This window comes from Pongo abelii, chromosome 3 (assembly GCF_028885655.2).
Source record: "Pongo abelii isolate AG06213 chromosome 3, NHGRI_mPonAbe1-v2.0_pri, whole genome shotgun sequence".
Classification (NCBI taxonomy): domain Eukaryota; kingdom Metazoa; phylum Chordata; class Mammalia; order Primates; family Hominidae; genus Pongo; species Pongo abelii.
Window position 1 is genome coordinate 202,257,843 of NC_071988.2, and position 72,089 is coordinate 202,329,931.

General features: G+C 35.0%; 1 long non-coding RNA gene across 1 annotated transcript; it reads right to left on the reverse strand.

Moving 5' to 3' along the window:
- Window positions 1-24,933: 24,933 nt before the first annotated feature.
- LOC134761319 (uncharacterized) lies at window positions 24,934-57,035 on the reverse strand. Its single transcript, XR_010139827.1, has 4 exons — window positions 56,978-57,035; window positions 48,645-48,835; window positions 37,953-38,139; window positions 24,934-25,004 (listed from the first exon to the last, which is right to left on the reverse strand). It is a non-coding gene; the product is annotated as an uncharacterized LOC134761319 (long non-coding RNA).
- Between the last annotated feature and the right edge of the window lie 15,054 nt (window positions 57,036-72,089).

Consider the following 72,089-nt stretch of genomic DNA (forward strand, 5'->3'; position numbering starts at 1 on the left):
GCCTTTGTATATATCTTGTACTCTTTCCATATGTCATTTGTTTATAAAGATTTTAAGTATTTATTTTTATCAGAAATATAATTTAGTGCTCCTAGAAAGCTGGTGTCAGAAGACATGATGCACCATATAAACCATAACAGAGAAAAAAAAAATCTGTAAGCAAACTAAACATTGAAAAAGAACCCCTAAAAAACATTGAAGAAATGAAAAAAAGAAACATGAAAACATAAAAGAACGAAAAATTAGAGATACATTAAAAATTGGAGTAAAACTAACACATAATGCAACATTAATCTCAATAATTTTAATGCTCATCCATTGAAATACTAAAACTGAAAGACTGCACAAAAATTACTCTTACCGTCCCAATAACAACAAGCAACCAAGAGCTGTCCAAAAGACAAAAATACTTAAAATAACACCATGCAAAAAAAGCAGAAGATAAAGTTATTTAAAAAATGCTACCCTAAGTCAATATGAACCAAAATCAATCTAGGGTAGGAATTTTTTTGTCAAATAAAGTTAACATCAGATTAATAGAATTTAATAAAATAAGAATTTAGCCAAAAGACAGGCATGCCCAAAAGATAAAACAGCATAATGAAATTATATTACAATTGAATGAGCCGTTTTTTTGATAATTTTCCAACAACCCCAGCCTGTCAATGGCTAACAACAACAACGTATACTTGTCTTACTGACCGACATAGCTCAAGTATGCCTCTGCTGCACTCAGCTGAAATCAGCTGAGCTTGTCATTGTGTACAGGTATGCTCTTTGGGTGTCTTCTTTCTGGGTTCAAAAACTACCCAGGGAGACATTCTTCTCATCAAGGAACTCAGAGGTATAAAAAGGCAATTCCAAACCAATCAAGTTTATTTAAGCCTCCATTCACCTCATGACTGCTAATACATATGGATGAAACCATGTCAAATGACTAAGCTCAAAGTCAGTAGGTAAGGGACGCATTTTCTACCTTCTCTCCTATGATGCTTCACCAGCAAGGCTATGGATGTGTAGCTCTATGACAGGGGGAAGCAAGGAATTGGAAAAAGAATTCAGTCAACTTCAAGGATCTGGAGCAGCCAAGCATGGTAGCCCATAACTGTAATCCCAGCACTTTGGGAAGCTGAGGTGGGAATATCGCTAAAACCCAAAACTGGTTTGAGACCAGTTTGAGCAACATACTGAGACCCTGTCACTACAAATAATAATAATATAAATAAATAAATAAATAAAAATTAGTTAGCTGGGTGCGGGGCTGGGCGTCTGTGATCCCAGGTAGTCAAGAGACTGACATTGGAGGGTAGCTGTAGCTCGGGAGGTTGAGGAGTCATGATGACCACTGTACTCCAACCTGGGTGACAGAGCGAGAACCTGACTCAAAACAAAAAACAAAAAACAAAAAACAAAAACAAAAGAAGCATATTTGGGATTGATTTTTTAAAAATACATATATACGTATATGTATGCACACACACACATTGCTTTTTTCTTTTTCTTTTTCTTTTTTATTTTTACTGTTTTAGGGAGAAGGGGACAGGGCTGTGCTAAATTTGGTGCCAGTTATTCCATCTTAGTCAAAAGCAGATTCCACTGTTTCTTTAACTTGCATTTTCCTCCCACTGGTAAGAAATTTGCAGTGTACATATTTTCCTATTCTTTCATTTATTCCCCCTGCCCCAGAGATAATACCAGATTCTTAGTTTGAACAATCTCTTTTTAGATGTAGAAAAAATGAAAACTAGAATTAAAAGTGTAATAAAGATAAAAATGTGATGAAAAGGTTCTTACAAGGCTGGAATGCTGAAAGTATGAACCTTAGTTGTTATTTTTGTGTTTGGTTATTCATACCAATATCAATTTCTTTTTTTTTTTTTTCCCCCGAGACAGAGTCTCACTCTGTCGCCCAGGCTGGAGTGCAGTGGCGCGATCTTGGCTCACTGCAAACTCCACCTCCTGGGTTCACACCATTCTCCTGCCTCATCCTCCCGAGTAGCTGGGACTACAGGCACCCGCCACCACGCCTGGCTAATTTTTTTGTATTTTTAGTAGAGACGGGGTTTCACTGTGTTAGCCAGGATTGTCTCGATCTCCTGACCTCGTGATCCACCTGCCTCGGCCTCCCAAAGTGCTGGCATTGCAGGCGTGAGCCACCGGGCCCGGCTGGGAATTTCTTTCAAGCAAAATGAAAGCTACTTTGTCATCCACCCATTCCCATTTTGCTCCTATTGATACTACTCCACAGTATTACTTGACCTCAACTCCCCTGACTCATCACCTTCCATTTCCATGCCTCCATATTTATATTCGGTGGTTAGCATATGTTCCCAAACTAATGGAAAGTTCTTACCAACATTCCAGTCAGAAGAAGGCCTGTCTGCAGTGTAAACCAGACATTACTTTACAGTGAATGCCAACTACACCACGTAGAACAGTCAAAATTTCCTAAGAGTAATGGAAGAATTCTAAGAGTAAATGAAAGAATGTAATCATGGGAGAAAGTTGGCAAAATGAGATTTAACCTTCTGTTTTGTCCTAAGTTGACTTTACTTTATATGGAACAAATTATTATCCTTCATGAGATATGAGAAAAATGTTTAAGTCACCTCTTTCTGTTCATCTTTTACGAAAGAAGAGGGAAGATATTTTATTTGTCATGGTCGCCTTGACAAAAACTAATCATTTAGATCTAACTATCCATGCTTAAATCATAGCTTTGGTTCTGAGAGGAAACAGGAGAGAGTGAGTGAGAGTTTAAGTGATTTTTGAGGTGATGAGATATGGTACCTTAAGCAAAGGTATTAGCATTCTTCAATTCTTAATATTAGACACTACTAGGGATGATATCTTTAGAGTAATTTGGTAGCATAGTTAATCATCTGGTCACATAGAGCCACCAGCGTATTGACTGTATTAGTTGTTCATTACTGCATAACAAATTACCCCAAAATGTAGTGGGTTAAAACAACAAACATTTTTCACATTTTCTGTGGGAGTGACCTGGATTTGAAATTTTCTCAAAAGCCATTTGTTAATTTTCACCTCTTTTGCAATACGGAGAGGCTGAGAAATTTCAAAACCAATCCCTAGTTACCATTAGTTAACAGTTCTTCCCTCAATTTATCTCTCTCCTTCCACATTTTAGAATAAGCATCAAAAAGAAAGCAAGTAGCATTTTGAATACTTAGCTTGGAAATCTCCTGAGCTAGATCACCCCACATTTTATACTTTCCACGTTAAGGAAGGTAATACTGTTTCTAAGCCTTCTATCCCTTTAGAACAAAGATCCCCCTTCCTTCTGTTTCCAAAAACATGTTCCTCATTCTTCGTTTCCTTTTGACTCTCATTGACTTCCTCAATGTCAAGATTTCTAATGAATCTGTTCAAAGAAACAGGCTTTTCTTAACATGCTTCCCGTATTCCCTTCAGCCTCTTCTCAATGCTAATCCCAAAAATACTTCCAAATGTTTAGGTATTTGTTATGTCAACACACTACTTTGAGGCACCAAAATATGTATTAGTTATTTAACAATGCATAAGAAATGATCCCAAAACTTAGCAACGTAAACCATTGATTATCTCACAATTTCTGTGCATCTGAAATCTGCATGTAGCTTAACTGGATCCTCAGGCTCAGAGTCTCTCCCAATACTGCAACTAAGTTGTTGGCTAGAGGTGCAGTCATCTCAAGTCTTGAATGGGGGGGTGACTCACTTCCAAGCCCAAGCCCATATATGGTAAGGACCTGAGACCACAAATGGCCACAATCCACATGGTCATTGGCAGGCTCAGGTCCTTGCTATGTGGGCCTTTCCATAGGACAGTTCACAACATGGCAACCGACTTCCCCTAGGTTGAACCCAGAGAGAATGTTGGAACAAGTAAGATGCAATTCACAATCTTCTTCTAACACAATTCAGAAGTGACATTCCATCACTTTTTGTTGTATTCTCTTTCTTAAAAGTGAGTCACTAAGTCCATCCCACATTCAAGTAGAAGGGATTACACAAGGATGTAAATGTCATGCGAAATGGGAAAGACATTTAATGAAATGCAAGGGTTTCTAATCTATTTTTATACACATAGGCTTCAAATTATGTAAAGTCAAATTCATGTTTCTTTTTTCTTACATACCAAGAATTGCAGATAAGGAAGTATGAAAGAGTAACATCTAGTAAAAATATCGACATGTTTATAACATATATAATGAAACATTTAGAAAATTTTGCTGAAGTAAAAACAAATATGAAAGGCAATGCATATAAATCTTGTATGTAAAGACAGAAATTTTGGAGAATGATCTCCATTCTGTCCTAATTATCCTATACGTCTGGCCAAACCAACCTTATAGCAAGTGAAGAATGACAGCAATGGTTTCATTCACATTCATATTTAGAACCACTGTGGTTCACGTATGGTTTTACGACACGTGTCTTCACTGCGGAGCCCAGGTTAATGGTGCTATTCGTATCTGGAACATTGCTGTTCTTGTGACAGATAAAGCTGAAGAAAATGTAGTAGAAATGTGATAGCTTTTAAGCTTCTTGGAGGGGCATTGCACTTCTGCTCATGTTTTACTAATTTAAGCAAGTCACATTGTCAAGAAGGACGTCAGTATGGTGGGGCAGTATAATTTACCATAGGAATGAGAACTGAAAGTCATATTAGTTTTCTATTGTTATAACACATTACCACAATCTATTATCTACACACTCAGTATTCTACCATTCTAGAGGTCAGAATTCCTAAAGTCAAGGCATCAATAGGGCTGCCTTTTCTCTAGAAAGAGGCTCAAGGGGGCAACCCCCATTTTGTCCTTTACGTAGTTTCTAGTGGCCACCTGCATTTTTGACTAATGTCTTCTTCCTCTGTCTTAGAGGCAACAGAATAGCATTTTCAAATACCATTCTCTCTCCCCTCTCTATCCCTCTTCTTCCCTTCCTCTTCTCTTTTTCTCTCTGTCTCCTCCTTTCTACCTCTCCCTCTCCTCTCTTCCCTCCTTCTCCTCTCTCTCCCCTCTCCTCATTTTCTCTTCTCCCTCCTTGCTCCTCTCTTCCCTTGTCTCTTCTCTTTTATCTCATTCCTGTCTCTTGCCCACTTTCTCTCCTCTCTCTTCTGCCCTTTGTCTTCTCACTCCCTTCCCCTTCAGCATTCTCTTGTCTTTCCCCTCTTCATCCTCTTCTCCCTTCCCTCCTCTCCCTCTCTCTTTTCTCTCTCTCCCTCCTGCTTCTCTCCTCACATATCCTTCTGACCCTCCTTTTTGCCTCCCTATTAAAGACCTTTGTGATTACAATGGGCCCTACTAGAAAATCCAAGATTCTCTCCCCATCCTGTGATCCATAAGTGAATTATATCTGCAATCACATTGGAAAGTGAATAATATCTGAAAAAAGTTTATTTTTTCATGTAATGTAATACATTCACAGGTTCTGGAGATTACAACATGGACACCTTGGAGGTACCATTATTTTTCACCCCCACAATTATAACACCAAGCTTTAGATCAATGGGACAGAGAAAATGAAAATTTGAAAATAAAAATGATAGCTAGATAGAAAGATAGATGATAGATAGATAGAAAGATAAATGATGGATGATAGAAAGATAGATGATAGATACATAGATAGATGATAGATAGATAGATAGATAGATAGATAGATAGATAGATAGACTGTCATCTTGGTCAGGAACATCATTTCCTTTGCATTTACATGCAAATATGCTTAGACCCCTCCTGCAGGAAGTATGTCCATGAGTCCCAGTGTAGCATCAGGATCAATGTCCAGAGTCACAGGACATTTTCCAGGTCAGACCTGCATGTCGCTTATCTTGATCTAGAGAACAAAGAATTCAAAGGACACATGCAATAAATAGAAGATAACCTTGACAAGCTGTCTTGTTCAAAAAGGGGAGGAATGACAGTTTCAGAACAGATACTTTTCCATAACAGTTATGAAATCCCTCTGGGGGAGGGTAGTACCCTTAACTACTCTTTTCTATGAAACTTGCCTCTGCCTTCTGGATTCTTTATTAATATCCTCCTTGGTTCCATGAAAAAAAGGCAATAGAGAAAGTCTCTCCTTGAGACCTAAGCATATTTTCCACAGGAATTTGGTGCTCAAGGCCAATCACTGGTGAATGGTTTGAGGATTTACATCTCTCAGAAATCTTTATCCAATCAGCTCCATGTGCCAGTAGCCATACACAAAGTTTTGTAGCAAATGTCTCTTTCCAGTTTTAATTACAGACACTTTGAACTCAAAAATATGGTGTGTTAGACTTTTTCCTCTGAACCACTTTTAACCAATTGGAAGTATTTACTGGATAGCAATGTAATCAGAGTTACAACATTTAACAGAGGAATGGTGGTCATAACGTTGATTCAGTCTTTACCACGAGACTGATTCTATTCTATTTTGCCCCATCATGGTCTTCTCAGTTTTGTTTTCACAGTTAGATGGTGATTAGCTACATCTCTCAAATGTGCAAGTCCCAAAATATAGGCTCATCGAATTTGTTTTAAAATTGTATTTGTAAGGAACTTGCTTTTCTGAACTCATCTTTAGTACCCTTTGAAATTCAGCCAGTGTTGAGACATTTTATTTCCTGACTTCTTCAATGAAAACCAAGGACTTATTTAATACATTATCTGCCTTGTCAGTTGCATAGGAGACAATTTTATGAAATGATCCACCATCACATTGCATTAATTGATGATTTTCCAATCTTCAAACAAAGTTTCTTACTCTTCAATGCCCACCATAAGAGGCTATGCTACTTTTTTTTTTTGATAAATGTAGAACCCCACTGGTGGTAATGATATCTTTATTAGTACATGTGGGCTAGCAATAAACTAACCCCAAGTCTCCAAAAAATGTAACTTACGTCTATTTATATCTTATTTTATGTATCTAATTTGGATCAATTTCTCTTTTCTATATTTCTTCATTCTGCACCTAGGCTATAGAACTCACTACACTATAAATTACTAATTACAATGTCTCATTTGTGACCTAGCACAAGTTTTGGCACATAAATATGTATGAACACATATTTCTATACGTACATATTCATCTTATACATAAGAAATTTTGTTAGTAGAAAAATGGCATTTGAAAACAAGAAACATACTACTATAAATATGTGAATGTGTATGTGTGTTCACATATTTGTATATATGAGTTAACACAAAAAAGTTTGACTTGTCAAATCAGATTCTCATGAATCAGATTCCTTATGAAATACTTTCTAATAATTCTAAAGTAACAAGTGGCAATGCACAGCAGAAGCGGGGAGTTGGCTGGGATATTGGGGGACCATCACCCATCTTTGCTTTAGGACATGTGATTTCTGGTTGGAATGATGGATGAGATCTCTAAGGAGATTTGTCAGATGCTTCACATAGAGAATTTTGCCTATAACTAGTGTAGTTGTAGCTTACGAGACATTTTCCAAAACAGTATCTCATAAATCCAATGATGTTAGGTTTGCTTTCTAAAAGCAATCCTACACTGCAGGCAGTCTGCTTAAGCATTTCATAGATAAAGACTCTCCTCATAGCAATATAATTAGCCTATTTGCCAAGAGGTCCAATTATCAGCATGTTTTCAGGAAGATTAGCCTGAGTCATCTGCCTTTCTTCTCTGGGAATGTCTCTCAGGTAAGGGGAGAAAAATGAGCTACAGTCCAGTTGCTTTTACTCCTTAAAACATTGGTGAAGTCAAAACATGGGAAATAAAAAGGACTAATTTATATTTGTAGAAAGAGCACATTATAAAAGAGGCTAACTACATTTCATCTAATTTCATAAAATATTCTAGACTTTAGTAGACATGTAGACAAATGGTATAGAAAACAAATTGTAAAATTAAAACAAAACAAAAATATACCTTAATTCAAGTAATAATAGATTTTGTTTGCTACTGTCATATAAATAAAAGTAACAATAAAATATTGAGAAAATAATAAACATATTTTCATTTTTCCTTTGCTCACGCCACTGTAAACTAATAAAATGGCTTTATTAACCAATTTACCAGTAGGTTAAAGAATTAGTATCTATATATAGTTTTTCATCATGAAATGTAATGATTGCTAATATATCTTATGGAGCAAATGCCACCATAGGTAAAAAGCTATAAATATAAAACAAGAATATAAAAGTTATAGTATTATTTATAATTAAAACTTACGATAGTTAAACTATAATATGAGGATAGATGAATATATGAAAGGTAGAAACTCCATGGCAACACGGAACTGACTGCCTTGGCCATTGTCTTTGTAAATGAATTCCAAGTCTACATCTCTGGCTCTAGCTGTAGTTGATTATTTTTATTCTCTTTACTGTAAGATGTCATAAACATTGAATGTTTTAAAAGTATTATTTATGTATGTAAAAAGTAGTAATAGGTATTGTATCTAAATTTTGGACAACAGTAATAAAATTACTAGAAATTAGAAATAAAACCAAATTTTAATGCCAAGTAATACCCGGAGTAAATACTCCACAGGACTGTAAGTACATACTCATGCCAGAAAAACAGGTGGCCCCAGAAGGATGCAATACATGAATGGCAAGTATTTGCTCTGCTCAAATTCCTGTATCATATATTTGGAGTACAAAGTGAATTACAAGTCAAAATTCATTTAATCATTAATAATAGAAGTGCATTTTATCTCAGTGTTTGTTTTAAACATCATTGATTTATAATAGCTTATATTCATTTTATTATCTCAGAAACTCCTAAGCACACGGTAGGCCTTGCTTGTTTGAGCGGCATCAACTTAATGTTAAAAGAGTAATGAATTGATTAGGATGTACTTTGAGGAGCCCAAGCATTTTGTCACAATCAGCAATTTGTATTGAACAGTATTAAGGTTTTTATTTAAACAATACCAAATTTTATACTCTGATTAGAATACATTTTTTTTCAGCATTAAAGGAAAGAACTTGAAAAGCTTTCTCTTCTCCATGTTAATATAACTACATTCAAAGAGAGTGAGTAGACATAAACATGGTTTTTATTGCCAACTCTTTTCATATTCAGCTATACAATCAAATCCCAAGGGCAGACCCTTTAAATTTCAAATGTAAATGAGTTGATGTACTGTAAATATGGAGGAATTTCAATGCAAGTAAAGGTTTTCAGAATATTTTAGTTCATATATAATTACTATAAACGTTTGGTATAATCCATCCTGCTTTTACTTTATTACTCTTCCCATATGCTGAAAAGGTGGAAAACTATAAGATACACTAAAACACTAGAAATAAAGCTATACCAACCTAAATTGTTATAGCACAATCAAAACCGTGAAATACAGCTTCAGAATTTTTAAAAGGAAGAATAAAGCTTTCCGTATATTGAGACACCCAATTTAGAATTCATTTTAATGCTACCCACTTAAATTGTTTTCTGTTTGGTATAATTACTCAAGGGTTGTTCATGGTACTCTCCAGCCTGGGGTGAAGGGGAGAGAGGGTTGTTGGTTGGCACGAGCATATTATCAGCAAAATATATACAGTGGCAGAATATAATTTTGTATAACTAAAATAAGCAACTAGATTTCCAAGTTGTGATGCTTACCTAACAAGCTAGAAAACCAAATTTTACTATCACAAATCTATAGTTTCTTTTTCCATATAAAATGTTTATTATCACCCTCTTGGTAGCATTTCTGCAGCTTTTCTTTCAGCATTAAGGTTATTACACTTGCCTTTTCTGTTCTCATTACTAGAATATTTTATAGGTAAATCCACTCAAGGAACCTATTGTGCTTTCTGATCAAAGTGGAAAGTGATGCCAGGCTATAATAAGCAATTTAATTTTTAATGAGCTTATCCGTGCCCAAGGTCGTAACAAAGGTTAAAAAAAGAGTTAAAATAAAACTACAGCAAAACACTAATGATAATGCCCAGATATGACCAGGGCATAATAATATTTGGCAGAGTGCACTCTCAAAGTATCTCAGAGGTATTCTTTTTTTAAAATTTTGTTTCAGAATAGAAACTTAGCTCAAGTAAGGTGTAGAATATTAAATAACATAGACAAAGATAAAAATGCATGAGACTTTTCTCCTAAAAGAAGTAAGCCAAGCTGTTTTCAGAATTTAAATTTCTAAGTTAAAAATGTTTAAGTAGTTTTACAAAACTCTGTGTTGTTAACCCATTGTTATTTCTGAAGGAGATGAAAATTTGGTATGCTGTTTTATTATCTTTTCCTGCACTTTGTTTTTAAGCTTACAGCAGGTAGGATGTGGGAGTATTTTAAACACTCAATTTGCCTTACTATTTGGATAATTATTAGTAAATACTTGTGGTGCTGCAGAAAAATTTTTTTGATTAATAAATATTTAATAAACTAGGCAATTGTAAAGTAATAATGTCTATTTTAAGTGATGATGATCTTGAGTTCGCACTTTGTTATTTTTGTTTTAGTCTGAATATATTACATGATAAAGACAATAAAAATTCTTGGTTAAAATTTCTTTTGGGAAAAATTAAGCTCATTTCTGCATAATAGATATGCATTGCTCTGGTTTTCTATTTGCTATCTTCAGGAGCCATTTTAATTATTTCATGCTAATAGATAGTAAGCAATGGAAAGCCTCTAAAACTATCTTTGGTTTAACAGAGATTTTACTTACATTGACCCTAGAGTTCCACTGATAAATGATGAAAATTAACTAACAAAATATGGAGACAAATGGCTGGGCGCCGTGGCTCACACCTGTAATCCCAGCACTTTGGGAGGCCGAGGCAGGAGGATGACCTGAGGTCAGGAGTTCAAGACCAGCCTAGCCAACATGGTGAAAGCCCCTGTCTACTAAAAACACAAAAATTAGCTGGGCATGGTAGTGGGTGCCTGTAATCCCAGCTACTTGGGAGGCTGAGGCAGGAAAATCGCTTGAACTCAGGAGGCAGATGTTGTAGTGAGCCGACGTACCACTGCACTTCAGCCAGGGTGACTGACAGAATGAGACTCTGTCTCAAAAAAAAAAAACAAAAACAAACAGATATATATATATATATACAGAGAGAGAGAGAGAGAGACAGAGACAGAGAGAGAGAGAGAGAGAGACAAATAGGACAAAAGTGGACAAAATTTTTATTAACTAATACCCCTTAATTCTGGTACCCATTATTTTAACATTCAGTAAATTTATATATTAATCTTTTATCTACTTATCATATAGTAAAATCTAATGATTTTGGTTGAAACCAAGACTTGCTCCTGATATGCCCATGTAGAAAAAAAATGAGCTTAAAAAAACGTGCTTTTTTGTTTTATAGGAGACTTTTGTTTGTTTCCTAGAAAAGAGAACAAAAGTTAAACGTAAGGATTGTCCATTGACTTGACAGTTAAATCATCGCATGAAGCCAGAAGATAACTAGGGAGTGATTTTGTTAAATAGGATTAATAATTTTTTTGATTCTACATTACAATTTAAAAATGACAGTCTCCAGTATTTAAATATAGTAGGACTCATTTCAGCTAAAATTTTATATTGCTATAACATGAGCAATGCTACAAGCAGTCAAAAACCCAGAGAATCTTTAAGGACTCCATTCCTACTTTTCTTTACTATTAATCAAAGACCCTTACATTTTCAAATGAAGTTGGGACAGTAGAATTTTCTTAAAATATTCAGATATAAAAATAAAAAAGACAAAAATTTTAAAATACATATATAATTTTATGAATATATCAATAGATTACAAAACCATCCTAGCATTGAACAAAAATAATGCTATAAAATGTATTAAATGGGAATCACAATTTTCCATCAATTCATTTTTTTCATTTAGTCATCATTTTCAGATTGGCCAACTAGACATAATATACCATCTGACAAAGTTTTATTTTATAAGATTTTTGAAGTTTACCCTTGAAGCTTTTTTTTTCCTGTTGTATCATTTTCCTATTACTACATAACAAATTACCACAAAGATAGAAGCTTAAAACAACATCCATTTATTAGTTTCAGTTCTGAATGTCAGAGGCCTCGGCACAAGTTAGCTGTTTCCTCTGCTTAAGTTCTCACAGGCTGAGGTATTCTCGCTTGAAGTATAATACTTCTTAACTGTGAATATGCAACTACAAATAGTTATAGCAAATATTTTATTATGTTTATGCTTATTTAAAATGCAATTCTCTATGTGCTTAGGTGTAATGTTGCTGATGAATCAGCAATGTAAATTTGTTTAAGTTCTTTACAGATTCTGGATATTAGCCCTTTGTCAGATAGGTAGATTGCAAAAATTTTCTCCCATTCTGTAGGTTGCCTGTTCACTCTGATGGTAGTTTCTTTTGCTTTGCAGAAGCTCTTTAGTTTAATTAGATTCTATTTGTCAATTTTGGCTTTTGTTGCCATTGTTTTTGGTGTTTTAGTCATGAAGTCCTTGCCATGCCTATGCCCTGAATGGTATTGCCTAGGTTTTCTTCTAGGGTTTTTATGGTTTTAGGTCTAACGTTTAAGTCTTTAATCCATCTTGAATTAATTTTTGTATAAGATGTAAGGAAGGGATCCAGTTTCAGCTTTCTACATATGGCTAGCCAGTTTTCCCAGCACCATTTATTAAATAGGGAATCCTTTCCCCATTTCTTGTTTTTGTCAGGTTTGTCAAAGATCAGATGGTTGTAGATGTGTGGTATTATTTCTAAGGGCTCTGTTCTGTTCCATTGGTCTAGATCTCTGTTTTAGTACCAGTACCATGCTGTGTTGGTTACTGTAGCCTTGTAGTATAGTTTGAAGTCAGGTAGTGTGATGCCTCCAGCTTTGTTCTTTTGGCTTAGGATTGACTTGGCAATGTGGGCTCTTTTTGGGTTCCATATGAACTTTAAAGTATTTTTTTCCAATTCTGTGAAGAAAGTCATTGGTAGCTTGATGGGGGTGGCATTGAATCTATAAATTACCTTGGGCAGTATGGCCAATTTCACAATATTGATTCTTCCTATCCATGAGCACGGAATGTTCTTCCATTTGTTTGTGTCCTCTTTTATTTCGTTGAGCAATGGTTTGTAGTTCTCCTTGAAGAGGTCCTTCACATCCCTTGCTGGATTCCTAGGTATTTTATTTTCTTTGAAGCAATTGTGAGTGGGAGTTCACTCATGATTTGGCTCTCTGTTTGCCTGTTATTGGTGTATAGGAATGCTTGTGATTTTTGCACATTGATTTTGTATCCTGAGACTTTGCTGAAGTTGCTTATCAGCTTAAGGAGATTTTGGGCTGAGATGATGGGGTTTTCTAAATATACAATCATGTCATCTGCAAACAGGGACAATTTGGCTTCCTCTTTTCCCAATTGAATACCTTTTATTTCTTTCTCCTCCTGATTGCCCTGGCCAGAACTTCCAACACTATGTTGAATAGGAGTGGTGAGGGAGGGCATCCCTGTCTTGTGCCAGTTGTCAAAGGGAATGCTTCCAGTTTTTGCCCATTCAGTATGATATTGGCTGTGGGTTTGTCATAAACAGCTCTTATTATTTTGAGATACGTCCCATCAATACCTAGTTTATTGAGAGTTTTTAGCATGAATAGCTGTTGAATTTTGTCGAAGGCCTTTTCTGCATCTATTGAGATAATCATATGGTTTTTGTCGTTGGTTCTGTTTACCTGCTGGATTACGTTTATTGATTTGTGTATGTTGAACCAGCTTTGCATCCCAGGGATGAAGCCCACTTGATCATGGTGGATAAGCTTTTTGATGTGCTGCTGGATTCGGTTTGCCATTATTTTATTGAGGATTTTTGCATCAGTGCTCATCAGGGCTATTGGTCTAAAATTCTATTTTGTGTGTGTGTCTCTGCCAGGCTTTGGTATCAGGATGATGTTGGCCTCATAAAATGAGTTAGGGAGGATTCCTTCTTTTTCTATTGATTGGAATAGTTTCAGAAGGAATGGTACCAGCTCCTCTTTGTATCTCTGGTAGAATTCGGCTGTGAATCTGTCTGGTCCTGGACTTTTTTTGGTTGGTAGGCTATTAATTATTGCCTCAATTTCAGAACCTGTTATTGGTCTATTCAGGGATTCAACTTCTTCCTGGTTTAGTATTGGGAGGGCATATGTGTCCAGGAATTTATCCATTTCTTCTAGATTTTCTAGTTTATTTGCATAGAAATGTTTATAGTATTCTCTGACGGTAGTTTGTATTTCTGTGGGATCGGTGGTGATATCCCCTTTATCATTTTTTATTGCGTCTATTTGATTCTTCTCTCTTTTCTTCTTTATTAGTCTTGCTAGCAGTCTGTCAATTTTGTTGATCTTTTCAAAAAACCAGCTCCTGGATTCATTGATTTTTTGAAGGGTTTTTTGTGCTTCTATCTCCTTCAGTTCTGCTCTGATCTTAGTTATTTCTTGCCTTCTGCTAGCTTTTGAATATGTTTGCTCTTGCTTCTCTAGTTCTTTTAATTGTGATGTTAGGGTGTCAATTTTAGATCTTTCCTATTTTCTCTTGTGGCATTTAGTGCTATAAATTTCCCTCTACACACTTCTGTAAATGTGTCCCAGATTTTCTGGCATGTTGTGTCTTTGTTCTCATTGGTTTCAAAGAACATCTTTACTTCTGCCTTCATTTCGTTATGTACCCAGTAGTCATTCAGGAGCAGGTTGTTCAGTTTCCATGTAGTTGAGCGGTTTTGAGTGAGTTTCTTAATCCTGAGTTCTAGTTTGATTGCACTGTGGTCTGCCAGACAGTTTGGTACGTCACCATCATCAAAGACCAAAGGTAGAGAAAACCACAAAGATGGGGAGAAACCAGAGCAGACAAGCTGAAAATTCTTTTTTTGTTTTTTGTCTTTCGTTTTTTTTTTTTTTTTTGAGCCAGAGTCTCGCTCTGTCAAGGAGGTTGGAGTGCATTGGCGTGATCTCATCTCACTGCAAGCTCCGCCTCCCAGATTCACGCCATTCTCCCGCCTCAGCCTCCCAAGTAGCTGGGACTACAGGCACCCACTGCCAAGCTCAGCTAATTTTTTGTATTTTTAATAGAGACGGGATTTCACTGTGTTAGCCAGGATGATCTCGATCTCCTGACCTCATAATCTGCCCACCTCAGCCTCCCAAAGTGCTGGGATTACAGGCATAAGCCACCACACCCAGCCAAAGCTGAAAATTCTAAAAATCAGAGTGCGTCTTCTCCTCCAAAGAACGCAGCTCCTCGCCAGCAATGGAACAAAGCTGGATGGAGAATGACTTTGACGAGGTGAGAGAAGAAGGCTTCAGACGATCGGTAATAACAAACTTCTCTGAGCTAAAGGAGGATGTTCGAACCCATCGCAAAGAAGCCATAAACCTTGAAAAAGGATTAGACGAATGGCTAACTACAATAAACAGCGTAGAGAAGACCTTAAATGACCTGATGGAGCTGAAAACCATGACACGAGAACTATGTGAAGCATGCACAAGCTTCACTAGCTGATTCGATCAAGTGGAAGAAAGGGTATCAGTGATTGAAGATCAAATGAATGAAATGAAGTGAGAAGAGATGTTTAGAGAAAAAAGAGTAAAAAAAAATGAACAAAGACTCCAAGAAATATGGGGACTATGTGAAAAGACCAAATCTACATCTGATTGGTGTACCTGAAAATGACAGGGAGAATGGAACCAAGTTGGAAAATACTCTTCAGCATGTTATCCAGGAGAACTTCCCCAACCTAGCAAGGCAGGCCAACATTCAAATTCAGGAAATACAGAGAATGCCACAAATATACTCCTCAAGAAGAGCAACTCCGAGACACATAATTGTCAGATTCACCAAAGTTGAAATGAAGAAAAAAATGTTAAGGGCAGCCAGAGAGAAAGGTCGGGTTACCCACAAAGGGAAGCCCATCAGACTAAGAGCAGATCTCTCAGCAGACACTCTGCAAGCCAGAAGAGAGCGGGGGCCAATATTCAACATTCTTTAAGAAAAGAATTTTCTACTTTGTCGTTTTTATTTTAATCTTTTAAGTATAAGGCAAGTCGCAGGCAAAACAATCTAAATAAATGACATTCATTGGTGATATTTCAAGCAGAAGGATCAAACAGGGAAGAATGGGAAAAATTTGGGTTAGTTTGTGACCACATACCTTTAAATGATTCTGTATGTCACTGTCTTTTACTCCCTTAGTGTTGAGAAGCAATATGAATATCTTTCAGTTTCTGCTTGGTCAGAGGTTTCTGAGGAGAAATTACTGGAAACCGGGGTTACATGACAATCCTTGGATGTTAAAGGGTGTTTGAATAGATAGAGAAGTCCAGAATTATATAGAGATTTGTTTCTGCAGTTATGTGTCTACATTCCAAAGGGTTGTAACCAGATATCTTCCCTTATCTTTTTGGAGAGATCCAGAGGACAAGGTGGTAGCTGTGTTGTGACTCCTATATAAGCCCCCAGATCCATAATTTCAGGGTGTTTCTCCTATGGTACAGACTCCGCTGGCATAACCGCCTGGCTCCTATCACACTGCCATGAAGCAGAAGGTGTGGTGTCAGAAACCTACAACTTGATTGCTTTAAGTAATCAGAAACCTTGTGCTTGATCTCAGAACCAAGTAAGTGAATGTAGTATTAAAAACATATCTTGTGTTTTATATGTTAATTGAACATTATTATTCTCCACTGATTAATATTATAGACTAAAATCTAAACGGAAAGACAAGTGAACAACGAAATATTTAATACAATGTTTTGAAAAATTTCATGAAGAAAATAAGCAAGGTCTGGTAGTAAAAAACTGTACGGTTAGAAATATGCAATTATTTTTCTGTACACCCAAATTTAACTCTATTATAGCAACTGTAAATTTTATTATAAATTAACTATTTTGGCTTTCCATGCCTATTTGCTTGTGAACCTTTTGAGGAAAATGACTAACCCTATTTATTTTTTTATCTCCAGGAAATGGTATTCGGGGTTTAATAAATACTTCTAGAATTAATAAATTAATAGCTAACCTAAACTTTCACTGTCCCAATTCAAAATTATTAATCTAATATCAAGGAAATTCACATTTAATTCTCTTTTTACCTCATCTAAATATATCATCTCATAGAGTTGTTGAAACTTGGAAAAACAAAATATCTCCCGATTTTACAAGAAATTTTTGATCTATGATAATATAATGCCGTTTATTTCATATTAAACTGAATGTGTATTTAATTTCAAAGTTTTCAAACGAAAATACCAGAAAGTTAATCCCAATATTCAAGTTAGAATAAAGGAGTCTTCAATCAAAAATGGATCCTATATTTTTTAGAGGCCCCCTATGACACAGGTACAGTTAAGATATTGTTCATAACTATAATAACACATTTTCTTATGAAATAAATATGGACAATATCAAACGAGGAACATTTCCTATGATGCTGAGAGAATCTTTCACCTTTGATCTTCCATTTTCTTCTTAGCTATTTTATGATACATTTTTTACAATAACTATTCTTATTATGCATGTAGAAAATATGGGCCAACCTTCATGTATAATAATTGAAAAAATAAGTGTTATTGGTTACCACTTAGGTAACGTGATGTGTTAAACCTGTGTCATCCTTTCTCTGTGAGCAATGTCTCCTTTTCTCCATTTTCAGGTTCAGGTACATACTGGAGCCTACTTTTTGTGCAGTTATTTTCTTTCAATTTCATTTTAAGTTCCATAATCCTGCTGCTATTTAAAGAGTGTCCACAAGATGTTGTGGTTTACGCTCTAGTCCCCTATCCTCTTTCAGAAGAACTCCACTTAGTTTGCTCATGTGTGCACTGCCTTTTAAGTCAGGGCTTCTAGTATGAAGTACAAGAGCTATTTGACTACTCAAGTGTAACTCTTGTTTTGTAGTATATCATTTGAAGACATGTCTCTAGGCTTCTGGTTGTATTTATACAACTTATAGTCTACTTCTATCTGTGTGTATGCTGTGTTATTTACTCTGCATTTATTTGTATACAGTAGACTGAAGTAAGATATTTGCACTCCCCATAATGATGTATTTTTATACTTTCAAAAAGTATGGCATTACTGATAATGTAATCATTTGAATTTATTCAAGGTTTATTTGCTTTAACATTTCTTCATGTCAAATAAAGGTCTTAGTGAAATTATAGATAAACTGGCTAAAATCACGGAAAAATGGAAATGTTAACTTAAAATGTAAGGGCATTTTCATATTTCATAGTATCCTGAAGATCAAGATGAAGAATACATTGGATTATACAAATGCAAAATGTTAAAAAGGGAGTGGATAAGCACAAACATATTTTGCTCAAACAATATTTCCTTTTTCATGTTATAAGTAAATTGCTCTTGACATTTATATAGCTAAAGTGTATATTCATATATTATTCCCCCCAAACAAAACATGAATGTTTTTGTAAAAATCACAGTAATTGCATAGGTACTGAGATTAATGGAACTAATGGATTAAAATATTTTATTAAATACCAGTATTATGGCTGTTAAAACTATAAACTTCAGCATTGGACTGCCCATGCTTACCTTCCAATTTAATCATTTATCAACTGTGTTATTTTAGGTAAGTTACTTAACTTCTCTAAGGCTCCTGGACATGTAATAATACCTGCTACTAAGACAGATGGAAAAATTAAGTTGCTGAATACATTTCATACTTAACATCTAAGATTTGGGGTTCAAATTTATAATATCCTATCTGTGTGGTTTTAAATTACTCTAAGTCTAGAAATTTACACAAATCAGTCACAGGTCGGTAATGTCCTGAATATCTTGGCAGAGACGAATTTGATGCTTCTGTGGTGGGACTCGTCCAGAAATACCACATGTAAAGTCCTATTAAGTATAAACTATCACTTCAAAAGTAGAAAGTATACCAGAACAAAGGTCCTTTGTTTCAGTGTTACCAGAATCATTCCTAGAATTATCAGTACCACCTAAATTCACATAATGTAATTTTCTAATATTTATAAGTAGAAAATATTCCTAAAATATTAAAATAGATAAGAGAAGAGATATCAAACATAAAAAAGGAAAAGATGCCATCAGCAATGACAGGAAGAAAATGATAAAGAGCAAAGTACAACTTTCCCAAAAGAAAAATGTAATCAAGGAACTTAAAAATAAAGACAAATGTGGTACAGACACATCGTGGAATACTATGCAGCCATTAAAAAGAACAATATCATGTCATTTGCAGAAACATGGATGGAGCTGGAGACTGTTATCCTTAGCAAAGTTGCACAGGAACAGAAAACCAAATGCTGCATGTTCTCACTTATAAGTAGGAGCTAAGTGATGAGAACACGTGGACACATAGAGGGGAACAACACACACGGGGCCTACCAGAGGGTGGAGGTTGGGAGGAGGGAGAGGATCAGGAAAAATAACTAATGGTACTAGGCTTAATACCAGGGTGAGGAAATAATCTGTACAACAAACCCCTGTAACACGACTTTACCTAAATAAAAAACTTGCACAGGTGCCCTTGAACTTACAAGTTAAAAAATGAAAAAATAAAAATAAAAATAGAGTTATAGGTAGATTCAACTAAACAGAAGTGAGAATTACTAAAAGTGAAATAGACCTGAATGCAAAACAGAGGGATAAATGTTTGAAAATATAAACAAGATTAAGATTTACTGAGGTTACAAAAGAAAATGCACAAATGGCCAACAAACACATGAAAAAATTCTCAACATCACTAATGATCAGGGAATTTCAAACTAAAACCACAATAAGATACCACCTTACTCCTGTAAGAATTGTCACAATTAAAAAATAAAAAAAATAGATGTTGTCATGGATGTGCTGAAAAATGAACACTTTTACACTGTTGGTTGGGAATGTGAACTGGTATAACTACTATGGAAAACAATATGGAGATTCCTTAAAAAACTAAAAGTAGAACTACCATTCCATCCAGCAAGCCCACAATTGGGTACCTGCCCAAAGGAAAAGAAGTCATTACATGAAAAAAGCACTTGCACACGCATATTTATAGCAGCACAATTCACAACTGCAAAAAATATAAAACCAGCCTAAATGCCCATCAAGCAATGACTGGAAAGAAAATGTGGTATATATACACCGTGGAATAATACTCAGCTATAAAAAGAGATAAAATAATGGCCCTTGCAGCAACTTGAATAGAGTTGGAGACCATTATTCTGAGTGAAGTAACCCGAATGGAAAATCAAATATTGTATGTTGCCACTTGAAAGTGGGAGGTAAGCTATGAGAATGCAAAGGCATAAAAATGATATAATCGACTTTGGGGACTCAGGACAAGGACGGGAGTGGGGGAAGGGATATAAGGCTACACATTGGTAAAGTGGACACTGCTCAGGTGATGGGTACCTCAAAATCTCAAAAATCATCACTGAAGAACTTTTCCATGTAACCAAAATCCATGTGTTCCCCAATAACTATTGAAATAATTTAAAAAAATCATTGCCCAAACAACCCCCACAAAAAAGGGTTATTGAGGTTGCAATGAGAATAAATAAACTTCCAACTAAAGCTGTAGAATTAGAGAATAGATAAGAGGCAAACAATAGAAAAACATATATTGGCTGAGAATGTGTCAATAATTGTGAAAGAAAATCTAAATTCTCAGATTCGGGAATCACAACAAATCCCAAGCCAGTTAAAGATAAAGTTACCCATCAGTAAATTTATCAGGCTAAAATTACTGAACCCCAAGGAGAGAGATTGATATGGTTTGGCTGTGTTCCCAGACAAATCTCATCTTCGATTATAATTCCCATAATCCTCACATGTCATGGGAGGGACCTGGTGGGAGGTAATTGAATCATGGGGTTTGTTACCCTCATGCTGTTCTCATGATGGTGAGTGTGTCCTCATGAGATCTGATGATTTTATCAGGGGCTTTTCCTCCTTTGCTCAGGACTTCTCCTTCCTGTCATCATGTGAAGAAGGACGTGTTTTGCTTCCCCTTCTGTCATGATTATAAGTTTCCTGAGGCCTCCCCAGCCATGTGAAACTGCGTCAATTAAACCTTTTTCCTTTTTAAATTACCCAGTCTTAGGCAGTTCTTTATAGTAGTGTAAGAACAGGCTAATACAGAGAGTAAATCTTAAACAGCAGAAAGAGAAGATATTCTCTACACAATGAGGATAAAAACAAACAGCATGTTTCTTAAAAAACAACAATGTAAGTTAGGAGACAGAAAATAGAATTTCGAAAAACAAACAACTTAGGGATATGCACACACACATATATACTTGTAGATATAAAATAACATATACTATATTTATGGAAAAATTTATAGAACATATTGAGTCATTACAAAAACTTAAATAAAGAATACACATATTACAATGTTAAAATTTTCCACATTAATCTATAAGTTCTATTTGGTGCAATTCCAATTTTTGTGCTGTTGGTGGTAGCTGTATTGGTGGTAGCTGTATTGTTGGTGGTGGGGGGAGTGGTAGTGTTAGTGTGTGTGTATGTGCGTGCAACTAAAGAACATTTCCATTGCACTCCTGAACTAAAAGCAGAAAGTGTGAAAGTTGGCCAAGAAAAAATCAAGGTTCATTAGCAAGATATAATAACATATACTCTCTGGTATTAACAAATGAATAGATAGGCTGTCTAAAAGCTACAGAATAGAGAGTTCCAAAACAGAACCATATCGTGTATATATATATATGTATGTTAGTATTATACGTACAAATTAGCATTATGTTCAGAATAGTGAGTTTTTAGACAGAAACTTTTTAATATAATCCCTATTTCCTATCATCTGAAAAGTATACCCTGATTGGCTAAAGTCAATATTTTTTAAATGAAAATTTCAAACTGTGAAAAAGTAGAATTTCTTCGTATACCTGAGATAGAAAATTATAAGTAAAACTTATATCAATAAGAAATGAACAGTGAAATAGAAAGAATTTTCAAAAGACATGAACAAGCTATCCACAGAAACATACACAAATGGAAACCTATGGAAATATGCTAACGCCTCAGTTTTAATCAGGGAGTAAATGTTAGTGCAGGAAGATACATTTTCATACTAATTTTAATTTCTAAAATTAAAACCAATATCAAATGTTAGCAATGGCAAGGATGAAGGAAACCTCAGATACACTACTGGAAATCTGCATGACTCACTGTGGAAAAATTTGCCAAAATCTAGGAAAGTTGAAGATGTAGAATTTTCTACCAAGATATTTTACTTCTAATCACTTATCCTAAAGAAATTTTTATATAAACAAACAAACCATATTAAAATATGTTCACAACAATGAAAAATTTAGAAAAAACCCTAAATTTTCATCAAAGATTAAAATAGGAAACTAAAACAGGAAACTATAGATTGATTATATCTTCATTATATCTTAGATATGAACAAATAGGACCCAATAAATATTGGATGAAATCATGTTTCAGTAAAAGGAATAAAAATTGTTTCCATTTATATAAATTTGAAAATATACAATCCAAAATGATGGTGAATATGGTAAATTGTCTTACTCAAATTATCTCCTGTGTGTTGTCTTTCGCTACAGAGACTGGAAAGCTAAAAACATACATAGGGTTTCATATCTAAGTCTGCTTCTGCAATTAAATGCACTCCTGTGTGACCTGAATTCACTATTAAGTGTAGAAAAATTGAACAATGGTAGAGGTATCTATATTGCCAGTGAATGATGATCAGGCATCACATAGCTCTGGAACAGAAAGTTCTGGCAGCAGATTCAATAAGTCCTTGATTCTAGCCAAAGCAGTATGCTCCTGGAGCCATCAGTTCTGGTAGAAGCTGATCTCCAGAAGTGAGTTAGGCACGGTGCTCCAAATGCAACATTTCAGCCAGTTCCAGGAAGGGGGAACACATTTGAAAATTCCCCAAATCTACATCTAGATATGTATTCTAGATCTGCCGTTTTAAACACCTGTCATATGATGACATGCATTCAAAATGGCATTGTGTATAAATGAATGAGGCTGCTAATCACAGGAGGAAATCAATACTATTAAATACTAACCATAGGGTTGAGTGAATGATACTCAAGGCTGTAACCAAATCATGGCACACTGGTTAGAAAACATTACCAAGTACACACAAGAGATGTGTACTTGGAATTCTCACTGCAGAATTGCTTGTTACTAATAAGTATTTGCAAACAAACTCGATGCCCAACAAGTGAATTAATAAAATAGAGGATTTTATACAGTATAATGCTTTAGCATTTGGTGAATAAACTAGAGCTACACATGTCAATCAAATAGAAGATAACTGCAAAGAAATATACAGTATGTTGTCTTCTTTTTAAGATATAACACCTACCAAAATAATATATGATTTATAAATTCATAAATACGTGATGATATTATTTTTGAAAAACATATATGCAGATACAAAACTGCACATTCAAAATAGTGGTTATGGGCTGGGAGCAGTGGCTCTTGCCTGTAATCCCAGCATTTCGGGAGACCGAGGGGGGCGTATCACTTGAGGTCAGGAGTTTGAGACCAGCCTGGCCAACATGGTGAAACCCCATCTCTACTAAAAATACAAAAAATAGTCGGGTGTGGTAGCATGCACCTGTAGTCCCAGCTACTCAGGAGGCTGAGGCAGGAGAATAGCTTGAACACAGGAGGCGGACGGAGGTTGCAGTGAGCCGAGATCACACCACTGCACTCCAGCCTGGGCGACAGAGCAAGACTGCGTCTCAAAATAAATAAATTAATTAATTAAAATAGTGGTTACATCTGGAAAGAAACAAATGGAATTATTATACACCTACTATGTACCACCAAAAAGAATTTTTTTAATCAGATTAGGAAGAAGGCATCAATTTATCTTTTATATTTGTGTCTTTCAAATATTCTGCAGCAAATGTTGCAAAACACTAAGATGATGTTTAGTTTAGGGGCTGGGACACCAGTGTTTTAATATATTTTAAAATTAAAAATAACCTATGGTACAAAAGGAATTTGTTGGTTCATGAAACGATATTGCTAGCATTTGCCTGGACCCTATCTCTGGTTCTTGGTGATTCTTCCAGCGTGGATATTCCTCTGTTGGCTTTGTCTTCCCTCATAATTTCTAAATTATAACCAGGAACAAGCACAACTATGTGTTCCCTTATTTATATACAAAGGGGAGATCGTTTCTCGCCAATCAGTCACCGAATTAAATTCCTGATTTTCTTTGCGAGTGGACAAATCTAAGACAATTACTGTCATGCGGAATAGTGTGTGCTGGTTAATTGCAGGCTTCCCACTGTACTTCTCCCTTTCAGTTGCTATAGGAGGAGGAAGAGATGGCACTGATGGGCTTATGCTAACCTCTACTAAACCTCAGAATTTGGAGGAGCATTAATACCACCAAAATCTCAGGGCTGTGAATAGAGAAAATGTGAAATTCATTAAGAAAAATATGGGTGTTTTCCAGGAGATGGAACGGGGGGACAGGAGACTAGGTAAGCAAGCAGTAACTGACTCTCTACACCAAGTGCAGATCCTCAGAGTGTTTCAACATGCTGGTATCTAGGTCAGTGTTCTGAAAGTGTGGTCCCTGGACCAACAGCATTAGCATCGCCTAGGACCCTGTTAGAAATGTAAGATCTTAGGTTATACCTCCAACCTACTGAATCAGAGTGGCTGGGCCCAACCAGCTTTCCAGGAGACTCTGATGCCCACTAAAGATTGAGAGTCCCTTCTCCAGGTCCTTATAACCACACACCTCTCATATTGTGAGTACCTCACTTTGCTGCATGGAATACTATTGTTTTAAAAAATGCATTTTCAGCTATACAGCCATGTACGTCATGTATATTGTATTTTCAGGAAAGTAAAGAGAGGATTTTAGAAGGTAAATGTGACTACTTGTCAAGTTCACCAACATGCTGGCTTCAGAACCCTCATGGTAAGATACCACCCCACTACATATACAATATTAATAATCCAAATCTGGAATGTATCTAGGTTTCTTGTGTTTCTTGTTATCTTACCTTCTTCTGTGATATTATGAGTTGCTTCAATCCTATGTTTCTTGTGACTCATTAAGATTATTTTCCATGTTCTGGAGTGGAAAAACAAAACTTGTTAATTTTGATAAAGTCAGTTTTTTCTTTTGTTGCTCATGAAACAAAATTTTTAAAGTTAATTTTGATAAAGTCAAATTTTTCTCTTGTTGTTCATGCTTTTGGTGTCACAGCTCAGATTTTATTGCCAAATAGATATTCATGAAGATTTATCCCCATATTTTATTCTTTATACCCATGAATAGTTTCACAGTTCCCACTCTTATATTTAGGCCTTTGATCTATTTTAAGTTATTTTTTGTACATGGTATGAAGTAAAAGCAGTTCAACTTATTCTTTTGCTTGCAGAAATACACTTGTCCCTGCATCATTTGTTGAAGAGACAATTTTTTCCTCTTGAATGGTCTTGGCTCTTTTTTTGAAAATCAATTAAACAAAGATGTTTGGTTTTAGTCTGGATTAGTTTGGATCCAAAGATGTTTGGATTCTCAGTTCTATTCCATTAGTCTCTATGTTTATCTTGGCCCACATCACACTGTTTTAATTACTGTAGCTTTATAGTAGTTTTGAAATAAAAAATTGTGAGTCCTTCACCTTTGTTGTTTTCTATGTCATTTTGGCTATTTGGACTCCCTTACAATATCACATAAATTTGACAATTTGCTTTTAATATTATCCAAAAAAATGAGTTGTTGAAACTGTTAGGGATTGCATTTTACTTGTACTTTAAGTTGCTTTCACACCTTAGTAATATTAAATGTTCCAATCTATGGATAAGGGATGTCTTTCCTTTTATTTGAGCCTTCTATATTACTGTATTTCTAATTAAGAAATTTATTTTAGGTAGAATTAAGGGTGTACACTCATATGATAAAATAACTCATGTATAGGTAACGATTATATTTCTAAAACCATTACTTTATTATTGGCTTTTAGAAATTCTATTAATAACTGAATATATATTGAAAAATAATGTGGTTTTTAATTTTTTTTTTCTTTTTTTACCAGAAGACATTGACTACTATGCTGGAACTATGACCAGTTTACATGTAGCCATCTGTACTAGTGAAGACCTGACATATAGGCAATTTTTTTCCATGATATTTAAACATTATGCATTTCTTTCAAAAACAAAGAACAAACTCACTGAATCACTCTTTAATTCATCTGTATTTCAAAGTAATTCAATTATTCTGTGGCTTTTATTCAAGTTGAATGCATAATTAATTGAAAACATACCATTCATTTTACACCACCAGAAAGGAAATAATTGCTTCCTATTTCAATGTTAAGATTCACCTTTCAATGGTAAGATGACTTCCAATGAGGTAGAGATGATGATTCTCTTAAGGAGAAGAAAATCCTTCATAAATTATGGAACAGTGTAAAAGGGACAGGAAATTGCAACAGAAGCTAAAAATCATTAAATAATAAAATTTTAATTCTCAAAGAAATTTTCCTGATTTGGACATGAAAAAAATAGGAGTTAGAATTATTCTATTAAGTCAAACTTTTTTTAGTTTCTTAGGAATCTAGTGTGCTACTTTAACATAAGGAATTTCACTGAGGCTTGGAAATTGACATTAAAATAATAAAAATTGGCACCTTTGAGGAAAAAGCCTTGAAATCAGCAGGAAAAAAAGTAATTTAAACTAGATTTGCTTCATGAAGTGAGGTACATCTGCTTGATGATCAGCAATTATTTTTCCAAGGGAGAAAAAATAACAGTCATTACTTTTTGTGATTTCATGTTAGTGTTTCTTATTACCATAAACATTCCTCAAACTACAATTTTGGCTCTGCTTTTTAGACTTACATGAAAATTATTTCTATCAAATAATCAGGAAGCTTTTCATGTTAAGTAGAGTTGCTACTTCCCGATCTTTAATCCAATGGGTATATACAGAGCACAGAATATGGGCCACATGGTGCTCAAGGTTTTGCGATACTCGTACTCAGAAAGAAACATCTGCCTTCTCAGGGTTTCCTGGTGCAAAAATAATGATCCTATAACCAAACAAAATGAATATCACTTTAAATATTAACAAGGGCCATAAATTGATAAATCAATCGTGTGATATAGATTGTCTAGGGAGTTTAGGTGAAATTTATAGGATTTTATAGGAAATTTATAGGATTTATAAGAAAGATCAACCTATCAAGGAGACAACTGAGTCACTAAAAAGGTAAACTAAAAGGAGGGAAAAGAATTTCATGAAAAGGGAACAGTAAGTGAAGTGTGTGTAGATTTGAGTCGGCCTTGTTTGAAGAAATAAAAGAATGTTGCAGTATTTGTCATACAGAGAGAAAGGAGAGAAATGACACAAGATGAGATCAAATCTTGCGTGGCTTATTAGAGGACAGTTTGTTTGTTTTGTTGTTGTTGTTGTTGTTATTGTTTTGTCTACCCTATGTCCAAACCCTGCCTTCTCCTATGGGAAACTCTCTGTATCCTGGCAGCAAATAGGGGCACGTTACTTAAGCTCAGACAACGCTTTTAGAAAAGGATTGGAGCACTGGGCAAATATTTAGTAAATTTAAAAAGAATGTGCAATTTATCTCAAAGCTTTACTCTAGTGGCAGGAGCCTCAAAATCTAAGGTGAAGAATAGGGGTGTTCAGGGAAGCTGCCAGGTAGGGGGAGAGGTGTCAGACTGTCTATGCTGGGCAATCTTGGAAGTGGTTCCTGCACCAGAATCTTTTGGTTACATCAGTTCTCTAAGCTTGGTTCTCTACATACTGTTTTCTGCCTAAGCACTTAATCAGTTGATTTTTTTTAAACTTAAATTAGCTAGAGTCCATTTCTATTACTTGCAGCCCCAAACTCTTAGACATTGTTATAGAATATTCTTTACTAGGATCAGCTTCTTCTTAATATTCTTTTCTTTCCTAGCATCTACAATAATTACCTCTACAATTGTTTATAGTTTCCTCAATATTCTAATTATCTCCACACCTTAATGTCTGCACCTGGTCTTCTCTATGTCTGCCTGTGAAGAACGCTCCTCCAGAAATCCTTCCTGTCCCTACCAAACAAAGTCAATTCCATTTTCTGTGCTCCCTCCATATTTTATTGGTAGCATAGTCCATGTTATGCTATATTTAATAAACAAATGTAACATCTCAGTGGTTTGCCTACTTTCAGAAACCCCACAGTAAATCATGGTTATGGCCCAGGGCACTGCTCCACAATATGACACCCACGTTATTTTGAGCTTGTGACCCCACAAGAGACTTCCATATTACCACTGCAGAGGAAGAGAGAAACTGGAGGATGGCACAGCAGATTTTACAGCTTTAACCTTGGAGTGGCCCACTTCTATCTGGCCCATATTTAACTGGACAGATTAATATTTAAATGGCCTTGGACAACTGCAAGAATTTGGGAAGGATAGTTTTCAGGATGCTCATAGAATAGGATATGAGAATTTGATGAAAACATAACGTCATATTGGACTCATGTATCCTGTTTTCACCTAATTTCGTATATATAACATTGTACTATAATTTGTTCACTTACATGTTGGTCTGTACCTTCACTATGCATTGGCCCTTAAGAGTAGGGACTATTACTTCTTCCCCTCTGAAGCCTCAGTACTGAGTATCGTGCTTGGCTCTCAGTAAACACTGTTAATGTTTATGGAATGGGAAGGTGATAAACGGATATTATTTTTCCACAATAATTTTCTCTGTATTATAATTCCATGATACAGTATTAGCCACCATTCACTGAATATTAAGCAGCAAAGTGCTGGGGAGTACTGTTTCCAACAACAGAGTAGGTTAAATTCTCTGGGGGCATTCCTGCTACCTAAAACCTGCATAAAACACAAATTATACTTCATTTCTAGACTGCAGGATATAATCGAAAACACTACAAATCAAAAGAGAGAGAGAGAGAGAGATTAAAAGCATGAGCTTGAACCTAAGTGGCGAGCACTGAAAGCAAACAAGTCAGTTATGTGGACAGAAATAAAATCAGTATTGCTCTGGGGCCATGGGGCTTTTTCCCATATTAGTAAGGGAGACTTTGAACCTGGCAGTCACATACAAAATGAAGAGTTGGCAGGGGATAGTTGGGGTCGAAATCTGAAGTTATTTAGGCTCTGGGCACATCAAATTAAATCACTCTCCACAGGAAAGCATCCTTCTACTTATCTTCAGAGTCTGCAAATAATACCATCAACCACATACATCTCATAATCAAATAAGACCAAAGAAACAATGAAAAAACACCTTCACTGAGAAGTGGCAGAGTCAACAGAAAATAAATTTAGGCCAAAAATGACCTGATGGTAAGTATGTGAGCTATATCCAGATGGATAATAACCTACAGTTACCCTCCCTTAGTTGTTCAATTAGTTTTTAAATTATAAATGGATTTTAATAAATACAAAAACTGACACATGTGAGAAATGCCACACTTCTTTCCCACATTTGTACTTCTATCAAATAATTTTTGTAAAAATAGAATGCATAGAGTATTTAGAGTATTTAATGTCACTGTTTATATTAGCATTTCTCAAACTGTGCAAAGTCTTTTTGATATGTTATATTTAAAATACATTTAAAATAGTTTAAGTGACATAATATAATTATTATACTAAAATGTAAAAGCCTTTTTTTCTAATGTGATCCTATATTCATGATATTACCTTATTTACCTCTATTAATTCCCAAACATAACTTCATTTTTATTCTGGTTTTGCCTAGTATTTGGTAAGACTATCCTATTATTTTAAAAATGGTAAGACAGAAAATTTTGACTTATTATATTCCCAACATAATCCCCATTAAATTTAATTACTATATCCTATTACACAGAAAAGAGTTAACACAGCAACCCTGAAAATATTATCCTTAGAAAGGCTTGCTTGCATTGCTGCCTCTTGGTTGGCATTTAGAAACACGGATTTCAAGAGTGTTTCCACATGTGTCAAAGTTCTGTGCATTTTTAAATAAGAATAAAGAGTGTCTCAATGTTCCTAAACAGTTTGTGCATACAATATAATTTATATTGAACACCTGCTTTCCTACTTGGAAGCTAGAAACTTAATATATGATAGAGAGAGGTATCTCTACAAACCCATCCCTGAAGAAAATCCCTGGGCACTGAATTTCTAGTGTGCTTCCTTGGTAGATGACATTTCACACAAGTTGTCACAACTCATTGCTGGAAAAATTAGTCACATCTATGTACTAGGAAATGACTCTTGGTACCTTGCACTTCGTTTCCTCCAAACTTCACCCCATGTTCCATTTTCTTTTGTTGATATTCTTTTATTCTTTTTGCTGTAATACATCATAGCTGTGTCTGGCTTATTTCACTTAATATAATGTCTTCGAGGTTTGACCACGTTGTTGTAAATGGTAAGATCTCTTTCTTTGCTGAGACTGAGCAAAATTCCATTGTATGTATGTATCAGATTTTCTTTGTTCATTTAGGAGTCAATGGGATTTTAGGTTGTTTCTATATTTTAGCTAGTGTGAATAATGCTGCAAAGAAAATGGGAGTGCAGATATCTCTTTGAAATCCTGATTTTAATTCTTTTGAATGTACACTTAGAAGTGGGATTGCTGAGTCACATGGTAGTTCCATTTTTAATTTTTTGAGGAAACTCCATTCCCAACAACAGTGACCTGCATGAGTTCCAGAGACCTGTTGTGCAACATGGGACTTACGGTTAGCACACAGTATTGTGCACTGTAATACATATTCAAAAGATGGATCTTATCATAAGTGTTCTTAACAGACACACACAAACACAAAAGAACACAAGAAAATTTGGGGAGGTGATAAATATATTTGGTACCTTGATCACGGTGATGGCACAACACAATGTACGCATATGTCTATACTCATCAAATGTCTATCAATTATATGTCAATAAAGCTTACAAATCATAGCTAAGTGTACAACTGTATGCTAATTCCTGTGAGTCTTCCTAGCGAATCAACATAACTGGGAGTGGTCTTGGGAATCACTAACACGCTGATGCAAAATATTAAATATTTGAGTATGTTGTTGTTGTTGTTGTTGTAATTACCTAAAGATATTTTTAAGTAAAGTATGATAGAGATTTAGTCACATCACAATAGGGAATGGGAGAATAAGAATCATAATTGCAAAGACTGACCTTATTCTTTTTTACCAAGACAGTTACAGATTATGCAGTCTTGGAGTGAACTGGGTTCACTAACTAACATGTTCATTAACCAATATCTTCAAAAGTTCCTTTTCAGGGCCATCCTCATTTGAATGGTTTCAATTAAAAGAGAATTACATAGTATGCCACCATTAGAGTCAGCTTCTATTTTGCATTGTGTATTGCTATGAATAGATTTTCTATGGAAATAATACCTTATTATCATCTCTAGTTGTCTATTTATATAAATGCATGATCCTTAAACTGAACTACAACATTAGCAATATACATTGTTATGTTATAATCTGTATTTATTTTTAGATGCATTTCAGTTTCTTTTATTTTCACTTACTTATGGTCACAATAAAGAAGTTGTAACTTGTTTTATATAAGCTATAGAATGATGATAAACTGTAATTTTAGAGAAGAAAGATTTTAAATTCTATTGCAAAATAAGCAGAAAAATATAAAGAGTTATGGGATAAACATTAAACTTTATTTTCAAAGACAATTTGAAGACTTATTCCAAAAATAAGTCTATTCAATGATGTAAGTTGGCTAGAGGTTTAATATAAATTTGTTTACATATTTACTATTAAATTTCTTTGAATATTTTGTTGCATTTGCCAAACGCAATTAAAAGTTCCAAATTTTAAATTCTTTTGAAAATTACTCTAAAGCTTAAAAATCTGTAAAATATTCATTATTGCATTGTATCTGGATACTTGAAATAACTTTTTGTTTCTTCACATAAGTCTATTGTGTATTTGATCATACACATAATTTTCCAATTTTTTCCATTTTGCAATAATGGAGATTATTCAGTTAAAAACCATATATGCTATGGCTTATCAATTTCAAGTTTCGAAAAAAGTATTATTTATCTTAGAATCAAGCATCTTAAGATATATCACTTTATAATAGTTCTTTAATAATATCTTATTTTGATAATTATCTTGTGAGTTAACTTTTTTAAATTTCAGAAATAAGAGGATAAGTGTTTTAAGTAATTTTTGAGTAAGCTTTTTTATTATTATAAATTGTTAAGTTGTAAAGATATAATGTATATAGTATAAAACTTCTTTTTAGAGCAGAAATTCTCAAGATTGCTGAATAAATTAACTAAATTGGGGATAAATATTCAGTTTGATGATCAGTGGTTCAGCATTACTTTGGATGAGGCCTAGCTTATTGTAGTAAATCACAAAGTTGGTAGCAACAATTAGGCCCAGCTATGTTAACTTGAAAGCTAGGTAGCTTTATCTGATCACAATAACATGGGTTACTAATATCTTCAAAATTATGTATATTTATGTGTTTCTCACCAAAATATATGAAAATATGAAAATAAAGAATTTAAATTGCAAAAACAGCTATTAATAATTTGACAATTTGTGAGGAAACCCATTTCTTGTTCCATAATCCATTACCAATATTGTATTTTCAGAATATACTTAAACTAATAGAGAGCAATAATATGGTTGATATTTTATTAAGTAAAGATCTGAAAATATAAGAAAAATGAGAAATTAATTATAGTGCAGGTGATATATTGAAGATATTTAAATGCAGTTATTCAAATATTTTAACATTTTAAAGTATTTTGGGTACAGTTCTTAAAAAAAATTTATAGTTTTCATGCGACAAGTCAAAGACGAATACTAATAAAAAATCTCCTTAGAAACAGGGAATAATTCTAACATTCATTAAGTATAAAATAATTTAAGAAATGTTAGAATTACCCCCTGAATCAATTGTATCTATGTCTATCAATATGAAGGTATATTATTGAGACAGAGCTAAGTGATAAAAATAGTTTTCAGAGTAATGTATATAGGATGCAATTTTATTTTATTTTAGGGATAACAAGAAAACAAACATTATACCAAAAATAATTGCAGAATAAATATTTTTGTGACAGTAAATGCACGGAATAAGATGAAAAAGAATACCCATCAACAAATCCTAGTAATATACAAATATTTTCAATCAAATATCTATTTTCAAATTGCTTTCTCTTTATGTTTTATTTTACAATGAAAAATACATTTTTATTGAAAAGAGTCCGTTATAAAAGACTAAAATTTCAAGTTTTTCTTTCCCAGTCCCCTTGCCAGTTTTTGCCTTTCCCAGTCACAAAAAGAATAAAATACCTGTGAATACAACTAACTAGGGAGGTGAAAGATATCTACAAGAACTACAAACCACTGCTCAAAGAAATCAGAGATGACACAGACAAATTAAAAAAAACATTCCATGCTCATGGATAGGAAGTTTCAATATTGTTAAAATGGCCATACCACCAAAAGCAATTTATAGATTCAATACTATTCCTATTAAGCTACCACTGATATTCTCAGAACTAGAGAAGGCTATTTTAAAACTCATATGGAACCAAAAAGGAGCCCAAAGAGCCAAGCCAATCTTAAGCAAAAAGAACAAAGCTGGAGGCATCATGCTACCTGACTTTAAACTATACTACAGGGCTACAGTAACCAAAACAGCATGATGCTGGAGCAAAAACAGACACATAGACCAATAAAACAGAATAGAAAATACAGAAATAAAACCACACACCTACAACTATCTGATCTTTGAAAAACTCGACCAAAATAAACAATGGGAAAGGATTCTCTGTTCAATAGATGGTGCTGGAATAACTGGCTAACCATATGCAGAAGATTACAATTGAACCCCTTCCTTATACCACACACAAAAATTAACTCAAGATGGGTTAAAGACTTAAATTTAAAACCCAAAATTATAAAAACTCTGGAAGACAACCTAAACAGTACCATTCAGGACATAGGCATGCACAAAGATTTCATGACAAAGATGTGAAAGCAATTGCAACAAAAGCAAAAATTGACAAATGGGTTCTAATTAAACTAAAGAGCTTCTGCATAGCTAAAGGAACTATCAGCAGAGTAAACAGGTAACCCACAGAAGGGCAGAAAATTTTTGCAAATCATGTATCTCACAAAGGTCTAATATCCAGCATCTATAAAGAACTTAAACAAATTTACAAGAAAAAACCAAAGACCCCATTAGAAAAGTGGGCAAGGACATGAGCAGACGCTTTTTGAAAGAAGACATACATGTGAAAAATAAACATATGAATAAAAGCTCAATATCATTGATCATTACAGAAATGCAAATCAAAACCACAATGGGATATCATTTCACACCAGACAGAAGGGCTATTACTAAAATATCAAAAAATAACAGATGCTGGTGAGATTGTGGAGAAAAAGGAACACTTATACACTGTTGTTGGGAGTGTATATTAGTTCATCCATCATGGAAGACAGTGTGGCAATTCCCCAAAGACCTAAAGGCAGTGGGAGACAGTGTGGCAATTCCTCAAAGACCTAAAGACCTAAAGACAGTAGGAGATAGTGTGGCAATTCCTCAAAGACCTAAAGACCTAAAGGCAGTGGGAGACACTGTGGCAATAAAGACAGTGTGGGAATTCCTCTTTAGGTCTTTGAGGAATTGCCACATTATCTGTTCCACAATAGCTGAACCATTCGACCAGCAATCCTATTACTGGGTATATAGCCAAAGGAATATAAATCATTCTATTATAAATACACATGCACATATATGTTCATTGCAGTCCTATTCACAATAACAAAGATATGGAATCAATCTAAATGCCCATTTATGATAGACTGGATAAAGTATGGTACATATATACCATGGATTACTATGCAGCTGTAAAAAAGAATGAGATCATGTTTTTTGCATGTCCCCACATGGATGGAGCTGGAGGCCATTATCCTTAGCAAGCTAACACAGGAACGGAAAAGCAAATACCACATATTCTCACTTATAAGTGGGAGTTAAATAATGAGAACACGTGAACACACAGAGGGGAACAACACTCACTGAAACCTTTCAGAGGGTGGAGGGTGGAGGAGTGAGAGGATCAGGAAAAATAACTAACAGGTACTAGGCCTAATATGTGAGTGAGGAAATAATCTGTACAACAACCCCCCATGACACAAATTTACCTATGTAACGTACCTGCATTTGTACCCCTGAACTTAAAAGTTAAAAAAAAAGAGAAACTACCATTCCAATTTCTTGTATAGATTCACACACACACGCATGTGTGCGTGCACACACACCCCTCCCTTATATTTCTGACTCCTAGGCATTTCTTAATCTCCAATTTATCCATTCTCATGGGATGTTGGAATTGCAGATGAGTCCATCTCTTGGGATCCTGTGCTATATTTTCTTACTGAATCTACAAAGGTCTTGGCCGGTTACAGTGACCCATGCCTGTAATCTTAGCACTGGGAGGTTGAGGGTGGAGGATCACTTGAGACCAGGAGTTTGAGACCAGCCTAGGCAACACAGTGAGACTTAGTCTCTATTTGAAAAAAAAAAAAATAAAGTAATTAAAATTAAAAAAATAAAAAAGAAACTATAAGGGTCTTGTAGGATATAGTCTAGTCCAGCATTTCCAAAGCCTGAGCAATGTAAATCCTTCAGTTATGACCATATCTCCAAAGCATGCATTCTTAGACTGGCAGAGACTTTGAAATTGTATGATTGTTCTTTAATTATCCTTATATAATCATCCAAAAAGGAATCTAGCTTCTTAAGAAACTGATACAATTCTATTCCTGAAACCTATTTTTGACAGTCATTTTCAATTTAATAAACACATACTGCTCCCTAGGTTGTGTTATCTGACAGCATGCCCACAATAGAAAAGAGAGATAATTGACAACTGTGACTTCCTTGCTATATCTTTAGATTTCTGGTATCACTCCTGTATCATTATGCTTGAAGATTAAATTAGGGCCTGATCATCTTCACTATTGTTCCAATTGCCTAGCAGTAAAACTGGGCTTTTGGCTTACCTCTACAGAGATAATTTAGTCGAGGATACACCTTTGGGTAAAAAGCATGGAACAGTCTTACCCCCACAGATAACAATCCTATTGAAGGTGTGACTTGCCTATTTCAGTCCCAACAATCACTGAGTTTCAAAAAAGCTACCCATAGCATTAAACATGACAATTGGTGGCTCACGCCGGTAATCCCAGCACTTTGGGAGGCCGAGGCGGGTGGATTACGAGGTCAGGAGATAGAGACCATCCTGGCTAACAGTGTGAAACCCCGTCTCTATTAAAAATACAAAAAAAATTAGCCGGGCGTGGTGGCGGGTGCCTGTATAGTCCCAGCTACTTGGGAGGCTGAGGCAGGAGAATGGCATGAACCCGGGAGTTCGAGGTTGCGCCACTGCACTCCAGCCTGGGTGACAGAGCGAGACTCCATCTCAAAAAAAAAAAAAAAAAAAAAATACAATTGGAGTTCTTCCAGATGAAGTAAGCACAACATATCTTTCCTCTTCCACTATATCTATAAACCCGGGATAGAATGCAAGCTATAACCCTATAGAATATAGCTATAAACCCTGGACAGAATGCATGAAGCAACAATCAGAGGATGAATCAGGAGGATTGAGGAGACCACAGGAATTCAAAGTATGCCTCAAACCATGGTGAGTTTACCATTTTTATTTCCTCTGGTATCCCTGGGCTGAAATGAAGTACCAAACACCCTTAAGTGATCACACATCAGTGATCATACTGGTGCAAAACTGCTCCAGGAAAATCCTCCAGTTCTGGCTTGAGGAGCTACACAAGATACTCTTAATGCTTGGAGAGAGTGTATAATCAACTCCCAAGCCCCTCCACACCCAAGCAATTCTGTATTCAAGGAGGTGGCAGTGGCAATGACAGCCTTTGGAGCTAAAATAGGGAGTGAGAGATGGGAACTTGCCTCTCCATTCAGAGCCCCAAGAGGATGAGGCAAACCATTTTATTTTATTTCTTTCTCTTCTTCCTTACTTGACTCCAGGCACAGGTGTAGATGTAGCATGTGTAGCAGAGTACAATAATTAAACCCCCAGCTTCCTGGCCTATGGCAAGACCCTGAAGAACTAGAAGGTGCCATGGAGATAGTGGAAAGGAAGGAACTAGCAATAGTGAGTCATGCCTAATGATGTTTATGAATTCGTACATTTGCTCACAGCTGCACGTGAGTGACTCTGATCCTATTCATCAAATCAAAGATGTTGAGAATTGAACTAAAGAATTATTACATTCATGGGATAGATTCAAACAGACCTGCAAGTCTTTGAAAATTGACATGGCATTGGAACCACAGAATGGAGATTGGAATATGTGATCTACTTAACTGAGTCAACTTCCAATTATATTCAAAATGATCAGGATATAATTAAAAATAACTGGATATGTGAAATATAAGAAATAACTAACAAGGAAAACCAACAGATGCCAACACTAAGATGACAGAGATGTTGGAATTATCTGACCAAAGGTTTTAAGGCAGATACAGGTGCCACAACAAGCAAACACAAACACTCTTGAAATCAATAAGACAACTGGAAGCATCAGTAAGAAAACAAACTATATAAGAAGTATAGAAATTATATAACAGAAAAGTACAATAAGGAAAAATATTCAGTACAATAGAAGAATGGAAATAATAGAGCAAAGTATCAGTGAATTTGAAGACATCAATAGACATTATCCAATTTGAATTAGAGTGAAAAACAACTGAAAACAAACAGATAACACACATCTTCAGAGACTGTGCACAATAACAAAGTGTCTCACATCCATGACATTGGAATTCCAGAAAGGGAGGAGAAAGAGTGTGGTGTTAGGGGAAAATTTTAAAGAAATAATAGCTGAAAACATCTCACTATTGGTGAAACATATAAGTTCACAGATTCTGGAAGCTCAGTGAATCCCAAACAAGATAAACCCCCTTCAAAAAACCCTGATGCTCTTACATCTTTTTTCACTCTGTTCCATTCCTCTCGCATCTTGTTTTTGAAACTTTTCACACACACTGTCACCACTTTTCCACAAATTCCTTGCTTGGTGCATCCCACAAGCTTTTTCTTACTCTCCCTCTACTTTTCTTGACTATTTATCATGGAAGCCCAACAGATAATCTTCAAAGGCAGAAAGCAAGCTCTGTGAGAACAGAGGAGAGGTAGACATTGAGATTTTGTGTTAGTATCCTATCGTTGCTATAAAAAGTTTCCCTAAACCTAGTGGCTTAAACAACACACATTTATTGTTTTACAGTTCTGGAGGACAGAAGTCTAACTGGGCTAAAACAAATACATTAGCAGGGCTGCAATCCTTTGGAGGCTCTAGGAAAGTATTGGTTCCTTGTCTTCTCCAGCTTCAGGAGGCTAGTCAACTTCTTTGGCTCATGACCATCTTCCATTAAAAGCCAGCAATCATATATCCAACCTCTGCTTCTGTTATCATATGCCCTTCTCTGCCTCTCTCTTTCCGTTATGAGGATCCTTGTGATTATATTGGGCTCACCTGGATTATTGAGCATAGTCTTCCTACCTCAAGATTCTACATTAAATGACATCTACAAAGTATCTTTTGCCTTATGAAGAAACTGATTCACAGTATTGGGGGTTAGGAGGCAGACATCTTTGGAGGGTCATTATTCTGCCTACCACAGTAATCAAAGCCAAAATCCTTAATGATGAGGTGGAAACGAAAGGTAAAAACAAACAAACAAAAAAAACAAGTAATAATTTTTGTCCTATCACGTCTTTCTTTCAGACTTTTCTATTTGCCCTTGGCCTTTTGAAATTTCATTGAGATAACACCAGATATGAGCTTGTTTTTATTCATCTTTCTTCAAAAGAGGTTTTTCTTGTTTTAAGCTCTGATAATTATTTCTGCATTTTATTTGATTATTTGCTTTCTTTCATGTCTCTCTGATTTCTGCAATATTTAAAAGGCTTTTGATTTTTTTTCTATTTTCATTGCTTCTGAATATTTTTTGTCATAGTTTCCCTTCTCCTTTTGCTTTTAATTCTGGGAGAATCATTTGGCTTCTTTTTCTGCTTACTGATTTGCCTCTTTCTTTACTTCAATCTAATAATCAAATTTTAAATTTATTTTTCTTTCAAAGTATTTTTATTTTCTATTATCTTTACCCTCTTTCACTCCACCATCATGCATCCAATTTCCTCTGAGGAAATTGGTAATTCATTATATTTTAGTTTCAAATGTTTTCCTTTTTTTCCTGTAATAACTTTGTTTTTACTAATGTTGCCTTGTATTGAGTATGGTGAATTATTTCATGATGCCAGGTGTCCTTAATTTCCTCTTGATCCTTAATTTACTGCTCATTATTTTATTGGAGGATTGCTGTTCACCTGTCCACAGATGCTGTGGATGCTGTGGATCCTGGAAGTCACTAGCTATTTAAAACGTTGTTCTGTTTCTATTTCCAGGCATTGCTTGTGCCTAGTAACAAACAGTGTTTCCACCAGCTGTCCAGCATAGGGAGTGAGGCCAATCTGCCCAGCTACTCTTGAGTCTGTAATCCTGACAATTGTCCTCAGTCTCCCTCCAATTGCTGCTGCAACTACTTCCACCTCCATAGCAGTGTTCTGTGCATTTTTAGACCTATGATTGGTTTCCTTTTTTGTTTGTTCTCTGTTGTTCTGATCACATTTATTTTCTATCTGTGAGGGATTCCTCACACATTCTGGTAAGTTCACAGCTATTTATTATTTTCCAGTGAGGGATATCATATATTTTCCTCACACATTCCAGTAACTTGAAAGCACTATATTTTTTTCAATGAAGGCTATTATATAAAAATTTTTTAATGTGCCTTTTCTTGTTTCATGCATTTTTTGTTGTTTAATTTTCACTACATACCCTTATTCAATTTGCCAACACCTTCTCCTACTTAAAGTGCCCACATAAATGTGTTTCCTCTGGTAGCTTTTTTCTGATTATTTTCTTCTTAGAAATATGCCCCTGTAATAATCTCCCAAACCAATTGGCCTTTCTCCTTCTTCCTGCTCATCAACTTGATACTAGTTCAATGCTCTGCACTAGATAAGTGGCAAGAGAATGAATTTGGTCTTTCTGGCTATCTGCTGTAATCACATTCATTAGATCACTCAGCACATAATAGTAACAGATTTTCCAATTTACAAATTATTTTCTTCTTGAAACTATCCTATTTTATTAAAGGTGGGTGAGTGACTGAAACAACAAATGGGGTGATCACCAGCCCCACTGATGAACAGGGAACTAGGTACAGTGTGTTGCAGGGAACATAAAGCTAACAGCCATCTAATCATGGTAAAAACACAGGGAAAGCTGTATGTAACCTTGCTACATATATTTAATATTTACGAGAGAAGTATCTTAGTCCATTTTGAACTGTTACAACAGAATCACAGACTGAGTAACTTATAAACATAAATTTATTTCTCATGATTCTGGAGAATAGGAAGTCCAAGATCAAGAGGGTGTCATCTTGTGAGGGCCTTCTTGCTATGTCATCTCATGGCAGAAAGCAAGAGAGGAAAATAGCACACGTATGTATGTGGAGGTGAGGGCAAACTTGCTCCAATAAACCCACTCCTGCAATAAGAAAAACACTCCCTGGATAACAGCATGAATCCACATGAATCCATTCAGGAGGGCAGACCACTCATAAACCAAGTCAGCTCTCTTTAGGTCCCACCTCCCAATACTCTTGTATTGAGGATTCAGTTTCCAACATATCCTTTATGTGTGATACATTTAAAGCATAGTAGGAAGTTTTTGAAATTAAAGGAAAAGAGATGAATAATTCAGTAAATAATGTTGAAATTATTAATTAGCAATTTATGAAGAAATATATTTATACCTTTACATTATGCCATATTCCAAAATAAATTTCAAATTATTAATTAACATAAAAATAGATGAAACACATTAATGTTTATCTAACATATGTAAGAACATGACATTCTAAACTTCAAAGCTGTAGAAGAAAACACAAGGGAAATTAAAACTGACCAGATAAAAAATTAAAACATTCATATGATTTACAAAATGAAAAACAAAAGGAAAAAAATTGCAGTGAATTTCAGCTTAATGAATAAATTAAAATAATTAATGTAGTTTAATTTTAACTTCCTGTAAATATAAAAATGTGTAAGAAAGTAACTCTAATTCTGCTAGTGAAACCAAAAACGTACGCAATTCAACAAAACAAAAAGAAAGTCACATATTTATCAATTCTAAGAAATGAAATTAAAAATCCACGAATATCTCTCATCTTTCATTCTAGTTCTTTTACCAACTGGGCATATTGAGGTCAAATAAATTTAGGCACTTAAAGTAGGCAGTCACATCTCTGATAAACATGCACACACACATGAGTGCCTCAATTTCAGCACTAACATGCAATAAATTAAGTTGAATTCTTTACAAATTACAAATTTGGAAAGAATATTTTTGAAAGAAGATGAATAAATCACTGAAATTTAGGAAAAAACTAGAATCAGAAAATACTTTGAGGAAAAAAAACATGACATTTACATTGAAGAATGGTTCAAATGATGTTCTATTGCATGAGGCAGAATGTGCTGAAATTCCACTTTAAAATGATAACATAGAAAAATGATCTCTCACTTCTTAGTAAATGTTATAAAGGCTATTTGAAATTCTGGTCTCCAGGGAACCAATGAGGAATGAAGTTTTCAATGGGACCGTTAAGTCATAGCAAGTGACAGGATAGTCAGTACTTGTTCTCATATATGAACAACCCTAGTCATTCTCATAAGGTAACAGTTTTGATATCAAGACACAAGTACTTTTAAGAGTGAACATTTTTAAATGAGATACTGGCATTCATGGCTACGTACAGTGGTTTATTTCCTGAATAAATGTGACTTTTTATTGAATTTAGCTACAAGTAGTCACAGCCTAAGCATTAATGCTTAGAAGAGCTACTGAAGGAAGTTTATAGGATCCAATCTTTGACGATCTCTGAAGATTAGGAATTTAAAGCTACCAAATGTTGCATGTAGGGTAGTGGTGGTGGGATGAAAGATACTGTGGTTTGATTTCTGAGTAACCCTTTCAAAATGTTCAAATGATTGCATTAAGCCTTTTCAATGCATCCTCCCTGAAACGCACTTCCTCCACTGAGTAAAAGGACTCACGGCAGAAATGACCATTTTATTGGTGCTCACTGCCATCTTGTTTCTTGTGATGGATCTTGACACAAAGCAATTAAAGGTTTTGTTTTGCACAAAAAAAAATGTGTGTGGTTATTTTTATGTTTTAATCACCAATTTCATTTAAAAACAAAAATATCTACAATATCCATGCCCTTCCTGTAGACAATATTATGACTACATCAAGGCTGATTGTGCTCCAATAAGCAATGGAATTAATTAGTTACAAAAATTATGTTAGGTGTGACGACATGCTAGTATTATTTCAGACAAATTATTCTGACAAAAAAATAGTTACTGCAGAAACAAGAAAAGAAATTCTTGACAGTAAGGCTGCATGCATCGAACAAGTTCTAGAAAAAAGAATAAAGACTATTTAAGGAACCATCTAAATGTTTGTTCCTTGGTCTCCCTTTCTGTTTTTCCAAACAGTTCCTTTCAGTTAGCCACTGGCCTTATCCTCTTGCTGTTCTAGTCCTTAATGACACTGGGGTGGGCCTGCCTCTGGACTTTACCTGTCCTCACACCCACATAACTACAGATTTTTCTCATTCCTTCAAGGCCCTTCTGGGTGACTGGCTGGGTACTGCTGAAAAAACCACATTAAGTTGTCAATAACAGCTTCCTATCTTCCATCTTTCAGGAGAAAAGCCACAAATTAGGATCATTTCAGGTTCTCTGGTGCAAGGCTGAGTTTTTCTCGTTTTTGCTTTTATTGCTGTTTTGTGGTTGATGTGTGTAGCTGGAGGAGGAGAGGTTGAATTAAGAAAATATACAAACATTTAATAATATATCTTATAGGCAGGTTTTAAAAGAGTAGTCATGGAAAGCAAAATACGATATCACTGGAACTATTTTGTTTTCCAGCACAGTATTTAAACTTTGAAGTTGAGTGTCATTAGGCTAGGCATGACTTCTGCAGTTCTCTATAATCCCTCTCTAGCCTGCAGGGCTGATTTATAGGACTGCTTGGCCCTTGAAAGCATGTGAATGTCCAACCACTGGCACAAGCCTGTGTCTCTCACTTATAATGACTAGACTCCCTTTGCTTAATTTAAACACTTCCTGACTTTAAATTTTATAAGAAATAAAAAATAAACCAAATATTTATGTCTAGAAATAAATTGTATTAGATGAGAAGCTTGGAACCTCCATTTTCCAGGTTTATCATCTATATAAATGAAGTTATTTGGAAAATGACTCTATTTTATTTCCTTCTTTGCCTTAGAAGAGTGTTGATGTGTAGTACACTTAAAATAATGATTGCAAATATCCTTTTATTTTTATTAGTTGCTGTCTCAGCCTGGTTTACAACAAGCTCTTTGTTGAATATATATGTCCATTACGACACTTATGTCAGGACTAGCATGAAGCCAACCTGGCGCAAGGGCTCTAAATTTAAGCAGACATTCTCACCCAGGTGACACCTATGTACTTGCAGAATCCTGAGCATCCTGCCTCCTTAATTTTTGAGCCTTAGGCACCTCATTCTTAAGAAGCAATTTATAGTAATCTTACTTATAGTAATCATTAAAAATCCATGGTTTAGCCATATGAATATAGTATAATTAGCTTAGCTAGATTAATAATAATTATTCAATGTTCTCAATTACTATGCCAAAAATAAGTTCAAATTTTAAGAAGAGGGGACACGTGGTGATCTGGTCCCTGTTTCTAAAATAAAATCAATGAATTTTATCTCTGGATGCTCTTTTTACAAAGAACTTTGTAAGACTCAAGGACACAGATATTAGTACCCACTCACTTCTCTTCACCTTCTTGGCTCCATTGTGGTCCAAATGACAAAGGGACTACTGCCTTAGCCTTCCAATTTGCATCCACTGTAAAAGAGTGATCATTCTTCTCAATGTCTTATGGGACATAGTATAGTTCTCTCTTGCTGTAAACTGGTAGGTCCATTTGTCATTTTGAGGCTTTACGGTAACCATGGAGTGAATACTCCCCGAGACATTACTGGCATAAAGGATATGGGGGAGAGGCCATTGTCAGTTTAGGTACCAAAGTAGAAGAAATGGTAATTGACTCCATTAGGACAGGTTTTTCTTAGCAACTATCGAAAACGACTAAGGCAGGCATTGTTAGGTGACTAAAGGGTTACGCTCTGCCAATGGGGCAATATCTTAGGAAAATTTGAGTGTTACTATTATTATGACCTCCTGGGTACCCACCTGCTAGTAAGACTGAGTTCATGTAGGTTATTTTAAAAGAATATATGTTAAACAAACTTCATCTCATTGTTTCTCTCTTAATATTAGGTGCTAAGTACTTAGAATAATATAGTTGCTTAATATGGTTTGCACATTTAATTAGAAGATACAACATTTATAAACTATATTAGAAAATAAAGTTTTTTTAAATTTACATGCTTGTTCATTTACAAGAAAAATGGAAAGAATAATCTATTTTATCTCAAGACATATTAGACATACCTTTCTTCCCTTTCCACTGAAAAATTTAATGACTAAGTAAAACTATTTTAGAATAACTGAATCTAAAATTATCCTGAAATTTTCAGGTAATCATTAGCAATTAATATTTAAGTGCCTATGGTATATTAAATACTGGATACTATTAGCTATTATTTGGAATATATTCTGCTTAAGTTCTTCCTTCACCATGTAAGTTCATCATTTTCCCTTCTGTTTAAGTTTTTTTTAATCTTATTTTGAGGTAAAACAAAATTAGTTTTTTAATCATAAATTATTTTTCTTAGCACTTAAGAAGTATTTAAAAATTTTTAGTAACATATTTTATATGTTTAGAAAAATGTTGGAATTTTGACTGGAAATAAATCTATGCATCAATTTGAAAATGATCACTAGCTTAAGTTACTGTGTCTTCCTGTTGTGAACATAATATAGATCTTCATTAATTTTTGACTTATTTAATGGTTTTCAGTTGAATTTTTCTAGGTTCTCTATAAAAGTCTTCCACAATTTCTTATTTTTTTGAGACAAGATCTCGCTCTGTCACCCTGTGGGTGGAGTACATTTGCATAATCATAGTTCACTGCCACCATGAACTCATGGGCTAAAGTGATTATCCCCCCTTAGCATCCCAAGCAGCTGGGAGTAGAGGGGTGTGCAAACATGCTCAGCTAATTTATTTTTATTTTTATTTTTTTAGAGACAGAATTTGGCTATGTTGCCTAGACTGGTCTAAAACTCCTAGTGTCAAGTGATCCCAGCTCCTTAGCCTCCCCAGAAGCTGGGATTACAGGTGTAAGCCACCGCCCTTGGCTCCAAAATTTTTTGTTAGATTTACACACATATGTTTATACATACACTTCTTCTAGGTGTTTTGATACAGTATATTTAATTTTGTTAAGTATAAAATATTTCTCAAATTCTTATGATTTCTTCATTAACCTCGATTTTTCAAAGGTTAAATTTAAATCATATGTAATATTCTATTTATATGTTTATTGTACTAAATGCACAAAATTTATGAATTTTAAATTTTTCCACATGAATGGAAATATTTACTATTAGGGTCTGACTTGTTTTGTCCATGATAATTGTTTTTTAACTAAAAATATCCATTTTCTGTTATTAAGGCATTAATTACTTTGTCAGATATTTTCCTCATCATTTTCTAACTTTATTCTTGTGAAGTTACATTTTAAATGCATCTATTGAAGACATAGCTTGCTTTTGTTTTCTTGACCAATTTGATCATCTCTCTATTTTAAAAAGCAGTTTAATTTTATTTATATGTTTTGTAATTACTGATGCACCTGGATATACTTGAATTGCCTTATTTTGTTTAATATTAGTGGCACTTTTTATATGCTTACATGCTTCTACTTCCTTATAATTTCAATTAAATTGAACCTTTCCTAGTAACTGTTTGAATTAAACACTGTCTATCTTACGCTTGCAAATGAATTTTCATTGATATTTCACTTAACATATTATGTTAATCAATGTATCTACCCAAATAGGTCAAAATTAAAGAAATTTAGGATATATTAACTTTAATAACTATCTACCCTAATCTTACATGCTATTATTGGTTTTGTGTTTTTTTTGTTTTGTTTTGTTTTGAGATGGAATATCACTCTGTTGCCCAGGCTGGAGTGCAATTTCAGCTCACAGCAACCTCTGCCTCCTAGGTTCAAGCTATTCTCATGCCTCAGTCTTCCTAGTAGCTGGATTACAGGTGCCTAGCAACCACACTCAGCTAATTTTTTGTATTTTAGTAGAGATGGGATTTCACCATGTTGGCCAGGCTGGTCTGGAACTCCTGGGCTTAAGTGATCCACCTGCCTCAGCATCCCAAATTGCTGGGATTACAGGCGTGAGCCACCACGCCCAGCCACCATTATTGTTTAATATTTAACTTCCTCCATGTTTTATTGCAAAAATTACATATGAAGGGATTTGTTCAATAAAATCAGTATTTGTTGAAATTACCCTTGTTTGTTAGTGTATTTCCTACTTGTTCTTTCTTGCTATCCATTTACCTTTAAGCTTGATGTTTTTCTTTCTTGAAGTTCATCCACTGGAAGTTGTTTTTGTAAGTTTCTTTTTGTCTGAATTGTCTTTATTTCAACCTCTTGGATTTATACTTTAGCTGTATACACACTTCTAACTTAACAAATGTTTTTCTTCAGCAATACTAAGGTATTTTTTCACTGTCTCCTTAATTCCAAAATTGTTTTTTGGAATTGAGCTATCAGGGTAATTGTCTTTACTCTGTAAGGTAATCTGTTTGTATGTTTCTAAGGTTATTAATTGTTCAGTAATTTTCTTTGATTTGTTTAGGAGTGAATTCCAGTTATTTGTGGTATGTGGGATCCACTGGACTTCCTAAATCCGAAGAGTCACAATGCCATTGGTTCCTGAAAATTCTTGTTGCTATATTTTCAAAATGACCTCTTCTCAGTTTTTCTAATTTCATGTGGATCTGCAATTAGATGCATAGCAGGCCATCTCCCTCTGAACTGTTCCTATTTTTCATCTTAATTGCCGTTTTTATTTATTTTTCCTTTTGTGAATCCGTTTATAGAAAGGACCATTTTATGTTTTTGTCCCGGCCTGGGGTTTCACAGAATGACCAGCATAATGATAGGTATTCAGAGGAGAGAAGACTTGTGCTTTCAAGTATTCATGGGTTGCCAGCTCATGAATGCCAGACCATAGTATGAAAATGATAAATTTTCAGGCATTCATTCTCTTATGTCAAAAAGAGGATTATTTGATTCTAGGCCTCCCTTTACCTGAATCTAAGAGCCTTGGGTTTATACCAATGAAGAATAAATTCAGTGATAAATAACAAACCCCAAATAGTGGTAGCTTACACACACACACATACATACACACAAATAACACAAATAGATTCATTTTCTACCAGAAAAAATAATCTGAAAGTAGTTAGTGCAGGACAGACATGATGATTCCATAGCTGTTATGAACCCAGTTTTCTTCTACATTTACACTCCCAGCTTTAAGATAAAGCATTAATGATGAAGTCTACTAATTGCAAATGAGGGATACAACCTCATGCTCCCTGTTCCTGACAGAAAGAAGAGAAAGCAAGGGAAAAATATGCTCCTAACAGCTGACTCTGATAAAGAGATGTAATATGATAGTCACCCAATACCTACCACTTGTGTCACACTGCCAGGATTTATGTGCCCGTCATTACTTCCCTCTGAGAAAATGGCTGTTAGTCTGTAGCTGGGCACGCTGCCACCAAAATAAAATTGGGGTTCAGTAATTAAGATTAATGGGGAAAGTACATTGGGCAGGCAACAAGCATTCTCTACCATCGTTGAGTCAAACTCTTTCCTCCTGTTCACTGCATCCCTTAACCCTAAGACTACAAACCCAGGGCACTGCCAAAGCAAACAAAATACAACACCCTTCATGGGCCCTCATAGCTTCAACTTTACCTTAAAACTAGGGATAAAAGTTCCCATTCTATTCTGAAACCTTGTCTACTTACATGTTTAGCTCTGTACTTAAAAGTTTGTAATATTTTATCAAGTGCTCTGTTGCAAGATATTATTTTAGAAGGCAAGCATCTCCCACTTCATGTAAACAATCTGATTCTAAAATCCAAAAACGCTGAGAGATTATTTACCAGAATGATAGGGAATAATGACCTATTCTCCACAATTAGACATGGGAAAAATACAATGTATTATACCTCAATCAAAACACACGGCTGGTTTTCTAAATTTCCACTAAATGTAATAAAATGTTTACTTATAAATGATCATGTTTGAATGTAAAAATGCTTAAAATCTTCTTTCCTAATCATCAATTAATGCGGTTGTTAAATTCGTTTTGTATGCAGTAAAATGTACAGTTTACATGTCACACCATAAACATTCTGTTTACGATACAGAAAGGCCAATAACACATAGCAATAAATAAATTGGCTAGAAAAACTGCATATGAAAATTTACAATAAAATAGCAATTTCCTGTAATAAACTATAACTTACCAGTTGGGGTGGAGAGTTAAGGCTTGGGAAAAGCTGAGATGCCAAGAGCAGAAGAGGGTTGATCACTATTATTTCATTATTTTTCACTGGTTATGGAAGTTGATAGTGAAGACAAGTGAGGTGAAGAGGCAGTAACTATCCAACTCAGAATCCAGTACAAATCTTCTGTCATTCTGGTGCTGCTGTAAAAACTTTTGAACAGAAAAGCTTCAGTGATGTGGTTGTAGTTTTAGGATGAAAAATCTTAAAAGAAAACTTTGCTTGCACTTCAAATTTTAACATTCACATTCTCTTTGTATAATACTATAAGACAAAACAGGTCTTTTGCTTTAAAGGAAAGCTCCTATCTCATTGCCATAACATCTCAGAAAAATGTTTATTTTTGCGTCTACATAGCCCATCTACTACAATCTCTCTCAACGTGCCAACAAGATCTGATTCAAATTCCCTTGTAAACCATCAGTGTGCTTTGCAAAATGTTTACATGTGATTTTGACATTCTAGTAGTTGTTTCTGAAATGTAATTCGAGATTTATCTCCAGATAACTTTCTTTAAAATGTGTTACTGTGTTTTAAGATGTAAATATGTGTTTTTTTATAAATAAGCTTTAATTTAAAAAGCTGTATTGCAAGATGTGCACATACTCTGATATTTGCCTAGTAAAATTCAAAAGGATCCCACTAGAACGGAGTAGCCATATTCCTCCCAGATCCTCCCTCGTACAACTAACAATCCCAGAACAAGAAAAAAGCAAAGAATAGAAAAACTCTGAAGTGTGGAAGAAAGAAGGGCTGCCTAGTACTCTTGCAACTTGAGAAGACACAGTGCTGAGTTCCCTGGGTCTTTTTCAATACAGGGCCTTAATATAAATGCCACGGGGGAGCTACACTTTCAACCCACCTTTCTGAAACAAAGCTCCCTATTTGTAGATGTGACGCTTAACATACATATCCAACTGGCCCTCGCACTACACTTCAATAGGGGAACTACCTACTAAAAAAGAAGCTTATATTGGATCCAGAGTCCCATAATATAAAATGCACGAGATACAACTGAAAATCACTTGTCATAGCAGGTAGGAGGAAAATCACAATTGAAATGGGAAAAAAGAATCCACACAAACCATCAGAGAAAAAATAGACTGAAAGAATCATGAACACAGTCTTGTGAGACAATAACTAAAGAGCTAACATTTATATCATAAAGGCTCCAGAAGGACAGCAGAGAGGGTGGAACTAAAAAATGTTTGAATAAGTAATGGGTGAAATCTCTCAAATTCTATGAAAGATATAAACTTACAGATTCAAGAGCCTGACTGTGCCACAAATGGGATAATCCCAAAGAAATCCACACCAAGACAAAGCACAATTAAACTTCTGAAGACTAAAAGCAAAAAAATAAATAAAGCACACTGAAAGCAACTAGAAAGGAACGTATTACTCATAGACAAACATCAAGTGAATTGAAAGGGACTTGTCACCTGAGACCAAGTACTGAAAAAATTGTCAATACCATTCAGCAAAAATATATTTCAGTGATATGATGGGGGAAATAAAGGCATTCTCAAAAAAAGAAAAACTAAGAGAAGATGTAACAAGCAAACTTACCCTTCAAGAACGGCTTAAGGAAATTTCCTAAACAGAAAAGCAGTTATAACAGAAGGCTTGGAACTTCAGAAAGCAAAGGAAACCATAATAAGTAAAATAAAAATAAAATATAATGGGCTTTCTTTTTTCATTAGCTTTTAAATCACCTTTGAAGGTTCAGGCAAAAATTATACTTTGATATAGTACTCAGTGTAAGTAAAAGAAATACTGAAGACAACTATGATAAGTGACATTTGTATTTCAAATTATCTAGAACAACTACTAAAACAATTATTCAAAATAACAGACTAAAATACTATAAACAAATCAAGATGCAACCCTAAACAAAGTTTAAGTAACACAGGGGAACCAAGTATAAGAGAAACAGAGGAATGAAAAAAGGAAACAAACAGAAAACAAATAATAAAATGGCAGACTTAAATTCTAACAATATCACCAATTACCTTAATTATAAATGGTCCAAATACACTAATTAAAAGAAAGATGTCGGCGGTGTGTTTAAAAAACATGACCCAACTCTGTGTTGTCTACAAGAGATTCATTATGAAATGTAATAACACCAGTAATTTAAAAGTAAAAGGATAAAAGAGACATAGTGTGTAAATATTAATCAAAACAAACCAGGAATGGCTTCATTAATATAAAATAAAATAAACTTCAGAGGAAAGAGAAGTGGGAGACATTTTATATAATGATTAAAAATATCAATCCACCAGAAAGACAAAACCATCCTAAATGGATGGTTTTCAGATAATAGAGCCTCAAAATACATGAAGCAAAAACTGATAGCATTGAAAGGATAAAATAACAAATCACAATTGTAATTCAGGATCTCATCATCTCTGTTGGCAGTTGATAGAACTACTAGAGACAACATCAGCAAGAATAAAGAATAACTGAATCAAAAAATATTATCCAATCAACATAGATAGACACCCCACCCCAAAATTACAGAACTCATACATTTTGTTCAAATGCTTTTGGAACATTGACCAAGATAGATCATATCCTAGGCTATAACACAAATAGCAACAAATTTAAAAGAATTGAAACTGTATGTAGAATATAGTCTCTGACCACCATGGAATCAAACTAGAAATCAATAACAGAAACATAAGAAATAAATCTCAAAGCATTTGGTATTAAACAACACACTTCTAAATAATCCTTGGGTCAAAAAGGAATTTTTAAAAATACATAAACCTAAATTAAATTGAAAACACATAATATCAAAATATGTGGGATGCAAAGTAGTACTGGAATATCTTGCCAGCAAAGTAAAGCAAGAAAAGTAAATAAAAGGCATACAGATTGGAATGCATGATACTATTTACAATTGTTCCCCCCAAAATAAGTACTTATGTATAAATGTCAGAAAACAGATGCAGTATCCGTATTTGACACTACAAAAGGCTGATGAAAAATTCAAACAAGAACTGGATAACTGAAAGCACATACTTTGTTCACAATTGGAAGAGTCCACATAATAAAAATGTCAACTCTCTGCTAATTAATCTATAGGTTGAATTCAATTGTTTCTGTAAATGCTAGCAAGAATTTTCATAGGCATAGAAAAGCTTATCTTAACATTTATATGGAAGGCACTAGATAGAAGAAAAAAACACTTTTGAAAACACTTTTGAAACACTGTAAGAATCAGTCTGCATAATGGGAAGGTTTACTATTTAGTCACTGTGGTATTGCTGGAGGGGATAGACACATAGACATATGGAAAAAATACATCATCCAGATATAGACCCGTACAAATATACTCAACTGAATTTTAACAAAGCTGCAAAAGCAAGTCAATGGAAGAAAAGTAGCCATTTTAAAGTTGCTGGAGAAACTGGAAATATATAGACTTTCAAGATGTTAAAAATGAACCTTAACCTAAATCTCACATTTTGCATACAATTAACTAAAAATAGATAGCAGGCATAAGTGTAAAACTATACAACAACAACAACAACAACAACAGAATATCTTTAAGGCCTAGGGCTAAGTGAAGAGTTCCAATTGTCATGAAAAGCACAATCCATAAAAGGTCAAATTGACAAATCGGACCCCATCATAATTCAAAAATTTTACTCTATGAAAAGGCACATGAAGAGGATGAAATGACAAGTTACAGACTGGAAGAAAACATTTGCAAGCCACATATCTGACAAAGAATTTATATCTGGAATATACAAAGAACCCTGAAAACTTGATAGAAAAAAAATTAGAAAATGGGCAAAGTCTTTAACAAGCATTTAACTGAAGTTAGGCAGATACTCAACATCATTTGCCATTAGTGAAATGAAAATCAAAACAATAGTGAGATATTGCTATATACCTATGAAAGTGGGTGAAATAAAAATAGTGACACCACCAAGTGCTGACAAGGACGTGGAGATGCATTACTTCATGCATTGCTGCTGGGTTGTAAAATGATACAGCTACTCTGGGAAACATTTTGGCAAGTCTTCAAATGAAAAAAACAAAACAAAACAAACAAACAAACAAAAACACTAAACATGCAGTTCCCATATGACCTAGCAATCACACTTGCATATTTTTTGGAGTAATAAAACCTTACATTATACAAAAAAACAAAACATCGATGATCACAGTAGTTTCATTTTTAGTAGCCAAAAACTGGGAACAACACAAATGTCCTTCAAAGGGTGGATGCTTAACAAACTTGGATGTAAACAAATCCAATACCATGTAATACTACTCAGCAATATAAAGGAATGGACTATCTACATGGGACACCTTCAATGGTTCTCAGGGAATAATGCTGTGTGAAAAAAAAAAGGCAATTTCCAATGGTTACACAATGTATGAGTCTTAATTATATTACATTCTTGAAATGACAGAATCATAGAGATGCAGATCAGTAGTTGCTAGAGGATAATTACTAGAGAAGGAAGCGCAATGAGTCAGAGAGTATGGCTATTGAAGGTACCACAACTGATCCTTTTGATGGAAATGTTCTTTATCTAGACTGCAGAGATGATCAGATAAATGTACATATGTGCTGAAATTTTATAGAACTAAATATACAGCCACACAAATGAGCACATATAAGCCTGGTGAAACCTGAATAAGGTTGAGATACTGTCAAATGCCTTGTCCTGGTTGTAATGTGATACTATTGTTATGAAAGATGTTACCAATGGGGAAACCAGGTGAAGGGTATACTGGATTTCTCTCTATTATTTCTTATAACTGTATGTGATGCAATAATTACCTCAAAATAAAAGCTTAAAAATAAAAGGAATGCTTTTTCCACCAAAGCATTAATGAAATATATGCTTATGAATATTAGTTTTAATTATTGTCAGATGTAACATCCTTTTTATATCTTAATAATGCATCAATCATCACAATATTATAAAAATCTCATTTTGTGATTTCTCCCACATTATATATGAATGTATTAAATGCATACATACAAAAATGTTTTATAATTTTTACATTTAGATATTTAATCCACCTTATTTATATTCTATACAATATTAAGTATGAATATAGTATAACTTTCCTTCAAATGGATATTATTTTCTGAAACTGCTTACTGAACTGCTTATTCTTTGCCATAATTTGAAGATCCAAATTTTCTTATATCTGTGTGACTCAGCTCCTGCACCTACAATTCTGTTCCATTAAATTGTTTATATTTACATTTTATATGAGTTAAGATAAGCTAATTATATCATTTTTCTATTGTTGCTTAAACAAACACATATACCATCTCACAGTTTTTGTGGGTTAGGAGTCTAGGTACGGCTGAGCCAGGTCCTCTGACTATAATCAAGGTGCCACCCAGAGCTCAGCTCTCATCTGGATGCTTAACAAACATAAGCTTATGATCAAAACATCACGAAACATAAGGAACTAAAACACACTGAATGAGGGCTATCTGAAAAAAGAAAAAAAGCACAGTAAATTCAGACTGTACAAAACTATATAGATTGGATTTTGGGATACATAATATATAACATTCTGATTGGCAAGCAGTTTAGGAAAACATTGTATATAGAAGCAAAGCAGATTAAAATATATGGAGACAAGCAGTTTAAAGGCTATTCTTGGGTACATAACAGTGCCTGGCTCCTGGCTGATACTTGGGGCAGGCTGTGTTCCCAGTGGGGAGATAGAATGAATTTCTGTAGAGAATGAGGGAAATTAAAAAAAAAAAAAAAGAGTGGGACTAGTCTAAACACAAAAAGACTGTACTGTACAGGACATAGGATGCACATTTTATCAGGAAAGAGTGTCAGGACACAAGCACATGTCAGCATTTGTAAAAAGATGGGAGTTCTAAAGAACAACAGCAGAAAATAATGTATAAGCTTTGGTCCAAACTGACAGAGCAATCTAACCTTTCTGATGAATCAATGCTGATTCCCAAGACACAGAGCTTGAAGTATATTAGTCTGGCTTAAATCAAGATTAGTTTTATTTTTTATTGTTGTTTGTTTGGCTATTTTCTCTTCATTGTGAATGTTTCAGTAACATGCCATTTTGTAACTTAGTCTCCTAGGTTTCCCTATAAATCTCTCAAATTCAAAAAAAGGCAAATCTGGACCAATATTTCTTTATAAACTTCAGTTATATTTGAGAATTTAAAAAGTTAACAAACTTCAGTTAAATATTTATACTACTATTTAAAAATATATTAACAATCACTATTGTTATTTTAAATGAAATATACCCACAGTGAACAAACGTAGTTTGTAATTGTCTCTGGATTTTCTAATAAATGCTTAAAATTTTAGAACTTGAGTATACCATTGTTCCCTGTTTATCAATGCATCACACTCTCATATTAACTATTTGCCAAGATTATAATTAATAACTTCATACAAGTAATTTACAGCAGGCTGATTATGAGTAATTTTTATTTTATAATACAGTGGCTCTTTAGTATATTTTATAATCCATTAAAAATATGATACAGCATAATGTAAAATATATTTTTCCATATAAAGAAAATGTTAGAAATGGGCTGGTAGTCTTGAATATTCCACTAGCTGTGATGACCTCATTTGAGTGATAAATTGTTAAGATTAGCTCTCTAATTCATTATAGTCAATTCTTTTGAAAATTGTAATAGATATTTCAGTGAATTAGAGAATTAATCTAACAATCTGCCAAACAAGCTAACCTGATAGTTTGAAGCTTTCCTGAGTATAATGTAATTTTAAACTAAGAGAGATCATATCCCATGAGCAACAAATTGAGATAATCTGTGTAACTTAATTTTGAATGGTAATTATATTAATGAAATAAGATTTTAAAAGCATTTCAAATCCATACATTCCTATAAAAAATTGTTTAATCAACCCACTAAAACAGGGGTTAGTTTAATTTTCTAAATTTTGTAAAATGCTTGTCTTTAATAAATATTATCAGGAACAAAGTGATAGGTTCTTCCTAATCTAGTCACTGAAACTACTTTTCCATCTGTGCCATCAGGGCAAAAGCCCACAGGTCTATATATCTTATTAGTACAGTGTATCTTATAAATAATCAAAAGAACTTGCTACAGGTTATGTAGGAAATTCAAGTGACTAATGAAATAATAAAATATGAAGGATGTATTTATGAAATTCAGGATGGCATTATGTGGTTCTGTTTGGAATAAAGGCATCATGCAGTTTCTGACTCAATGAGACCAAATAAGAAGTTACAGTGGGTCCTAAACATCACAGTTTTAGCATAAAAAAAATCATATACATAAATAAGTAGGGTTGCATGAGCCAGGTTAGTAAGTGTGTGAAGTGTGTGTGTGTGTGTGTGTGTGTGTTTAGGAGCTAGTGTGTCAGGGAAATAGAGCTGAAAGGAGAGGATGGTTAAATATTTCTGTTATATGGAGTATTCATGCTATTCTAATGCCTCTGTTAAAACTTCATCATGTGACTTCAGGCTGCAAAAATAGTTTTATGTCCAGGCAAGTGAGCACCAAGCACAAAATTCCACGTCATGTTCAAGAACACATTCATTTTAGTGTCTGTTCACTTTGGGTCTCTTAAGGATCGTCCCTGACTGAGCTGGACAAATATTAACCAATCTATACAAGACAAGCACCCCCTGGTGGATGCTGTGTGTTTCTTGTGCTTAGAACAGTATTTATCATATAGTATCTGAGTCCGAAAACCTCTCCCGCTTTCTCTACCTAATAACGTTGTGCCTTCCCCCTTAGTTCTCGCTAGGAATTTGCAAGATAATCCATAGATTGGAGCTGAGGGTTGCTTCTCTAGAACTGAATAAGGACCATCTACCATAGTTGGAAATCCAATGTGGGAAGAGTTAGTGGGAAAGATTTGTACCATAGTCCAAAAGGAAGATCCAAAATCACTAGAGAAACCAAATGTAAAGGCCAATACACTAATAATAGGCAAGATAATTATAATGAACACTTATTAAATACTTTAATAAATGCTCTTTACCTTAGTAATCTAATTAACACCATAGCAATCTTATTAAGAACCATTATTCCCCTTCTCTGTATTTTTTCAGATGAGGAAGGCATCAAGTTAGGCAAAAAGATTATCTTGCCCAAGGACATACAGTTAATATGTGGCAGATCTGGTAGTTGCACAATACAGAGGCAGCCTGATTCTAAAGTCTGTCACATGGCAGCAGCAATACATATTGCTTTTTAAAGACAAACTACTTTTTAAGCAATCTTATTAATAAAAATTATATGCAAAAAAAAGTGGAGGTTAAGGTACCTGGCAAGCTACAGGAACTTTTGAATACATTTAATTGTGTGATGGTCTGGTGTCTCTGAAACAAAAGAAATATCAATGATTATAACATGTTTTTCAAGAGCTAAAATAGTTGAAAAAATTCAGAGTTGTAACCCTATGCAGCACAGTTAAAATCACTGTGATGAGAATCTGCATGAGCTCAAAATATAGGCAATGTGGCCAGCAATTAAACCCTTGCTAGCCTGACTGAAGAATCAGTCTCAGTGACAGTACAAGGCTGAATCTCACAGATTCCCCTGTTACTCCTGAAATATCATATCTAGGCAGTGGTTGTGCTCTTGCCCAGTACATGCAGAAGGCGTACCTGCCTGTCTCTTGAACACCAAAGTACACATATATCCATTCCACCTCGCAACATGCTCGCTCTGGTGATGTCAACTGGCAATGCATCAATGTTGCTTTTTATTTCTTCCTCTTTGGAAGTGACTCTTTCTATAGTAATGAATAGCAGAGAATGTCATGAGCTGTGTCTCCCACAGACTAATTATATTCAGTAGTTTGGGGCATTCATCTTGAGATGCCTACTCAAAAATGTGTCACGAACGGCGTCATTCCCATGTTGCCCTGGCAGTAGATCCTTCATCCTCAAGGCAGAATCACTAAGAGCTGTATTCCACAAATCATCTGTGCAAGTAAGTCAAATGTAAAGGCAAGGAGAGCCAAAAATGTTCTTGAAATATCCTCAAAGGAAGATGCATAAGGGACTGCTCAGTTATCACCTTCCCATACTAAGAAATTATAATGATCACATATACAGATCTTCATACAGATTGACATGCTGCATGACAACAATGTATTGCATCTGTATCTGTATAAGGGAAACAGATCTTAAGGGAACAGTTTCCAGTTCCTTAAAATCTGTGGCATGATGGTGATGTGAGAACCCTCCTGTAAATTGAAGGGTATTGCATCGATATGCACAGACATGTATTTCTTCCCTCTCCAAACAGACTGGGATGCAGTTTCCTCATTAAACATAGTGGTCATTGGAAACAATGATTAGAGAGTGATAGTTGCTATTATAAGTGGGAGGTTCCTGATACCAGAATGTCAGACAAAATAGCTGGCAAAGATGCAGATACTACAGAGGAAACTAGAGTAAGTTACATCACACAGGTGGTCTTAAGCTAATGGGTCAATTACTTCTGTGTTTTGTTTTCTTTCTTTGAGACAGATTCTTGCTCTGCCACCCATACTGGAGTGCAGTGGTGCAATCATTTCTTACTGCACCTCTACCTCCCAGACTCAAACGATCCACCCACCTCAGCCTCTCTAGTAGCTGGGACCACAGGTACGTGCCCACCACAACTGGCTAAGATTTTTTTTTTCTTTGTAGAGATGAGGTCTCCTCTGTGTTTCCCAGGCTAGTCTCAAACTCCTAGACTTAACAGATCCACCTGCCTCAGCCTCCCAAAGTGTTGGGATTACAGCTGTGGGCCATCACACCTGACTGTGGGTCAATTATTGAAAGTTCTACAGCAGAAGTCAACAAGTAGAAAATAGAAGAATCAAATGCAAACTAAGAAGAGCGTAAAGGGCAAGGGTCCAGGAGAAAGATTATAAAGACGGAATTGAGAATTTGCAATTACACAAAGATGGTACAAAAGCAGAAAGAGTATGGAAATAAAGGATGTCCAAAATTATCAGGGAATCTAGTATTTTGTTAGTTCACATTAGGGGAGTGTAAATGTATGCTAACTGAGCATGTGAAATATATATATACAATATCACATATATGTAATATATATTTGACAACCTCAGGTAACATACATGTTATTAATATGTGTGTGCATGTATATATGTGTATATATGTATATATGTATATTATATGTATATAAATTCCATATGTGTAATATATACATGCACACACATTAATATTTATAATAGCTTCATATTTATACTTTAAACATATTATAAAGTGTGCATTTCAATGGCTTTTATTATATTCCCAGGATTGTGCAATCATCAGTATGATCTAATTTTAAAATAATTTCATCATACCAAAAGGAAATTCCCTACCCATTAGTAATCATTTCACATTCCCACCTTTCCATAGCCCTCAGTAACTACTAATTGAATTTTCATCACCATGAATTTGACTATTGTGGACATTTTATATAAATGTAGTCATATAATATGGGGTCTTCCTTAACTGGCTTCTTTCTCTAAGAATAATACTTTCAAAGTTAATCCATGTTGCATAGCATCTGTAAGTATTTAATTCCCTTTTATTGCCAGGTAATATCTAATTGCATAGATAGTCCACATTTTATTTTCCATTGATGGACCTTTGGGTTGTTTCTACATTTTGATTCTTATGGATAAAGCTGATATGGACATCTGTGTACATTTTTGTGTGTGGACTTATGACTTTACTTCTCTGTAGTCTACCTATGAGTAGAATCATCATATTATATAGTGACTTTATAATTTATCTTTTTGAGGGACTGCTAAACTGTTTTCCAAAGTGACTGCACTATTTTACTATCCCATCAGGATTGTATGAGGGTTCTCATTCATCTATACGCTTCATAATACTTTTTATGGTCTGTCTGTTTAAGTTTTAGCTACCATTATGGATAAGAAGTTACATTTCACTGTGGTTTTGATTTATATTTTCCTATGGACTAATGATGTTGAGCAACTTTTCATGTGCTTATTGCCCACTTGTATATCCTCTTTAGAGAAATGTCTATTCAAATCTTTTACCCATTTAAAAATTGGTTTTATATTATGCATATTTTATTGTTTGAGAATTACTCATATATAAATACAAGTTCCTTATCAAAAATATGATTTTAAAGTATTTCACACAAATTTGTGGGTTATCATTTGTCTTATTCTGTTTTGTGCTGCTATCACAGAATATTGAGACTGGGTAATTTACAATCAACAGAAATGAATTGGTTTATGGTTCTAGGGCCTGGAAAGTTCAAGATCCAGAAGATGGCATCTGGTGAGGGCCTTCTTGCTGTGTCATTCCATGGAGGAAGGGCAATGATGGGGCAGAGCAGGTGTGTGTGTGTGTGAGAGACAGACTGAATTCACCTTTCTGCTGCCTTTTTTGTTTTATCTGGGTCTTGAGCTGATTGGATGGTTCCTGCTGACACTGAGGGTAGATCTTCCCTACTCTGTCCAGTGACTGATATGCCAATCTCCTCAAAAAAACCCTCACAGACCCACCCAGAAATAACTCTTTGCAAATCTCTAGGTATTTCTTAATGCAGTCAAATTGACACCTAAATTAACAACTAAACCTTTTCACTTTTTTGATGATGTCCTTTAATTATAAAATCTTTTAATTTGATGATGTACAATTTGTGTATTTTTTTCTTTCATAACTTATACATGTGTCAAATATGTGAAACAATTGCCTAACCTAAGGTCATGGTAACATATTCCTAGTACTCCTCTGAGACAAAACTTCCAGAGGAACGATCAGACAGCAGCATGCGCGGATCACTAAAATCCGCGGTTCTGTAGACACCACTGCTGATATCCTATGATTTCCTTTAAAATTTTTTAGTTTTATTTGTTATATTTAAAACTATGGTCAATTCTTATACAAGGTGATGCATATAATTCTTTATGCCCCACATAAAAAAGAGAAAGAAAAGAGGCCATACTTCATATATATAAACAGAGACTTCCATCTCTTGAACTGGCAGTGTCCAAAGTTGAAAAGTAAAAACCGAGCACATACACTACACTGAATCTTTTGTCATGTGACCTCTGCTGTCTGGCCAACCATACAAAAAGCTGGGAAGCAAAGAGTTCTCTCCATTTGACTCTAACTTCATCATGAGTCTCATTTATTTTTCTACCAATTAATATTCAAATATAAACTATTCTGGGACAGATATGGCAGATTCACTCTAAGCACCGATTCTCACCTTATCTAATGTACTATGGGGGCTGGAAAGCTGAAAGAGCTCTGGGAAGCTAGGATTCTGCATGTGACATATGTTTCTCAGCACAGATACATCTGCATTGTTCTCAAATGTGGAAGTGATCAACATGACGCAGGAGCTTCTTCCACAGAACAACCAGCACGAGAGGCTTCTTCCACAGAGCAACCAGCATCACAGAGGCATGCAGTTATTCAAGATAACTGATTATGTTTTTCTTTTTATCTTCCAGTTGCTAGCATCAGAGGTTCTGAGCATGGACAGTGACATTAGTGATGTCATTAGCTGTATGTTTCTCCTGAGTTGTTCCTGCCTGTGTGTTTCTTAGTTGTATAGGATCTAACTGTAGTTCTCTGGTTCTTCACTAAATCCTTTTCTGTTCAAGCTAACTCAAGTAAGTTCTATTATTTGCATCTGAGAACCATTATTAACACACTCCACATTGTCTCCACCCACCCATGCTCACAGCCTAGGCTGGCAGCCTGTTCTTTAATATGCTATCATTGTACAATGTTCCTTAGCTTCCTGGGTTCTGACATTCATATCTATTCCTACCTCCCTCTACATCATTTTCTTCTGCTGCATAAAATAGTATAAGCAAATTCCTCTATGCCTTTACTTCCAGGGCCTAACATTGTTTTATTTCCCAAGTCACTAATTTATGTATCGTGTTCTCTGTCCTTCTAGCTCACTTGACCAAACTAATCCCACTTAATGTTTTAACCATCTTGATACTTTTTCCTTATTATCTTTCTATTTTGTCTTCATTTTTTTCCCTGAGTTCAATTATATGGTCCATTATTTAATAATTTTCTCTTGTTCTTCTGACTTTTTTTGCCTTCTGGGCAGCTGAACATAGCTAGAGAAAATCATCTAAATTAACAAATTAGCACTACTATGAATTGAAGATCCTATACCATAACTAGACCTCCCATATGGCTTGCACATTGTTCAATATTTATTTGATAAAATTGCACAACAAATATTCCATACATCCCCACTTAACCAACATCAAACATCTTTGCTACCCTTATCACTGTTAGCAGGTGATCTCCAACTTGTTTTTCACAAGGCATGAAGAAACCCTTTAAAAGGAACAATCAAAATATGTTGATTTATATCGGCAAGTCAACTGGAATTTGATTCCATGCAGTTCTCCTTTCTGTATTCTTATAAAATTTTGTATTTCTGCCTGTATGTACCTTGCTCAAATAATATTTCAGGAAGGAAGGAAGGGAGGAAGAGAAGGATGGAGGGAGGAAGGGAAGGAGGGAGAGAGGGAGGGAGGGAGGAAAGGTTGGAAGGAAGGGAGGGAGGAAGGGAAGAAAAGCTTCTACACATCTCTCCTTGCATATGTTATAAGATATTCCTAAAAGAGCTCTCCACGATTTTTGATGTCCATCTCAAGCAGAGAGCACAAATTAAGTAATTCACTACCCTCTGGCAGGATCGGGGAACTGTTAGTTGCTGTTATTTATTCTTTCCAAGTATTTAATTAGGTAAATGATTTAAGCTTGAACAAGTGTGATCCTGTTTGCTAAAATTCTCAAGGAATTGTGGGATAATCTAGCACTTTGGCTAACAGAGTGGCAAAATACAATGAATCATGTTTCCTCAACTGCCCTCCCATATTGCAGGTGCAGACAGCACACACAGCTGAAGAGGAGTGTTTGTAATAAAAAGAAATCCTCTGTTCATTCTTAGCTGTGAGAGCAGAAATTTATAGTGTGGGTACTATGTCCCAATAAGCTTCATAGACAAGCTTCTGTGAAAAAGACTGTCACTTCATAGACAATCTCCTTTTCCCAAATATGAGATACCATGAAAATCCCAGTTCCCTGATAGAGATACAACCTTCCTGGCATGCATTTGCTTTATGTCTATTCATGTATCCTTGATAATCTTTGTGTTTCCAGGATTTTTTTTAAGTACTCAGACTTTTAAGGTTCTAGGACATATTACTGACAGGACATCATTTCAGCAAACATCTTTCTAAGATATTAGAAAACAATTCTATTACCAACAGGCACATCCTATATTAGGCTATCATAAAGGAATTCCTACCTTAGAAACCCAGATTATGATTTACATCAAACTTTTTCATTTCTTCTATTCAGTTCTCAGGAAGTAGATTTTCAAATACTCAGTCAGGCTTATAGGGATGTTTAAATATTAGAAATCCAGATACAATGTGTATTACATATTGTTAGATGAAGCTGTCTGGAAAACTGAAAGAGCAAGACTCCATTTCTTGGATGTCTCTGGAGGATCCCCTCATTTGACATTACTTCAGATCATTTATTATTGTAGGTCCATGAAACCATCTTAGTCATGGCAGTCATTCTGATAATAGTCTACCGTTATATGCTTGACTAAGGTGAACAACTTGTCCTAGTTTTCCCAGGGTTTTCCCAGTCTTAAAACAGGAAAGTCCCATATCCTGGAGACAACCCTGGTTTATGCTGGACCCTCTTCATCCCTGAACACCTTGGTTCTATTTTTTTTTTTTTCAGCTATTTCACTGTGTGGATAATTCAGTATCATCATTTCATTTTGGGTATCCCAGGTATCCTAATTCATGTCAATTCCTTTAGGTTCTTAATTAACGTACTTCTATCCTAATGAGCCTGTATATTACAAGACACTTAAGATGGGTTGCCAGAGAAGCGCGTGAACAATTTGTTGGAAGGGTAGGTAAGTATGGTAATGATAAGTAAGTAATGATAAGTAAGGTGCTAACCTCCCAACCTGCTGAATTGCTATACCACTCACTAAAAGAAGAATGTTCCTATAGCATCTTTACCCAAAGTCTTCATTCCAAACCGAAAATACCATACTGGACTTGTCTATCATCACCAACCACCCAAGAGAAATTCGAGAGACAGACAGCTTTATAATGAATCATCCAAGTCTTTGATTCAGAAAGTCTAAGTTCCAGCCCCTCTCCTTACCCTAACCTCTTTAGCAGCAGATCTACAGCTGGGTGTTTTATCTCATAAGTATAAACTCATCTCAGTCATATTTCCTGCTATGGGACACCTGCATATCAAATAAACCAAGATTTGGTCCAGATGTAAGTTGAGGGATGAGGGAGTACAGATAAGTCAAACTTGATAACACGTTTAAAGTCTCTAGAAATAAGTGTGCTGGTACAGAAAAGGAACAATTCATGGGTCATGAAATTGCTTAGGAATTACTCATAATAGGCTTCTTCTTTGCTTTCCCATGTCTTCTCTTCTGGCAATCCTCATTCGTTTTCTTATTTTACTTCTGTATTGACGCTACAGCTTGTTAGATCAGTTGAATAAACATCTGCCTTTCAGACTTTAAATCCAAAATCAGATCTTGCCTCCCTCTTCAAGCACATCACCTCTAGGGTTCTATCATTGGTAAAAAGTCAGAGGAATTTTCCATTCCTCTGTTTCGTAGGCAGCCCTTACCAGAAAATTCTTAGCAACAATCAGGTAATGAGATTTTCAAAGACTATTAAGGCATCAATTATTCATTAGCAACACTATTACATGTACCTGTTAGCCATATTTTACATTCCAATTTATAAGGACAATCACAAGGGTCAAGACAGAAATTTTCATGGCAAAAGAATTTTAAAATAATTTTATGTGAACATTAAAAGGGTCACAAATTATGGTTTCCACACCCCTGTCCCTGAATTTGTTTGATTCTACAAAACAATTTCTGTGCTATACTAATAATTTACGATCATTCATTTATCAGTATAGCATTTGTGAAAACTGTGGTGCTAAGCTCATCATTAAAAACTGAAAACTTACTCTGAATTAAAGCATATTTTCAGCATTACTATTCTCCATCTCAAATGGCAGACATAATAGTAACATCACATCTTATTTATAAAAGTTACACCCCAGTGATTTACCTTGAGAAGATGTTGTGTGAGTATTCAGAGGTGTTTTTCCAGCCAAAGATGAAAGATGTAAGTATACCTGGAATATAGCATACTTTCATTGCACTTTACAGATACTGCATTTTTCAAAAATTGAAGGTTTGTGGCAACTTTCCCTTGAATAAATATATCAGCACCATTTTCCTGATAACATGTGCTCACTTTTGGTTTCTTTGTTACATTTTGGTAATTCTCTTTGTTACATTTGGTAATGAAAAATTCAAAAGTTTTCATTATTATTATATCTGTTGTGATTAGCTGTGATCAATGATATTTGATGTTACTATTGTAATTATTTTGGGGTACCAAGAACTGTGACCATATAAGACAGTGAATGCAACTGATAAATGTTGTGTGCGTTCTGACTGCTCCACCGACTGGCTGTTCCCTGGCTCTCCCTCTCCTCAGGCCTGCTTATTCCTTGAAATACAACAGCATTGAAATTAGGCCAATAAATAACCCTAAAATGGACTGTAAGTGTTGAAGTGAAAGGAAGAGTCACACATCTCTCACTTTAAATGAAAAGCTAGAAATTAATAAGCTTGGTGAGTAAGGCATGTTGAAAGCTGAGATAGGGCAAAAGCTAGGCTTCTTGTGCCAGTTAGCCAAGATGTGAATGCAAAGAAAAAGTTCTTGAAGGAAATTAAAAGTGCTATTTCAATGAACACATGAGTAATAGGAAAGTGAAACAGCCTTATTGCTAATATGGAGAAAGTTTTAAAGATCTGAATAGAAGATCTAACCAGCCACAACATTCCCTTAAGCCAAAGCCTGATCCAGAGCAAGGTCTTAACACTCTTCAATTTTATGAAGGCTGAGAGAGGTGAGGAGGCTGCAGAAGACAAAATTGGAAGCCAGCACAGGTTGGTTTATGGAGTTTAAAGAATGAAGCTATCTCTACAACATAAAAGTGCAAGGTTAAACAGCAAGTGCTGAGGTAGAAACTGCCGCAAATTATCCAGAAAATCATAGGTAAGATCACTGTGATTGTGACTCCACTAAACAACAGATTTTCAGTGTAGATCAAACAGCCTTCTACTGGAAGAAGATACCATCTAGAACTTTCATAGCTGGAGAGATCAAGGCCTGGCTTAAAACTTTCAAAAGAAGGCTGACTCTCTTGTTAGAGGCTAAGATAGCTGGTGTCTTTAAGTTGAAGCACTTACAATTCTAAAAATCCTAGGGCTCTAAAGAATTATGGTAAATCTACTCTGCCTGTGCTCAATAAATGGAAGAACAAAGCCTGGATGACAGCACATCTGTTAGTAGCATGGTTTACTGGATATTTTAAGACCACTTTCAAGACCTACTGCTCAGAATAATAAGTTATTTTCAAAATATTACTGCTCATTGACAATGTACCTAGTCACCCAAGAGCTCTGATGGAGAGGTAAAAAGAGATAAGCATTGTTTTCATGCCTGCTGACACAACAACCATTCTGCAGCCCATGGATAAAAAAGCAATTTCAAGTTTCAATTCTTATTATTTAAGAAATACATTTCAGAAGGCTATAGCTGCCACAGATTGTGATTCCTCTGATGGATCTGGGAGAAGCCAGTTGAAAACCAGGAAAGGATTTACCAGTCTAGATGCCCTTATGAACATAAATGATTCATGAGAGGAGGTCAAAATATTACCATTAACTGGAGATTGGAAGAAGTTTATTCTAATGCTCATAGATGACTTTCAGGGGTTCATGATGTCAGTGCAGGCATTAATTTCAGATTTGGCCAAAATAGCAAGATAACTAGAATTAGAAGTGAAGCCTGAAGGTGTGAATGAATTGCTGCAGTTTCATGATAAAACTTGAAGAGAATTAGGTGTTTTTCTTTATGGAAGAGCAAAGAAAGTGGCTTTCTTGAGATAGAATCCACCAGTGGTGAAGATGCTATGAACACTTTGAAATGACAGCAAAGCATTTAGAATATTACATACACTTAGTTGATAAAGCAGTGTCAAGTTTTGAGACAGGTTTTGAAAGTTCTACTTTGGGTAAAATGCTATCAAATGGCATCAGATGCTACAGAGAAATCTTTCATGAAAGGAAGAGTCAATCAATGTGGCAAATCTCATTGTTGTCTTGTTTTAAGAAATTGCCAGACACCCCAACCTTGAGGAACCATCTCCACCCTAATCAGTCAGCAGCCAGTCACATTGAGGCAAGACCCTCCACCAGCATAAGGATTATAACTTGCTAAAGGCTCAGAAGATACTTAGCATTTTTCAGCAATAAAATATATTTTAATTAAGGTATGTAAATTTTTTAGACATAGTGCTATTGAATTAATAGACTATAGCAGAGTGTAAAAATAACTTTTATGTGCACTGAGAAAGAAAAAAGATATATTTGTGTAACTCACTTTATTGCCTTATTGGCTTTATTTCAGTGGCCTGGAACCGAATCTGCAATATATCCCAGGGTATGCCTGTATGTGTAACTTGCCCATAGAAGGAAAATTCCTTGCTAATATGGCCTCCTTCTTGAAGGTTAAAAGGGCAGCCAACTTTAGCAAGTGGAGAGCAAATGATGAGACACTGCACATAGTAGTGTCAGTAGTATTGCCAGGCATTGTTATAAATGCTTTATGCGGTTGACCTTTCGTATACATTTGTTCCACACCTGTAGATTCAACCAACCTCAGATTTTAAATATTAGAAAAAAAAAAGTAGCTATACTATAATGATTAATACAAATAAAAAATACATATGACAACAATTTACATAGCATTTACGTTGAATTAGGTATTATAAGTAATCAAGAGATTATTTAAAGTACACGGGAGAATGTATGTAGGTTATAAGTAAAAAACTATGCCATTTTGCATAGGGGACTTGAGCATCTGTGGATTTTGATATCTGCAGGGGGGTCCTGGAACCAATCCCCCATAAATATCAAAGGATGACTAGGTATTAGTTTATTTCATCCTTTCAACCATCCTATGGAATCCACATACGATTATTATTCCCTGTTTAAAGATGAGGGCAGGGAGACAGATGTTCAACATTTGCTCAAGTACACACAACTAGGATGTGGAGAAACCCGGCCTCCATAGCAGGCAGTCTGTCTCCAGTGTTTTTACACTGAACCTCTGTGCTATATGCAGCGCCTACCTGTTGCTCAGAAAGGGGTGGACAACTTGTGTTTCCAGAATCTAAAAGAAGTAGCCGTCAAGTGTCCTGGATTAGAGCAAGGGAAATTGAATGACACTCTGAATTTGTGATGCTGTAAATTCATAAGCAAATTCTGACTCTGCATATGGGACTTGTTCTCCTCCTGGGAGGTGACAGAATAGGGACAGAGAAAATGAACTTTAAATAAGGGTTGCAGTGCCTATGCTGGTGCTCTCCTTTGTGGTGAGTGCAGAAGAAAAAACATTTAAATTCCCCTGATCTAAATGTAAATGTAGGGCTCCTTAATTGTGGGATGGTTGTATGTGTGTAATTTTGCCTGGCTCAGAAATTAAGCTCAAATGGGCTTGGAGGAAGAATTGGACGACAACACTTTCTAGTGTGCTTTTGGCAGATGAACGTCTCTCAGAAAATGTTTAGGATTTTGTTATTATAATTGACAAAATATCAACATTAAAAAGGTTCTCAAGTATATCCCATAAGTTGTTGGGGTTCAGAATAACTATGAAAAAGAATTCATATTCAATCCATATGATAATTTGGAAATTAACAAACTTCTCTATATGGTAGAGATTCCACAGTAGATTCTGGATTGGAGGAGATAATATGGACCCCCAAAAACAAATAACCACTGGTGAAGAAGAATTGAGAGTAATCCAGAGCAGTGGTCCCGAACTTTTTTGGCACCAGGGACTAGTTTCATGGAAGACAATTTTTCCATGGAAGGATGGGGGTGGGGTGGGGTGTGGGCACAGTTTCAGGATGAAACTGTTCCACCTCATATCACCAGGCATTACATTCTCATAAGGAGCACGCAGCCTAGATCCCTCACATGTGCAGTTCACAATAGGGTTTGTGCTCATCTAATGCCACTGCTGATCTGACAGAAGGTGGAGCTCAGGCAGTAATGCTCCCTTGCGCACTGCTCACTTCCTGTTATGTGGTCCATTTCCCAACAGGCCACGGACCAGTACCAGTCCATGGCCTAGGGCTTGGGGACCCCTGATCCGAGCTGGCTGTGACCTCTCAGCACAGTCACGCCTGCAAAGCTTGTGTGTCTGGGAGAGCCAAAGATGAGACATAGGTGAAAAATGCTATTACTGTCCCAATAGTACTGAAAATTTTATTTTAAAGTGTCACTGCGCAATAATAGCCACAGGCCACATTTTTGTTACTTAAATTTAAATAAATAAAACTTGAATAAAATTTTAAAAGTTAGTTTCTCAGTGTCGGTAGCCACATTTCAACTGCTCGAGAGCTCCATGTGGCCAGTCCCCACCACGTTGCTAGCACAGGTAAACATTCCCATTATTGCAGAATATCCTATTGCACAATATTACTTAAAGAATAATGACTTGTTCACTACATGAAAGAGAACAGGACTGGGGTTACTGGGGGAGGTCAGTACCGGCAGAGCAACTGCATTCAATGAAACCAAAGAAAGAAAGCATCACAAACTAGAAGCAGAAGATTGCAGAGCAGCACCATTTATTCTATGTGGCCCAGTATCTAGTAATCAAGTGCACAGTGGCTTCAAGGTGTGTCCTGGGAAATTGCTGTGATAGGACCTGTTTACCCTCATAACAAGCAAAGCCTGGAATGTCTCAGAGATAGACAGAAAGACAGCTAGATAGTTGTAGATAGGGAATTACCAATGCATGAAGCTCTCCAATGTGACAAATAATAGAAGTAGGCTATTACAATGATTAACTTATTCTGAGTCATACAAATTTACATATTACACATGGATTACACGTTTTCTTTTTTAAATAAAAATGTTTCCTTGTTTCTTTCTGATTATATAAATAATTCATGCTTTTTATAAATACTTCAAACAATATAGCAAAATGTAAGAGGAAAGTCAAAATCACTTGAAATTTTCAATTAGTAGACATAACCAGCAATAACCTTTTCATAAGAGAGAAATAAATATATGCATATATACACGTACATTGTTTTTTATTTTATCTTTAACGAGTTTGCTTTTTGTCTTGGCATTTTTAATATAGCATTTTTTTATCATCTCCTTTATTTTGTGGTGTCTCCTTGCTCTTTCCATTAACCCAAATTCTCTCTTTGTTCATACACTCAAGTGAAAATTTTTACAAAGGTATTTCCCTTCTCTGTGTATTAAATTGAGCTTATATTATATATACATTACTGCAATTTGATTTTCTCACCTAGAATTGTATTATAAAATCTCAAGACAACTCATACACATTTAACTCATCCTTGCAAAGACTTCATATTTCCGTGGGATGAATGTTCCTTAATTTTGTCAACAGCTTCCCTACTTACTAGTGCTTTAGCTCGTTTCTAGATTTATCCTCATAAAATTGTATTGTAGCATTAGTGTTAGTGACCTCTGTCCTAGATTTTTACCATACCAATAAATAAATGCAAATAAACCTGTAGATTTCCTGGAATCTTCTTATTGTGCTACAGAAGTCTTTGTTTGTGATATAAGCAGATATATATGATATAAATATCATATAAAATTACCATATTATATTCCAAAGAAAGCTCTACGAAATCGTCTTTCACCAGTTATGCACACATGTGTGTGTTCACCCTTTGTACCTATTGGTGCTGGTGCTGATTATTATTTTATTTTTGATAACCTGTACAGAGTTACCCTGTTTTTTTTTTTAATACAATGAAAAAATGTCTACTAATGAGTCTCACAATATTTTTGTGTTTAGTGTGTATTTGGTTGTCTCTTCCACATGTGGTCTGTCAAAGTTCCTCTGCAAACTTTTCTATAAGGCTTTCATTCTCATATGAACATATAGGAACTCTTTGCAGTAGCGTTGTGGTAGTGAACAACTCCTGTGGGCCTAACCCTGCTTCTATTCACATTACAGTCTCTAGGGGTTACATAAAACACAATGTAATTTATATACACTGAAATCATGTCATGAAATAAGGTAGCACTAATGAATATGAGAGATAATATAAATATTGTACATATATCAAGTACGTGTATTGTAAATACTTTCCCAATCTATAGTTTTCCTTTGACTATACTTATAAAGTGTCTTGCCTATAATTTTATGTTTAATAGAACAAATATTTTGATAGTTTCATTATAGCCAATAATTTTCCTAACTTTTTTTTTTTTTTTTTTTTGAGATGGAGCCTTGCTCTGGAACCAGGCTGGAGTGCAGTGATGTGATCTCAGCTCACTGCAAGATCCACCTCCCGGGTTCACACCATCCTTCTGCCTCAGCCTCCCGAGTAGCTGGGACTACAGGCACCTGCCACCATGCCCAGTTAATTTTTTGTATTTTTAGTAGAGACGGGGTTTCACCATGTTAGCCAGGATGGTCTTGATCTCCTGACCTCGTGATCCACCCACCTGGGCCTCCCAAAGTGCTGGGATTACAGGCGTGAGCCACCGTGCCAAGCCTTCCTAACATGTTTTAAGAGATTCCCTAATCTCTAGTTTATTTGTTTGGTCCCCTGAAATTTCCCAACATTTCTGTGATTTTATTTTATATTGAAATATTTAATTTATCTGCAATATGTTTTCATATGGTGTAGAGTAGGCTTTTACATAAATTTCTTTCAAACAAATAGTCACTTGTGCCAGCCACAAGTATTAAGTTAGCCAATATTTTCCTGCCTAATTGCAATACCTTCTTTTTCACATATTGAAATTTATTGATTCTGAAATCTATTTCTGAACTCTGTTCTCTCCACTCACCTTTGGCTAAGTCTATGCCAACAGCATACTGACATGATTACTGGGGTTTGTATTTTTTTCGTATGTGGTAAGGCATATCTCTGCTCAACAGTCTTCTATTTGCATAAATTACATTGTTAATACTAGATATTTACTCTTCAACACAAACTCAACAGCTTACTGTGTCAATTTGAAACAGACTATTTAGATTATAATTGGAATTTAAAGTGTGTATTAATTTTTCTTTGGTTTTTATTTATATTGAGATCTTGATATTTCTTAGGCTTTTTTCCCTTTTACATTTATTCAATTTTAATTCAGTTATATCTTATTTACACAATTTACTTATTTTATACATCTTAAGTTTAAGGTGAAAAAATGTAATATGATAAACAGAGCTTTCTTAATATTAAGAATCACTATACATT